This window comes from Apium graveolens, chromosome 6, assembly GCF_009905375.1.
Source record: "Apium graveolens cultivar Ventura chromosome 6, ASM990537v1, whole genome shotgun sequence".
NCBI classification, from domain to species: Eukaryota; Viridiplantae; Streptophyta; class Magnoliopsida; order Apiales; family Apiaceae; genus Apium; species Apium graveolens.
Window position 1 is genome coordinate 269,710,740 of NC_133652.1, and position 72,089 is coordinate 269,782,828.

Sequence of the window (72,089 nt, forward strand, 5' to 3'; positions counted from 1 at the left end):
ACCTCCAATTGAATTGGAGAGGATTTAGATAGCTCCCCCTCAGGAGTACTACCCTCAAACCTTTCAGTATGTGAAGACTATTTTGCACATGAAGGTGCATAAGGAATACTCATGAAATATTCAGTAAACTGATAAATTTTCATGTTTGGTGGATTCTTTTCTCAAACAACAGAACAATCTGAAGAACATCATGAAATTGCTGTCCTTTTGTAAAATAGGTGGCTTTTGAGAGTCACCTAAGTGGGATTGTATTTGAGTTTGTGTTTGTGTTGTTGTGCCTGGGTAAACCGCAGTTTGGTTTTGAAATGTTTTAGCTGCAGTTTTAGCACTAATACCTGTAAAGTGATTATTTGAATTCTCTGTTGATGTCTTGTATTAGACCTGTAATGCATTGAACAAATGTATCTTTTTGGAGTTTCATTAGACAAATACATTGTAAGATATTTTAGTTGCAAGCATTATTGCAGAGAAGACAAAATTTAATATAGATATAAGCACATAGTAATTATAACACAAACAAGAGATTGCAAGACAAGAATCAGAACTTTCATTAAAAATGGAAACATAGTACATTAAGACATAGATTTAACAAGTAAATCATAATCCTAACTACTCTAATTCAGACTCCTTCTCGGCCTCCAACCTCCTTGCCCTGCGCTGGTAAGCTCTGGACATGGAGTTTGCAAGAGAAATGATTCTCCCCTGCAGCTCTAGAGCAGCAAGTCGTTGCTGCTCAACCACCCTGGCTCGTCTCTCCTGCTCGAAAGAGACTTCCATCTCAAAGAAAAGGATGCTGATTTGATCATTCCACGAGAGTTCGTAAAAGACCTCAAGTGGAATATCAAAGGGGCTGTAAACAACCCCCTTGAGACGGACACGAAGTCCGATAGGATCAAAATAAACTAGGTCATCATCCAAATGATGGACCGGTTGGTAAGCTCCATGAATAAGTCTGTAAAAGACTGGGGCATCCATTTGAGTGAGAGAGAGAGAAAGAGATGAACAGGAGGTGAGTTTGAAAGAAGATGTTTGTTGAGAATAGAAGAGTAGTGATAAATGATAAAGAGTGAAGCGTTTTAATTTATAGAGGGAGTAAAGATGGAAAACCAAAAGACTCTTGAGTTGCCCGGATAATGAGAGTAATAATCACATAACCATACTTGACAGCTAGAAATGACTAGTTACTATTCCCCATGCAAGTACTCAAGAATATTAGTTTACTTTAAAGAGTGACTATTCCCCATGCAAATAAGCATGTACTCCCTACACAAAAAGTAACTCATCCTATCAGGAATCAGTCAAATAAATTTACCACTATCAGCATACTCAAAACAACACAAATAATGTACTAGTCTACTAACATTGGACTAACTTATTTTCACATAAATAAGAAATCATATAAGCATGTAAATGTGTCAATAAGTCAGAGAAATTAGAGACAAAGTATGTCAAAAGTATTTTTATGAACAGAATTTATGAATTAAATTTGTTCAGTTTTTCAAACTTTTTGCTTCTTTTGATATGTTATTTATTAAGTTCATATACTGAAGATATGAAGTAATAAATATTCAGTTTACTTAGAATTTTGAAAGATTCCAAGTTCAAATTAATCAAGAAGTCTGGGTATTTATATAAAAAGTAAAATACTTATCGAGAAGTCAAATAAATGTTTGATATTAAACTTATCGAGAAGTAATTTTGAATTTGAAAAAGGTACATTCGATAAGTCATTTTATTAATTCTTTTTGAGAACTAAGAAATGATTTATCGAGAACTCTGATAAATGCCCAGTTTTTCCGAAAATGGACTAAAAAGTGATTCTAATTTATTTGAATTGAATCAAATTGAAATCAGAATAAATTTTCCAAAAGTATTTGTCTAAAATAATTCATTTGAATTAAATTAATTTAGTTCTGAGTTATTGATAAGTCTCAAGATATCCTTGTTGAGAACTCTGTGAATTAACACTATTAGAGAACTCTACATGGTCTTATCGATAAGTCATAATAGAGCTTATCGAGAAGTCATTTGAGAAGTCTGTAAATAGACTTATCGAGGACTCACTCGAGAACTCTAAAATGACTTGTCGATAAGTTATTTTGACTTATCGAGAAATCAGTTCTCTATACCTTCGAGTACTGTTATTATGCCTTGTGTTAATTTTACACATTTAAGATGTAAATTAACAACTAAGCAGTTTACTTAGAATTTGAAATATTTTAAGTTAATTTTTGAGTTTTTAAGAAAAATAAATATACAGAGATTCTGAAATATTTATAATTCATATTTCAGTTAATTTCCAATTAAATCAAACTAGGTTGATTCATTAGAAATTAATCTATTATAACACATTAGCCGAGTTCTTGCCTTAGGATGAAGAATTGAGCATTCCAATTTCACTCACAAGTCTAGTGAAGGTTGCTTCATCCAAAGGTTTAGGAAAAATGTCAGCTAATTGTTTCTCTGTTGGAACAAAAATGAGCTCAATGGTACCATTTGCAGCATGTTCCCTGATAAAATGGTACATAACATCAATGTGCTTTGTTCTAGAATGATTAACTGGATTAGCTACTATAGATATGGCACTAGTATTATCACACATAATAGGAATTTTGTGTAACACTAGACCATAGTCCATTAGCTGATTTCTAATCCAAGGCACCTGAGCACAACAACTTCCAGCAGCTATATATTCAGCCTCAGCTGTGGAAGTTGACACAGATTGTTGTTTCTTACTATACCAGGATACAAGTCTTTGACCAAGAAATTGACAACTTCCACTAGTACTTTTCCTATCAACCCTGCATCCAACAAAATCTGCATCTGTGTATTCAACAGCTTCAAAACCAGTTCCCTTAGGATACCATAATCCCAAGTTTGGAGTTCCCTTTAAGTATCTGAAAATCCTTTTCACAGCCATCAAATGTGATTCCTTTGAATTGGCTTGAAATCTAACACATAGACAAGTAGCAAACATGATGTCTGGTCTATTAGCAGTCAAATAAAGCAATGATCCAATCATCCCTCTGTAGCTTGAAATATACACACTCTTTCCTTTCTTGTCTTCATATAACTTGGTTACAGTAGATATTGGTGTAGATGTAGGTGAGCTATCCACCATACCAAATTTCTTCAATAAGTCATTCACATATTTGGTTTGGCTAATGAAAATACCATCACTTCTTTGACTAACTTGAAGGCCAAGGAAGTAACTCAATTCTCCCATCATGCTCATTTCATACTCACTCTGCAATAGCCTAGAGAATCTTTGACAAAGCTTTTCATTTGTAGATCCAAAGATGATATCATCCACATAGATTTGAACTAGGATCATATCTTCACCATGCTTTATGTAGAAGAGAGTCTTATCAATAGTACCTCTGGTAAAACCATGTTTGAGTAGAAATTCTGACAGAGTGTCATACCAGGCTCTAGGTGCCTGTTTCAATCCATATAGAGCCTTGAGTAATTTGTAAACAAAGTTAGGAAATTCTGGATCTTCAAAGCCAGGTGGCTGTTGCACATAAACTTCTTCTTTTAGTTCACCATAAAGAAAAGCACTCTTGACATCCATTTGATACACCTTGAAATTTGAGTGTGCAGCAAATGCCATAAAAATTCTTATTGTTTCTAGTCTTGCAACAGGAGCAAAAGTCTCCTCATAGTCAATTCCCTCTTCTTGTGAGTAGCCTTTAGCAACCAGCCTTGCTTTGTTTCTAGTAACAATTCCATTTTCATCCATTTTGTTCCTGTACACCCACTTAGTTCCAATTATGCTTCTGTTCTTTGGTGCAGGGACTAATTTCCACACTTTGTTTCTCTCAAACTGATTCAGCTCCTCCTGCATAACACATATCCAATCAGGGTCCAATAGGGCTTCTTCAATTTTCTTGGGCTCTACTTGAGATAGAAAACATGCATGTAGGCATTCATTAGCAGTTGTACTTCTAGTTCTCACACCAGCTGAGGGATCACCAATAATAGCTTCTAATGTATGACTCCTATCTTACTTTCTAGTGTGAGTCTGTTGACTAGTGCCTTCATCATTTTCTTCAGTATTACCATGACTATCATTTCCATTCTCTCCTTCTCCCCCTGAGTTTGTGCCACCAAATTCAGGTGTCTGAAGAGAGCTTTCATTCCCATGATTTTGTTCAGAGGTCTCTTCATTTGTCATTTGTTGTTCCACAACTTCATCTTCCTCATCAGAATCACTATCAATGGTTAGATTCTCAAATGCAAGGGCTTCAGCATCATTTACATCAAGGCATTCCAAGCCCGGACACTTGTCATCATCAAAAGTCACATCTGTGCTTTCTATAATTTTCTTTTGATCAATCACATAAACTTTGTAGGCTGTTCTTTCCAATGAATATCCCATAAAAATTGCTTCAAAAACTTTAGAGTCAAATTTTCCCACATATTCAGAGCTGTCTTTTAGAATATAACACTTGCTTCCAAACACATGTAGATACTTCACTGTAGGCTTCCTGTTAGACATGATTGAGTAAGGTGATTTGCCATGAGCTTTGTTGATGAGATATCTGTTTTGAGTGTAGCATGCAGTATTAACAGCCTCTTCCCAAAAACTAGTTGGCAACTGAGCATCTTGTAGCAAGGTTCTAGAAGCTTCAACCAATATTCTATTTTTCCTCTCAACTACTCCATTCCGTTGAGGTGTTCTAGCTGCTAAAAATTCTTGAACAATGCCTTTGTTTTTGCAGAATTCACTTAATATTGAGTTTCTGAATTCTGTTCCATTATCACTCCTCAATCTTTTCACACTAACTTTTCCTTCAACTTGCTTCTCAATTTTCTTGATGTGCTCAATTATAATGTTTGGAGTTTCATATTTAGAGTACATGAACTCAACCCAAGTGTATCTTGAAAAATCATCAACCATGACAAGGGCATATTTGTTCCTTGAAATGGACAAGATATTTACTGGCCCAAACAAGTCCATGTGAATAAGTTGCAGAGGTGCACTTATAGAATTCACTGATTTTGACTTGTGACTTGATCTTTTCATTTTTCCTTTCTGATAAGCTTCACAAACTTCCAGTTGAGCAAATTCCAGACTAGGCATGTCTCTCACAAGCTCCTTCTTGACTAAGGTGTTGATTGCTTTGAAATTCAAGTGAGATAGCTTCTTATGCCACAATTTTCTTTGCTCTTCTAATGCATTGGTGTAGAAACAACATACTCCATCCTTATTTGTTGAGTCTAAGTCTGCAATAAACAAGCTTCCCTTTCTTACTCCTTTAAGAGCAATTTCACCAGTCTTTTTGCTAATAAAAGCACAATCTTCTTTGTTGAAAACAACTTGAAAACCTCTGTCTGCAAATTGACTAACACTTAGAAGATTTACTTCTAATCCAGCAACTAGTGCTACATCTTCAATGACAGCATTTCCAGAAACAATCTTGCCATATCCCATTATGAATCCTTTGCTGTTGTCTCCAAAGGTCACCAAAGGGCCAGCCATCTCCTCAAATTGTGATATCAGGGCCTTATCACCTGTCATATGCCTGGAACATCCACTATCAATAATCCATAAGACCTTCTTTCCTTTGCCCTGCACACAATGAGGATTAAGTGTGTTTAGCTACCCAAGCTATGTTGGGCACTTTCTTCTTGTTAACTGATTTTGTAGAAGTAGAATGAGAATTTTCAGATAAAATGGAATTCATAGAATGTTGAGCATTTTCCCTTTCAGATATAGAACCAATTTTTAATTCTATGAGATCAATTCTCAATTTGTGGCAACTCTTCACCACTTTCATGTTGTAGGGAATTTAGTCAAACTTGTCACATAATCAATAGGGATCATTAGCCTTAGCTTCATTGTACTTGCAGACTACTTCAGGTGGATTGCTAACAATCTTTTTACAAAGATGAGTTAGGTGATTCATTGATCCATAATTCTCACACCTCTTTCTAGGAGCATCTACAACATAAGCAAAATTATTGCTTTTGTTTATCCCAATCTTTCCATTTCTATTCTTCTTTTTCTTTTTGACCTCTTCAGCTTTAATCTCCTTCACAGGCTCCTTAGTTTCTTGATTGGCTTTTAGAGTTTCAACAGAGATGGAAGACTGCGTTGTCTCATCATTTTTCTTTTCCTTGTCCTCATCAGCTATCTCCTGTTTGATGATCAACTCTTCTTCACTGAAGTTCACCTCACATACCTTGAACAAAGGTGATTCAACTTTCTTCAAAATAATTGGAACATTCTCAGTTTCAGTTGATTTTCCTTTGTCACTGACAGACTTCTTTTTGTCGTTCAAACCCTCATAATCAAGACCAATGGCAATGTTTGCACATGGCTTGTTCTTTTCATGATATTGGCCAACCAACTCAGAAGCATTTTTGAAGGATTTCAGCTTCACTTCATTCTTCTCCACCCTTTCTCTCAATATAGCTTCAATTTCACTTGCACACTTTAATTTGTTCTTTAAGTATGCATTTTCTTGCTTAGCAGCATCAAGCTCAACCAGCAACAATTCAGTCTCTTGTTTTTCACTCTCAAGTTTTTCATTGATCTTTTTCAATCTGCTAACTTCCTCATTTGCAGCAACCATGCTTGTATGAATGTGGAACATTTTTGTGCTCATCTTTTCAACAGTTTCCTTATATTGACTCACATTTAAATCAATTGTGGTAAGAGTTGGTACCTGTGATTTAGATGATGAAGAGTCTCCTTGCTCCAAGGCCATGAATCCATAGTTTCCAACTTCTTCATCTTCATCATTATCTGAATCATCCCAGCTCTTTCCCTCAGCAATATAAGCTTTCCCTTGTTGCTTCTTTAGAAGAGCATCATACTTTGCTTCCAATTCAAGATAAGCTTTGTCTTTCTTTGCCTTCTTGGGTTTCCTACATTCTGTAGCAAAATGGCCCAACTCATCACAGTTAAAGCACCTTATGTTTGATCTGTCAACAAATCCAGTTTTGTAGCCAGTTTTGCTATCAGGAGTGTAGATCCCTTTTCCTTTCCAGCTGCTGTCTTTGTTGAAGGACTGTCCTTTGCTCTTGAAAAATCTTGGTTTCTTCACGCTAATGTTAGAGAATTTTCTATCCAAGTAAGCCATTGATTTGTCTAGCTCATCAAGCTCATCAAAAGTGTAGAACTCATCATCTTCATCCAATTCCAGTATGACTTGATCTTTAGTGTCATTGACTGTTTTCTCACTTGTAGAAATGTCTGGAGTTTGGGATCTTTGCTCATCATTAGAGGTCTGGCCATCATTCATAATCAGTGCACTTGATCCATCCATTACATATCCTTGACCAGCCCTTAATGATTTCTTTTAAAACATTTCAAGTTCATAAGTTTTCAAAACCCCATAGAGCACTTCCAGTGTGATTCTACTCAAATCCCTTCCTTCTCTGATTGCAGAGATCTTTTGTTCCAAATGATCAGGGAGAGTAAGCAAGAACTTCAAATACACTTCTTCAACATCATAAAATTTATCATGAAGCTGCAAGTCATTTATCAGCTTATTAAACCTTTCAAACACATTAGTAATCCCTTCCTTTGGTTTAGCCATAAAACCCTCATACTGAGAAATCAATATCCTTCTTTGATTTGACCTAACCTCCTCAGTTCCTTCACAGAGTATCTCAATCTTTTCCCAGATTTGTTTAGCAGTGTCACAGTTGACAATATTATTATACATTACATTGTTAAGTGACTCAATTAGTATCAGTTGCAAAGCACTGTCTAGGGAAACTTTCTCTCTTTCAATATCAGTATACTCAGAGGGATCTTTGGGAGCAAAATGAGCTGGAATAACCATGTCTCCATCTATGGTTTCCTCAACTCTAACCATAGGAGTGAAGGGCCCATTCTTGAGGATCTGAATGTAAAGGTGATTGGCCATTCTTATAAACAACAACATTTTCTTTTTCCATAAAGTGTAGTTGGCCTTATCAAAGGGAGGAATCTTGATACTACTGATTTTCTGTGTATTCATTTTTTCAAGATGTAATCTATTTACTTTCAGATTTTGCTCTGATACCACTTGTTAGATATGAATACAACACAGGGGGGGGGTGAATGTGTTTTGGCTTAAATGGTTACTTTTTGATCGACTTTGGGTTTAGCAGTTGGTTGTTATCTGTAACACCCCCAAATCCGGGGTCGGGGATTCAGGTTGTCATGAGTTCCATTTCCCTTATCAATACTTAATCTTAACAGTCAACCAACTACTGCGTACTGTGACCCCACAATATACACACACACACCATAAGTTATAGTCTCAGAGATGAATATCCAAAAATAACACAAGTCATTTAATTCCATAATTATAAACCATTTCACCATAAAAGGGTTTCTGAATAATTTACATATTCTTTGCCATTATTACAATTCATAAATATACATAAGTCTGGTACATCAAAAGTTGAAAGCCTAGCCTATTGGTAGATCCTACCTCAGCTACAATGGCATCAACGCCTACAGTAAACTGTAGAACGTTTCCTAACCGCTTGCGAATTGGAAGCTTGGTCCTGTTCATCTTTTCTATTTGTTGTTGTGTGATGAAAGAAGAAAGCAAGGGTGAGCAACAAGCCCACCGAAATAATATGTATTATAATTAACAATATATGAGCATTCTCATAGTACTCATGAAAGTCTTGGTCAAGCAAATATGAACCAAGTTTGATATCATAACGCGACCAAGTCGCAAAATAATCAGTATATATGTATATATACTTTTTAAAATCTTGGAAATCCTCTTCCATGCATAATATATATAGAGTCCCAGTTTATAACTGTATAAAAATATCGTTGCAAGGTGATCTCATATATCTAACCTTGTCTCAACGTTTTTCTAAAAATCTTTGTCATGCATAAGATAATCATTAACTAGATATAAGTTGAAAAGATGAAGTTACAAGATACTCCAGTACACTTATATCTTTTCCAAATACTACTTGAACTACCACCGTTCAAGTTATAATCAGTTTCGAAAGTTCATCACATAGATGAGACTACAAGATAAGACTTGAATATATTCAATCTTTGAAATATCATTGAATGAAATGAAGTTACGAGATACTTCATTAAGTCCCGATATATATATATCCATATATATATATATATCTCATACATTTCCTGAAAACCTCTGTCATGTAAATTATGAACAGAGTTGTAATATCCAATGAATTTCGAAAGAAAAGAATTTTGGCATAAACCCGATATCTTGCTGATCAGGCAAATATACCAATAAGTAACATTTTCTACTGTAGATGGATGAATTCCTCGCCGGTCATCACCCTGGTCGCATTCGGACCTCGCGCTAGACCGTACCCCGGCCTGTCGCTTATGCCGACTCAATCAGATGGACTTACTTCCCGAACATTGGGCAAGTAATCAAATTGTTGTCTCAAAACAGCAACCACGTTGTGAATATAAAATACACCACAGAGCCGGATCCCTTAGGTTTTGAGTGAGTATTTAAATCCCCTTTGAAAGGAAGATCTTAAATATAAAAATGAGTTTTGGGATCCGCTCTAACTTTTAAAATCATTTTGAACACTCGAAAACATGTTTAAGAATGTTTCGAGTAATGCTGATTTAATGAAATAAATCAGTCCCAATGTATTAGAAATTATCTGAATATTATTATTTAAATAATATTCCCATATAGAATAATCTTTATAAAAATAGTTGAAGTAGAAGTTTTAAAACTTATACTTGAAATGAATAATAAATAACCAAAGATATACTTATACGAAAGTACGATCTTTATTTGAATAATCGAAAATAAGTTTGATATATCATAACATTATTCTTTAATAAAGCAAATAATATATTTAAATAAATAAGCGGAGTCATAATCCCTCAAATGAATATTAAAAATAATATTCATTAAATAAAATAAACTGACTCATACATCCTCAAATGAATATTCAAAATAATATTCATTAAATAAATAAACGGAGTCATAAGTCCTCGAATGAATATTCAAAATAATATTCATTAAATAAAATAAAGTTATCGAATAAACCTTATTCGATTAATAGTTTTGAAAACTATATCTATATATATATATAAATATATATAATATACTCGGGAACATCGACTCCCGGTTTTAGAAAATGTTCACCTTTGGGTCCCCTATACTAAGGGTATACGCAACTACAGCTTATCTCTAGTATATGTATTATGCAACTATAAGCATTTGAAATCAACAGATAGATAACAAGATTACGAAACAGACATGCATATATATACCATATCAGCATGCTTCAATATATCGCAAAATTTGCTAATTAACCAACATGCATCTATCCCAAGATAATGCATATACATATATACATCACAACAACAGTATGAAAACTTGCCTGAGCGACTGGGGGTGATAAAAGGCTTGGGACGAGTTTGGTAACCTATAAACAACATATAAGTTGGAATTAAACCAAAGTCGCTTATGAATCTATACTTTAACCAATTAGACCCTAACCTTCGCTTTTGCTCTTAATGATTCACTTAAGTCGCTCGAGTACCCTCGGCTCCACCATTTTTAATAAATTAACCATTAAGGGTTTTAAGGCGATTCTTTCGCGAGTCCCCTACCAACTGCCTAACCCACTTTATATAATTGTTTCATACTCTAATTAGTCATTTAAGGGCCTTAACCAAGGTTTTAAAGTAAGGCGAGGGGTAATGGTTCGTTCGCGAAAATCCGTTACTTAAAACGGTCGTTTCTCCTAAACCGTACATCGGATTCAAGCGAACCACATATCAAAACGAAGCTCGTAACATGAACTATCTAAACATGGCAAAGGTTAGAATCTTTCACTGAGTTCATGGGTCCTAAAGTTAAGAACAGAACAGTTAAGGAAAATCGGGCATTATGACGTTTATGTTTACGCGATTTCCAATTTAATTAACACTCTAAATTATTATCAATTCACTCACAACCACCAATACAACAATATTCAACCATCATACTACAAACTCAGTCCCCAACTCCAAGTTTTACCAATTTATCCAACCAATCAAAGACCCAATATTCAAAACCAATATAAATCCACCAAAACTACTTCTAATCAAAGATCAAGCCTTAATACTAACAATGCTTCAATCAAAACTTAATGGAATCATAAAATCAAAGCTAGGGTTTGAAGTTGATAACTTCCTTGGTAGGTGTTAAGTTGCTAGGAAGCCTTAGGGAGCCTTAATCTAACCTCCTACAAGCTTGATCTTTCCAAAGAAATCAAGAACACAAAGTTAGGTTTTGAAGTTTCTAAAAGTCAGATTGAAAGAACTGTCAAAACGAGGGTCTTACCATGCTTATTTGGATGAGACTTGTGAACAAGAGTTGTAGGCCATCTCAATAACTTTCCAAAGAGCTATAGAACATACTATTTGAGTGAGTATTGAAGGAGATATGGTAGTTTGAAGTTGCTGCTCTGGTTTTGGCCGAGATCTTGCTTTTTTAAAATGAAAAGTCAAGTTTGTGTTATGATTTTTTTTGTTTTGTTTCTTTGTTTATGGCTTTGCTAATTTTGAGGATTTACCATGGTAAAAAATGAATGGCTCACAATCAACCAACAACACACTTCTTTTTGTCATGCTTAGGTCATCATTCTTATTTCATCCAATTGCCACATGTCTCTTCCTTGTAGTTTGATGATGTCACAATCCTTGGCTTCTTGTACAAGCTTGTCTCTTGGTCGCTTATTTGTATTACGGTTCACTTAACTTTCGTTCTCGTTTGTCGTTTGAGGGTTCATATCCGGGATCTTATTACTTGGGTTCCCCTAAACCTTTCTCAATATTTTATATTCCTTTTTATGATTCCCTCTTAAAATCCTTGAATTTAAATCATTTTTATCCTGTCACCTTATACTCAATTCTTTCGGTATCTGGTGGATTTTCGGGAAAAATCAAAGTGTTCGGATTTGGATTCTGACGATCTTTACATACATTTATTTACTTTATGGAGTACTAATACGATCTTAGAATTTCCATAATAGTACTCCTATATAGCGTGGTCTGATAATTTTCCTTAATCATCATCATCAACAAAAGTTACTATTCATCCGTGTTTCATAATTTTCCAAAAATTGGGGTTATTACATTATCAATGATTTGTAGAATAGATGTTAAACATAAATAACAATGCAAATATGTAAAACAAAGATCTTCAAAACTCACTTAATTTTATATTAAAAATCAAGCAGTGTTTTGCTACAAAATCTCTAAGTTCTTGGTTTAGAACTTAGCTTCTTTCTTGAGAGAGAATACAATTTTTTCTATCTAGATTCTTACCACTGACTAAGGACCAGTGTTAACTTTATAACTCAGTTAACTGTTGGTTTACACGGTGTGTAATAAGACATGCTATTGGCTTTTCTAAACTGTCACTTGTCATTTCTATTTATAGAAAAACAGATCTTCCATTTCCGGCTTAGCATATCTTTAGCATCCCGTGTTCACTTTAATCTTCCTTTGTCAGTTAATCTTTATCATTAATCTTGCACATCTCTCAAGCTGCTTTTTGTAGACTTGTCAATTCAGCTGTGTGAATTGTTTGTTGATTTGCAACCTTGGATATTGAACTGTTCTGTAATTCTGTACTTAGAGAAATTTCTTCACTTCGAGATCTCCAATTAAGATGTAGAGAACTCGACATCTCGATAGGCATGTTGGCTTGTCGATATCTCTGAAACGTCATTGTTGACTTGACTTATCGACAACTCTGAGTTCTCTAGTGAATTTTGGTTTATCGATAACTCAGAGTTCTCTAATGGACTTTGACTTATCGATAACTCAGAGTTCTCTAATGAATGTATACTTGTCGATATCTCTGAGTTCTCGAATGGGTATCTGACTTATCGATATCTCCAATAGCATTTCCTGAGTTCTCGATAGATAATTCCTAAGTTCTCGATAGGTCTTTCTGAGTTCTCGACAGGTCTTTCTGAGTTCTCGAATGACTTCTCTATAACACTAATTCTGTGACTTGTAGAGATCTTGACTTAGAATGTTTTTCACCAAACAGAATTATTCAACTCCAAGCTTCTTCATAATTCTTCTGAGGCATGACCTTCTTGATCTTCTTCCAGATAGAATTCTTAGGCTTGACACTGTTTAGGGAAAAATGCTCCAGTCTGCTCCATTTACATTTTACAGACATTAAGTGTTACAAGTATAAATTACAGATTAAGGTTACAGTACAACTAATCTTAGGGTTGGCCCCAAGCTTAACTGATTGCTAATGACATTGTCAGCATCAGTAATATTTGACATCATCATGTTAATGACATTGTTAGCTCTAGTAATCTTTGACATCAGATCATTAAAGATTAATGACATTGTTAGCTCCAGTAATCTTTGACATCAGATCATTGAAGATTAATGATATTGTTAGCTCCAGTAATCTTTGACATCATCTATTATATATTACAAACTTCAACGATCATTGTATGGACTGAAACAATCTGGTCGTATGTGGTATACCAGACTTAGTCGTTATTTACAAAAGAATGGGTATATTAGTAATCAAATGTATCCATGTGTTTTTATCAAAAAATAATCTGATTTTATGATTATTACTGTATATGGGGATGATTTAAACCTTGTAGGAACAACTACAGAGGTTGATGAAGCTGTCATATATCTAAAGACGAAGTTTCAAATGAAAGATCTTGGAAGGAAAAAATATTGCCTTGGTATACAAGTCGAGCACTTGTCATCAGGAATTTTCCTCAACCAATCTACATATACAGAAAAAGTTTTAAATAGATTTTACATGGATAAATCTCATTAACTGACTACTCTAATGGTGGTTAGATCTTTAGAACCTGATAAAGATCTATTTCGATCGCGAGAAGATGGTGAAGAGGTTCTTGCTCCTCAAATTCCATATCTTGAAGCAATTGGTGCACTTATTGTAATATCTCATATTTTCAAATATTATTATTATTATTATTTGAAGTTGTTTATGTGATTTTTATGTGAATTTTAGTGAATTATATGATAAGTGGAATTGATGTTTGGATGTTTATATGTGATATATTTTGAGTATTTTAATTTTCATATGTCCAGAATAAAATATAGATAATTATGGTAGTTTTCTGGTTATTTTTGGATCGTTATATGATTTTTTATTGATTTATAGATTTAATAATTATTTTCTGAATAATTACAAAAACTATTTTATAAAGCCGGGAATCGACCAACTTCATCCGTTTTTGCGTTTTTACAACCCGAAACTCTTCCGAAAACTCCTTCCTAACCTAACATGGTAATTCCGGACTTTTTCGTGTTTTAACTTTTTCAATCCGGTTTACGGTTTGACCCGATTTCAGTTTTAAATGTACCGAGTCGAATGTTTTGACGAACCGAGTCATATGTGATGTGAATTATGTGATATGTGAGTTACGTGTTTACATGCTATATGAATTATGTGCATACGTGGGTCATAAGAGTCTTGTGTTGGACTGTTTCCTTTATGTGCGGGCTATCGTACGGTAGACGATAGGGTTTTGACGTGCAGTTCGTCGAGTAATTCTCGTTTAGACGATTAAAGTTGTATCTTTTAATTATAGATGCGGATCATTCGAGTTGATCAGGACAAGATGTTGGGTAAAGAATGAGATGGAATGATATTGGATGTCTAGCTTCTAGAAATCGCATGAGCAGCATATCAGTAAAGTGTTGAAAAGAAGGACGGTGATGTTTTAAGACAAAATATCAGAATAGATGTGTTATTACGAGTGTGACTAACTGCTAAAACCCAAAGGCAAGTATCCCTATCATCACTTATTGTTCAAGTGATATTTATTTCAAATTTTCTTATGGAAGTATTGCTTTTCCTATTCTCAGTTCAGAATAGATAAATGTTTTACATATTGCTAAATTAAATGATTATATTTATGAAAGTACTCTTCTGTTATTCTATGTTCAGAATAGTTAAGTGATTTTACTTATCAAATTACTGGTTTTATAAAGGTTTTGAATTTTGAGAAAGATGACGTTGTTTTGGTTTTCTGCCCAAGTAAATGGGCGAATAAAAGTTTATAAGGGTATCAAGTATTATGACCCCTTTCAATAAAATATTTTAAGATTGGATGGTTGCGTAAGAGGCCGTGGCGGCGGTCCAACGGAGATTTAGGTATTATACAGGATATAATACCATTAGGCCGATATGTGCCTTGGGTGCCCCATTTGTTTAGTTGGATATGCTTCGGCATACCGGTGTTGCTCCGCAGCTGATCACCGGCGGCAACACACCGTCGTTCGAGGATTCCAATCTAAATTATTATATTTTTTTTGATAATATTATAAGGAATGTTTTATCAACTGTTTTGGTTTTGAATATAGGTGGAATACAGTTTTGATTCGGTTGCTGATTGATGTTGATATTTAAGTTGTTGTTAAATATCAAAGGTGGTATTAATGCAGATGATTGATGTTGACTTCCATATTTTAGCGCGGGTAGGTTGTGAGCATCAAAGTTCGTATTGATATCTAATTTGATATGACATCAAAATGAATATTAATATCAAGAGTTGAGTTTTGAATAAAGTTTATGATTCAATCCATAATCATTGTTTCATGTTATTGTTGTTTACGATAATTCCGTAAACATTGTTTTACGAGTTTTATTCTCTTCAAGATTCAAATAATTGCTGAAGCATTTCGCTCAAAAATATGTCAAAAAGAATTTTAAATACAGTGAGAAACAATTATCCGATTCTCTAATACATTTTCTGTTTCAGCAATTATGATTTTAAAATGATCTGCGTTATTGCAGATGTCGGTGTTATATCAAAACAACCCTATATATACTATAATGATCTTGCTGAGCATTTCTTCCGCTCATACTTGCCTGTTTTCAAATTTAACCTCCAGTGAGGATTAACTTGCGCTGTTTAGCTGCGTAATTCGAGAAAGAAAAAAAGAAGCTTTTGGAAGGTGATTGGTCGAGGGTTTGCGAACTAGTGTAAGTTTTATTGTGTAAAGTTGTTTATATTATATTATATTATAATTGTGTTTTTTTATAGTTGGGCCTGGTATACTTCTTTTCGAAGTTATACTAGAGGGTTAAGTTTTGAGATTGACAATTATTGAAAAGAGTTTTAAAAAAAGTGAAAAATTTATTTGTGGAATTTGAAATTCTTGTTTCTAGAACTGTAACCTTAAAAGATCTTGGATTAGTTTGGGGTCATAAATGATAAATATCATCCGCTGGCATTTGCATTTCAATTTAATAGGTGAATTTGGATTGAGGTTTTATAGTGACGACGAAATCCCTTGACTCCGGATTTGGGGGTGTTACAGGTTGGTATCAGACCTGAGGTTATAGTAAACTAGAAACGAGAGTGTGTAGGACTGTGTATAGCTATGTGAGGACGCTTGAGCTCATATCGAGTTCGTGTTGGACTATTGGATATAGTACCAAAAAGTAAGTTAAGATATGCGCATTCTTTCGAGATGGTTGTGTTCAGCTGGATGGAACTCCGGGAAGCTGCAAACTTTTATTGGGGAATCTTCTGAGGCTACTGTGATTCACGACGATGGAGATTATCGATATCCTTAGAACGTGAAGAAGTGTCTAGAATCGGATGACAAGTCAAAAGAAGAGTTCAAATAAAAGATAAGTATTAAGATCTTGGCAATACCTTCTCTTTCTATAACTTCTTTTGACATCTTTCAAAAAGAGGTATCCGTTAGAGGATATATTCCCTAACACTCGTTTAATCCTTTTGTGCCAGAATCTTGTTTTCTGGATTTCATTTTCTCCAAAAATATCAGCTTTGAAATCTTTTCAGTTTTATTCATTTGAGTTTGAATTCCTTTTATACTCTTTTATTCTGACTGAGATGAACAACCCTAATTATAGGGGACACAAGGTATACCTGTCTGTGTGATAGGAGTTGGATGGGACGCCATCACTTGTGTGTATTGTGAATACATGAAGGTTAACAACCTTTAGTAGTGTCTTGATCTGGGTACGCAACACCAAGTTTGTTTGATCTTATTGATCTCAGTTATTCTCTTATTTCAACAATACTTTTTACAAATTCAGATTTTGGTCCTGTGAAGACATACAATTCTTTTCTCTTTGAAATTCCATTATTTTATCATCTCAAATATTCGAAGGTATGCCAATCAAGTTAAGCTGAGTTATCCTGGTCAAGTCAAAGCAGAATTATGTGATAGGATTACCAAGAGCAACAGTGGACTGCGATGCGATTAAAATATCAGTGGCGTATAGCGAAGTCAATCTGTTTCTTTATTTCTCTTTCTATTTGTTTCTCTCTTTCTTTTTCTTTCTTTCTATCTTTCTTTCTATTTTTCCTCGCAATCAGTAAAAGCGATTATATTAAGGAATTGGTCAAATAATATGTGGAAGGAACAATGGTAAGGAGGGAAGCTCCCATGATCATTATGTTATACAAGAACTCCAAGCTTATTTGAGATTTAAGAAAAGTTGCTTATGCAAGATTGAAAAGTTGGCTAGAAAACCCTTAGTGCTTTTTTCTGCTGATTCCGAGGACGGAATCCTTATAAGGGGGGTAGATTGTTATATCTTATATTTTCAAATATTATTATTATTATTATTTTAAGTTGTTTATGTAATTTTTATGTGAATTTTAGTGAATTATATGATAAGTGGAATTGATGTTTGGATGTTTATATGTGATATATTTTGAGTATTTTAATTTTTATATGTCCGGAATAAAATATAAATAATTATGGTAGTTTTCTGGTAATTTTTGGATCGTTATATGGTTTTATAATGATTTACAGATTTAATAATTATTTTCTGAATAATTACAAAAACTATTTTATAAAGATGGGAATCGTCCAACTTCATCCGTTTTTGCGTTTTTACAATCCGAAACTCTTCCGAAAACTCCTTCCTAACCTAATCTCGAAATTCCAGACATTTTCCGTGTTTTAACTTTTTTAATCCGGCTTACGGTTTGACCTGATTTCAGTTTTAAACGTACCGAGTCGAATGTTTTGACGAACCGAGTCATATGTGATGTGAATTATATGATACGTGAGTTACGTGTTTACATGCTATATGAATTATGTGCATACGTGGGTCATAAGAGTCTTGTGTTGGACTGTTTCCTTTATGTGCGGGCTATCGTATGGGTAGATGATAGGGTTTTGACGCGCAGTTCGTCGCGTAATTCTCGTTTAGACGATTAAAGTTGTATCTTTTAATTATAGATGCAGATCATTCGAGTTGATCAGGACAAGATGTTGGGTAAAGAATGAGATGGAATGATATTGGATGTTTGGCTTCTAGCAATCGCAGGAGCAACATATCAGTAAAGTGTTGAAAAGAAGGATAGTGATGTTTTAAGACAGAATATCAAAATAGATGTGTCGTTGCGAGTGTGACTAACTGCTAAAACCAAAGGCAAGTATCCCTATCATCACTTATTGTTCAAGCGATATTTATTTTAAATTTTCTTATGCAAGTATTGCTTTTCCTATTCTCAGTTCGGAATAGATAAATGTTTTACATATCGCTAAATTAAATGATTCTATTTATGAAAGTACTCTTATGCTATTCTATATTCAGAATAGTTTAGTGATTTTACTTATCAAATTACTGGTTTTATAAAGGTTTTGAATTTTGAGAAAGATGACGTTGTTTTGGTTTTTCTGCCTAAGTAAATGGGCGAATAAAAGTTTATAAGGGTGTCAAGTATTATGACCCCTTTCAATAAAATGTTTTAAGATTGGATGGTTGCGTAAGAGGCCGTGGCGGCGGTCTAGCGGAGATTTAGGTATTATACAAGATATAATACCATTAGACCGATATGTGCCTTGGGTGCCCCATTTGTTTAGTTGGATATGCTTCGGCATACCGGTGTTGCTCCGCGGCTGATCAGCGGCGGCAACACACCGTCGTTCGAGGATTCCAATCTAAATTATTATATTGTTTTTGATAATCTTATAAGGAATGTTTTATCAACTGTTTTGGTTTTGAATAAAGGTGGAATACAGTTTTGATTCGGTTGCTGATTGATGTTGATATTTAAGTTGTTATTAAATATCAAAGGTGGTATTAATGTAGATGATTGCTGTTGACTTCCATATTTTAGCGCGGGTAGGTTGTGAGCATCAAAGTTAGTATTGATATCTAATTTGATATGAAATCAACATGAATATTAATATCAAGAGTTGAGTTTTGAATAAAGTTTATGATTCAATCCATAATCATTATTTCATGTTATTGTTGTTTACGATATTTCCATAAATACTGTTTTACGAGTTTTATTCTCGTCAAGATTCAAAGTATTGCTGAAGCATTTCGCTCAAAAATATATCAATAAGAGTTTTAAATACAGTGAGAAACAATTATCCGATTCTTTAATAAATTTTCTGTTTCAGCAATTATGATTTTAAAATGATCTGCGCTATTGCAGATGTCAGTGTTATATCAAAACAACCATTTATATACTATAATGATCTTACTGAGCATTTCTTCCGCTCATACTTGCCTGTTTTCAAATTTAACCTCCAGTGAGGATTAACTTGCGCTGTTTAGCTGCGTAATTCGAGAAAGCAAAGAAGAAGCTTTTGGAAGGTGATTGGTCCAGGATTTGCGAACTAGTGTAAGTTTTATTGTGTAAAGTTGTTTATATTATATTATATTATAATTGTGTTATTTTATAGTTGGGCCTAGTATACTTCTTTTCGAAGTTATACTAGCGGGTTAAGTTTTGAGATTGAGAATTATTGAAAAGAGTTTTAAAAGAAAGTGAAAAATTTATTTGTGGAATTTGGAATTCTTGTTTCTAGAACTGTAACCTTAAAAGATCTTCGATTAGTTTGGGGTCATAAATGATAATTATCATCCGCTGGCATTTGCATTTCAATTTAACAGGTGAATTTGGATTGAGGTTTTATGGTGATGACCAAATCCCTTTACCCCGGATTTGGGGGCGTTACACTTATGTATCTTGCAAATAATACAAGGTCGGATATTACATTTGCTGTGAATTTATTGGCTAGATTTAGCTATGCTCCGATGGACAGACATTGGAATCGGATCAATCATATATTTCGTTATCTTCGTGGAATAAATGATTTTGGGTTATTCTTCCCGAAAAACTCAACATTTCAGTTGATCAGATATGCAGACACTGGATATTTGTCAGATCCTCATTTTGGCAAATCACAAACTGGATATGTATTTACATATTACGGTGTAGCCATTTCCTGAAAATCCACGAAGCAAAGTATAGTGACAACCTCAATAAATCAGTCGGAATTCATCGCAATTCATAAATCCAGTAGATAATGTGTTTGGTTGCGATCTATCATTAAGAATATTCAAGAATCATGTGGATTACTAGACATCACAAGAAGTCCTACTGTCATGTTTGAGGACAACACTGCATGCATTGATTAACTCAAGTAAAGATATATCAAGGGAGACAGAACGAAACATATTTTACCAAAATTCTTCTACACTCATGAATTTAAAAAAAATGGTGAAATTGATGTACAACAAATTCGATCATGTGACAATCTTGCAGATTTATTCACGAAATCATTATCGAATTCAACGTTTGGGAAATTATGACATAACATTGGAATGCGTCGACTCAAGGATTTGTTACAACAAAATTCAGAGAATGAGTAGTTTTTCAAATGAGAGATTGCACTCTTTTTCCTTCGTCAAAATTTTTATCCCACCGGGTTTTTCTTTAACAAGGTTTTAACGAGGTGATCTATGATCCATACTATAATGACAATCAAAGGGGAGTGTTATAATAGATTGACATTATAGTTTATAGTAAATAGTAAAGTTAGACATGTAAAAGAATAGTTAGGCATGCAAAGGAATTCGTGCACTGCATTTAATTCTCTTGTTTGCTCTCCTGCCTATAAATACCTTCGTCCGGTAATGGACATAACACACCCAAGTAGCTTACTTCTTTCTTTCGTTGCTCAGCTCTTTTTATCTCTCTATTTGCTCTATTTATTTTCTATAGATATTCGATATAATATTGCTATAACTAGTATTTTACAACATAAACCAACTTTTATCTATATTATACTATACTATAATAACCGGAATGAGATATAATTTGTAATTTGGTTAACCCCTCATTTTGGTTATCCCTTTCCATCTTGACCGTCAGATCTTCTTCATCAAATAATCAGAACCATTAGATCCAAAAACTAAAAAAATGCATTATACAAGTTCTCAGGTTCGAATCCTGTCAACAACAAACATTTATATTATTATTTATAAAGATACATATAAGTTCTCAGGTTCGAATCCCATTAACAAAAAACATTTATATTATTATCTATAAAGATACATATAAGTTTTTAGTTTTGAATGAAATTATACACAATCAAAGTATAATTATTTAATCATTATTTAGTATTTAATTATTTATATAGAATTTTAATAAAATTACATAAAATAGAAATAGAAATATATAAATATTTAAGCTAGTCTATACTATATTATAGTAGACGAAATATTAAAAGTTTGGTAGTCGGTCGGTCGGTACTTGCTGAAATTACTTAGTTATCCTTACTTAATTGTTCTAATTTTAATTATTGGGTCGTTCAATTATAATTCTAATTGGTATTGAAGTCAACTTCTTCTATTATTTTACCAATTTCAATTCTATTTCTATATACTATAATAAAATAGATGAAACATTAAAAGTTTGGTAGTCGGTCGTTCGGTAATTGCTGAAATTTCTTAATTATCCTTACTTAATTATTCTAATTCTAATTATTGGGTCGTTCAATTATAATTCTAATTAATATTGTAGTCAACTTCCTCTATTACTTTACCAATTTCAATTCTATTTTATATCGAACTCTATATCACTATAATTTATATTTAAATTCAACTTCTTCTACCAATTTAAATTTTAATTCATATTGAATTTTATATTATTCTAATTTTTTACTTCGGGCTAAATTAAATTTAAACAAACTAAGTATAATTCTTAAAATTTGGTTGATATATAATTTGACTCGGGTTAAGATAAAATAATAATACTATCAATTCTCCTAAAAAAATCATACCAATGAATTTGGATAAATAAAAAATATTTATTTTATTTATCCAGGATAAAAAAATATATTATACAATTGATTCAAACTAACACATAACTAAAATAAAAATACAATTCGACTAACAGAAAAAACATATATACTAATTATTCAGTCTAAAACAAAATTATCGTATTGATCCGGAATTTAAAAAAATAAAATTAAACTAAAAAGAATTAGTTTGATTTGGTCGGTGTATTGGGTATCAGGCTAAAATAAAATAATGTAAATCACTGATCCGAGATTAATCAAATTAATATTAGACAGAGTATAATTCGTATCCTATCCATGTGAAATAAAAGACCAAAATTTATTTAAAGCATATATTTTTTTAAATACACTTAGAATTATCAATAAAACTATTCCGTTCAATCAGTAATATTGCCTTTTTAATATATCTTTTACAGAGTTATAGTTAATCGATTAAATAATCACCATGCTAAAATAATAATTTTTTAAGATACCAACATAATTGAGACATTATATTTTACCCTCATTAGAATAATAATTTCATTATAATAATATTTCCCCCTAATCAATGTTATCACTTTAAATAAATTTAAATGTTTTAAAAAGTTATGGACATATACATTTATTTATATAATTATCATGAAATCATATCATTTAAAGTTTTATATGAACAAAACTAATAATTGAATTCAAGTATTTCTTTAAAATTATATAATATTAAAAAAAATATGTGCAGTACATGCATCACACGGGTTTTAAGCTAGCTTAAATTTTAAAAAGGAAAAATACATTTTTAATGGTAGCTTAAATTTTCGGTTAGGTTTATTATACATTCAGATTTGATGGTCTCGTACCAACTACCCAGTACCGAATCCAAAACCTTAATTCAGTTGCCTCCACTCTCTCTCTCTCTCTCTCTCTCTCTCTCTCTCTCTCCTCATCTTCAAACTCAAACTCCCTCTTAACTCCACTTCCTGTCCCCTATCTCCATAATTTACACACAAACTTCATCACATTATTAACCTTATCTCTCAATGTTGAGAGCCGTACTTCGCCAGTCTATATCAAACACAACTTCACGACTATGCACACGAATATCCTCCCGCCGCTTTTCATCAAGACGACACCGTTTCATCACTAACCCTCACCACCGATCACTTCTCCGACAGCATCTCAAACTCATCCCAACTGCTAAACCTCCTCTATTCAACACACATTTTTTCCCTCTCCTTACTCGCGCTATTGCAACTTCTGCACCTCAAACCTCTCCAGGTGAATTTTAATACTCCACTAGAACCTCGATTAATGAATTTTCGATAAACGAATAACCTCGATAAATAAAGAACCTTGATAACGAATAACCTCGATAAACGAATAATCTTGATAAATTGAGTGAGTATTTATTTATGGAGGTTTAACTGTATATTTTTAATTTTAATTTTAATTTGAGAGTTTGTTGTTGTTTTAGATGTTTATGATGCTCCGGAAAAGCTCGGGTTTGAGAAAGTATCGGAGCAGTTTATTCAAGAGTGTAAATCAAATGCGGTTTTGTTTAGACATAAAAAGACCGGTGCTGAAGTTATGTCTGTTTCGAATGAGGATGAGAATAAGGTGTTTGGTGTTGTTTTTCGAACTCCTCCGTAAGTATTTATGCGTTTATTAATCTTTGCTGTTTTATTGTTATTCGTGGAGCTGAAGAATTGGATTCTAATATTGTGTAAATAATTTGGATTTCTTGAAACTGTTTACAATTGAATAGAATGTTAGAAAGATGGTTAAAAATTGAACTTTTGGGTTAGGCTTGGGTAATTACTGATAAAAGATGTGAACTTTTGACAAAGATGATAATTCGATGGCCTTGTAAAATGCTATATGTTCCGTAGAGTGAGTTATATATTGGAATCCGCAAGTGATGTCCTAATAGGAATCTGTTAAACTGCTCAAAGAGAACCCTCTTGTGTTTATATGATCTATTTATACCAATGAAGCTAAATAGTGTTTTGCTGTTCTGCTAAATTTTATGGTAAGCTCTAAGAATTCTAATGCTTGAGATAGGTCCTGTACTTGGTATCTTGTTGATCAACATCTTATCACTACATGTTATTGTTAATGCAGAAAAGATTCAACTGGAATTCCCCACATATTGGAACACAGTGTGCTGTGCGGTTCAAGAAAGTACCCCTTGAAAGAACCCTTTGTTGAGCTATTGAAAGGCAGCTTGCATACTTTTCTGAATGCTTTCACCTATCCCGATAGGACCTGCTATCCTGTTGCTTCCACGAATGCAAAGGTTGAAAAAATATACCAATATTTTCTTGTCATGAATGTTGACCAGGAATTTTCAAATAACGTGTAGTTTATTATGAATAGGATTTCTATAATCTAGTTGATGTCTACCTGGATGCTGTCTTCTTTCCTAAATGTGTGGAGGACATTCACACTTTTCAACAAGAGGGCTGGCATCATGAGCTAAACGATCCTTCGGAGGACATTATATATAAAGGTTTTATTCTTTGCCTGATCAATCGATACTTTCTTTCCACTGAAAGAACATTGTTGTACTTGCAGTCTTAGTATTACAACAGTATGGATTTATGTCAAAGCTGTTTCCTGTGCATATCTCAGGTGTTGTATTTAATGAAATGAAAGGTGTTTATTCTCAGCCAGATAACATATTAGGCAGAAGTTCTCAACAGGCAAGTTTAAAGTTACAGTCTTGAAATAATTTCATAATTTCACAGGGTTATAATTCTCTCAAGCACACTGAATTTCTTTGGATAATTTTATTTTACATACCTCAGCTGTTCTGCATAATTTGGAGTCTTTGGTAATTGTATCTGTTTTTATATTATAAACTGGATTGTTTTTTTTGGGTCAAAATGATGTACCCAGGTTGTTTCTTTCGGCAAGCACTGCGGTGCTGGTTTATACTTCACATATCCTATACGGAATGACCTCTACACTACTTTCTATGCACACACTTTATAATTGTAATGCGTGCATCTAGCTGCTACATTTATCTTGTTTTCCAAATGCTTTTATATATACTAAGCAGGAATTAATAGGTGAGTTATTATTATACATACAACTGTTTTTGGCGATGAATTTGGATCATGGTTTTCCCCGAACTTCTCCAATGTCTTAAAAATAAAAAATACACTTCAAAGATTATCAAAACTTGGTGGTGCAAAAAACATTTCGCTTGTAAACTAGTAGTTTAACAAATTAAACACATAGAGGTAGTCTTACATCAATAGACTGAAAGACTCACAGTAGTCATATATTTATTCAAATAAAAAATTATATGTTACTGCAAATTGATTGTGAAGTCTCGGAACTTTCATTGTCATGGTTGGTTCATCTTATTTTTATATGTATGGGGTTTATGGTTTGGTGGTTGATAATTGTAGTTTTGATAATGGATTCTCAAGTAGTAGGTTATGCAATGTTACTGATTGTCGCACTTGTGGTCAGGCTATTTTTCCAGACAATACCTATGGCGTTGATAGTGGCGGTGATCCACTAGATATTCCCAAACTCACATTTGATGAATTTAAGGTTTGTTGCACACTTTCTTGTACACTGTTTGAAGATGTATCAAACTAAACTTGCATGTTGTGATTATAGTCTATCACGAATTGCATTTAAATAGAAGCAATATTAGGATCACATCAATATATACATATATTAGTGAGGGGACATCAATATTTAAATACTTAAGCAACAGATTCCACCACCATTAATGGGAAAATGTGTGTGAAGTGGGGGGGGGGGGGGTAAAGATCTAGGAAAACAATAGACAACTGAGCTAGCCATGTTGCTACAACAATTCAGAATGATTCCAAGTTGCAACAGCATGCATTTGTCGCTATTTATATCTGAAAAAGTTGGTTAACTTTTATATGTGATGACCTTAGTTTGTGTACATGGTTAACTTTTATGTGACCTTAGTTTATGTACATGCCATATGTAAAATGTAGCTTTGGCCTATTGAATTTATTAAGATTCTGTTTCTTTTAATACGTTACAGGAATTTCATCGTAAATATTATCATCCCAGTAATGCCAGGATATGGTTTTATGGAGATGATGACCCAATTGAGCGCCTGCGCATCCTAAGTGGTATTTGTTATGTCAATTCATTTCTTTTAGAATTTTCATTTTTGCATTGGTAGTTACATGTGCTTGAGAAGGATAAATTCGTAGGTAAATTTATTTGCAATTCTCACAGTACTATCAAACGCCTAGTAATTACTTATCCTCTGCCACAAATTCTATGAGTACTTGGGCGACAGAGGGATTGGAAAGAACCTTTCTTCCAAAGGGAACCAAGGCAATTTCATATATAATATTGCGTGTGATTAGTTAACTATTAAGCAATTTTTTGTTTTTTTTTTTATAATTTATCCTTTAAAGTTTGGCAGAAAATACATTTTAACCGCTTCGGGTTTGACAAAAACCAAAACCGTACAAATAATTTTTATTAAAACCAAACCGGAACCGAACCGAACCGAATACAAAAATTGAAAACCAAACCCGAACCGCCGGTTTTCGAACTGAACTGTTGCCATCCCCAATTAACTCTAAAGGTACAAAATTGTAAATCAGTGCCCTTAACTGTTTGATGTTAGTGCATCCTGACCCTTTTTTAATATTCTTTCCCAATTATACCACTTTCTTTATCATCCTCTATACTTGAAATTTTTTGTTGAATTTGGCTCTTGTAAACTTGTGGACAGAAGATCCATCCCTAAAGTAAAACGACCATAAGAGTAGCTATTACTAGCATCCCAAAAAATGTAATCGATATTCAATTCTGATAATGTTCTCTAGGGTAACAACTAACAAGATGAAAGGTACCAACTATCACAAAGGTTTGCGGAAACACTAAGCAGTATGAAAAGAACTAATAAGTAACGAAAGACACTTCAACTAGAAAGAGACATCAACAATTTACGAGTTCCTCTAACCTTTCTATTACCTCAAAGGAGAATGTAACAACTTAGGCATGATGCCCAACAACCAAAGCTATCTACCTACTAGTTCTTAGCTCTTAGTGCTCTTATATAGTGATTATGTTATCCACAGGAGTTTGTCCTTCATAACTATAGTGCTTTTTGTAAATGACTAGTAGAATGAATAAGAGTGAAGAGAGCTCACTTGGGCTTTAGATATGTGGCCCATCCAAACTTTTCTCCTTTGATGAGATGCCAAAATTTGCGAGGCATCTCCCTTGACTACTTCCTTTGAAAAAAATGACACTCAATGTTGAGTCAAGGATATGTTGAGTCATACCCTTGATTTACTTTTTTAGAAGATATGTCACATATAATTTGCCACCTCAGGATCATTAATGCTCTTTACTCCCTCTCCAAGTAAGAAGACATGCCTTGCCCATATCAATCAAATCTTACCTTTGATAAGATATGTTGTAACACCCTACTTTTACCATTATAAAACTACACAATTTAAATAACTCTAAATCATATTAAGTTGCAATAACATGAACCAAAGCATCTGAATAGAAGTCTAATGTCAACTCGAAAATAACTATACTAATAAAATCTGAAATCAACAAAAGAGTTCTCAAATTTATTAAATGCTATAAGCTAGACATCACAAAGGATTAGGTAGCACTCAGCACTCTACCCGCTTTACCCCTGATAACCTGTGGGAGGAAAACAATACAAATGAGCCAAATGCCCAATACAAATATATTTTAATAAAGAAACTTTAAAATAACAGAGCAGTTTTTACCTTACCAACACAAAATGTACAAATGAGAATAGAATAAGGATTAAGATATTATCGAGACAGATGACTATATTTAACAAAGTGGCACAACGATCTAAAATTGTTAAATGATTCAAATATATGGCTTAACGATCTAAAATAGGTAAATGATTCAAATATATTGCTGAAAGAAAATTAGGTGGGTACAATATGGGTCTTTTACACAAAACTATATTCGCCAAACTCCAATCACCAGCGAAACATAGAATAATGGTTTCTTCCTCGGTAATACAGAAGAAGAAATAAAAATGTAAACACATCCCAACAATACAATAATGATCATGATCTAATCACATCTCATACCCTAAAGACGTGCTCATATACTCACCCGCCGATACGAGTTGGTGCCTAATTCATCTTTACTCTGTACTCCATGTGTACATTGTCTGTGATTAACCCACACAGATCGGTCAAAGAGCCCAATAAATAGGTTACAAAGGTTGCCTGACTCGTGGCACGAAACAAAACTGAATAGCATAATGTCGCAAGAGAATGCGAAATAGAACAATAAATACGAGTTAAGGCAGCAATAAATCTAAGATAACGAGTTTGAAGCGAAATTGTGTTGTACAAGTAGGTATACATGAAGTACAAAATTTACAATATTTCTAAGAATAGCTCAACAATAATTATTTTGATAAGGAAAGGAGAAAGGGATAGAGAATCCGTACCTTATAGTAAATAGCAAGCTAATCCAAAATATCAAGAGACAGCTTGTTGAGATTTCTAGTGCTCTGCAATGTCTCAGCAGAAGGAGAATCAAGTAGTATCACCAATAACGTATGTGCGACGTTGTTTCCGGACAATAAAGAAAGGGCAAAAGGGAATTTCTGGCAATGAGGGTAATTAAGTAAGTTGTGAAAAGAAATAGAAAGGGGATAAAAGAAAGAGGAGAAGGGGAACTGGATATCGATTATTGTTTTGTAAACCTTAGTGGTTATTGGGAGTTCTCAGCTACTCGAAAGTCTGAGAGTGTAATTCATACATCATCAAAATTTATCCATTTCTAAATTGAGTTAATCAATATAGTACTATATTCAGTGTGTGAGTTCAAATTAGTTATCAAGCAAGTATTCCATTACAAATCTGGTATCAGAGCCTTCGACCATGGCACCACAACCGGAAACACGCCAAGCCCAACTTATTGAACAGGTGGAAGAAGCAGTGACGAAGCTCCGTGAAACGATGTTGGATGATGTCGCGAACACTGTAAATCGTGTCGTCAACGAGATGCAACAAACCCTAGTCTCTCAGATTACGACAAGCTTAGATCAAGTGACCCAAAAACTGCAATTAGGGTTAGATCGGGTCCGAGAGAACAACGAAAGTCTTATTTCAGAGGTCACACGACATCAAGAGGAATTTCAACTAGAGGTAAGGTCTACCATCTCATAGCTGAAACAAATGCGACTTAGAGCACCATTTGAAGGGGGTAGTCAGGAGAGGCCAGAAGATGGACTGAGAGTCCGTAATGTTTTGTTCAATGGGTTTGGGTTTCAGGGAAGCACTAGTGACAATAAGGATAAAGAGAAGGTAAGTGATGATGTAAAGGGTGTTGGTGGTGGTAATAATGGTGGAAATTGGCGCTACCGTAAGTTGGATCTTCCCCAATTCGATGTTACGAACCCAGATGGTTGGTTGTTAAGAGCAGAAAGGTATTTTGCATTTTATCGTCTAACTAATGAGGTTTATCGTCTAACTAATGAGGAGAAATTAGAAGCAACGGTGGTGAGTTTTGATGGGGATGCCTTGCTTTGGTATCAATGGGAGCATCGTAGACGACCCATTAGAAGTTGGGAGGACATGAAGAGTCTAATATTGCAGCAATTTCGGCCCTTACATTCTGGCACTCTTTGTGAACAATGGTTGGCAGTTAAACAAACGGGGTCAGTGGCTGAATTTAGGCGGCAATTCATAGAGATGGTTGCGCCGTTCGAAAAAATTCCGGAAAATATCTTGATTGGTCACTTTGTTAATGGGTTAAAGGAAGACATCCGAGCAGAAGTTTGAATGCTATACACACTAGAACAGGCTATGGACTTGGCGCTAAAGGTCGAAGAAAAGTACAGGAACCAGAAAACTAATGAAAGTAAGTCTCACAATTCCTTTATGTCTAAGCTAAATTCATTTAGTTCTTTTTCGTATGCATCAAAGGCCCCTAGCCAGCAACTTTCATTTAGTTCTTACTCTTCGGGGACTATGTCATTACCATGGGGAACAAGGTGAGAATCAGGTTTTGTGTCATCGGGGGCAGGATCTCAGTCATTGGCAAGCTATAGTCAAAACCAACGGAACAGTTCCAAAATAGTATTGCCAAGCCTGCCTATTGGCGAGGTTAAACGATTAACAGCTAGTGAATTACAACAAAAAAGAGAAAAGGGATTATGTTTTCGGTGTGACGAAAAGTGGAGGGTTGGGCATCGATGTAAACGGAGGGAATTGAGCGTGTTAGTCGCACAAGAGGATGAAGACGAGCAAGAAGAGTTGGAGGGGGATTGTGTGGACCAAAAAGAAGAGGAAGATGTGGTTAAGCCTGAAGTATCCTTCAACTCGGTGATAGGGCTTTCTTCACCAAAAACAATGAAGCTAACAGGAGTCAGTAGTAGTAATGATAGATCCCAGCGCGACACACAATTTAATATCCACCGCGTCCGTCAAAGAAATAGGAATTCCAGTAGCGTGCTCTAAGGAGTTTGGGGTTTCTCTTGGTAATGAGGAGGCAGTACAAGGTGCAGGGAAGTGTAAGAACGTATTATTGCAGTTAGGGGAGTTGGACATTGTGGAAAATTTTGTTGTTCGGACTCGGAAATTCCGACATTATTTTAGGGTTCAATGGCTGGAAAAACTATGGCATGTTACAACAAATTGGAAGTCCCAGCAAATGAAATTTAGGGTAAATTTAGGGTGGGCAGAAAATGGTAGTTCTACAGGGGGATCCCTCATTAATTCACTCTAAAATTTCCCTAAGGTAATGATTAAGACGGTGCAAAAGGAGGGGGCAAGAATATTGGTAGAAGTAAAGCAACTAGAGGGGTCGGAAAGCAGTATTTCTAATAAACCTGTAGTTCCCAGATATTTACAAGGGGTAGTTGGGCAGTATGACGGAATTTTTTCGGCACCCAAGGGGTTACCACCGTATAGAGGCCATGAACATGGAATAGTTATGAAGGAGGGAAGTAATCTGGTAAGTGTGGCCTTACCGTTATCCTCATTTTTAGAAAAATGAAATAGAAAAATTGGTACGTGAAATGTTGTCTGCTCAACTAATTCAACCTTCCACCAGCCCTTATCGAGCCCAGTTTTGCTTGTTACAAAAAAGGACGGTTCATGGAGGTTTTGCGTGGATTATCGCGCACTCAACAAAGAGACCGTACCCAACAAATTTCCCATTCCCGTCATCGACGAGCTGTTAGATGAGTTGCACGAATCGAAAGTGTATAGTAAACCGGGTATCATCAAATTTGAATGAAGGACGAAGATGTGCACAAAACGGCTTTTCGAACCCACGAAGGCCATTATGAATTTTTGGTAATGCCTTTCAGCCTATCAAATGCTCCATCTACATTTTCATGAATGCAGTTTTTAGGCCATATCTTCGCAAGTTTGTCCTCGTCGTTTCTGACGACATTTTAATATATAGCACAAGTCAAGAGGAGCATGTACACCACGTAGGCCTGGTGTTGCAGTCCTTGAAGGAGAATGGTTTGGTAGCAAATTTTAAGAAATGTGCCTTTGGGAAGAGAAAAATTGAGTATATAGGTCATGTAATATCGGAAGGAGTGACAGCTGAGATGCAGAAATTACAGGCCATGTTAGAGTGGGAAATACCTTCCAATCTTCGTGAGTTGTGTGGATTTCTTGGGTTAACAGGATACTACCGGAAGTTCATTGCTCGTTATGCCCAGATTGCACAACCCCTTACTAATCAATTGAAGGAGGACAAGTTTGGGTGGTCCAGCGAAGCAACATACGCCTTTGAAACGCAGCTCAGCCTACCATCCCTAATCTGACGGGCAATTGGAGGTAGTTAACAAGTGTTGGAGACTTATCTCCGCTGTTTCGCATCAGATCGGCCAAAATTATGGGCAAAGTGGGTTAGTTGGGCTGAGTTTTGGTATAATACAACCCCTCACGTCTCGACAAAAATGTCTCCGTTTCAAGCCTTGTATGGTCGAGAACCCCCACACTTGCTTCATTTAGGCACTGACCACACCCCTGTTGACCAACTGGAAGAGAACCTCAAAGAGAGGGATGCTTTACTTGATGAACTTCGATTTCATTTGCTAAGAGCCCAACAAATTATGAAATCTGCAGCTGATAATCATCGTAGAGAGGCGCAATATCAAAATGGAGAGCAGGTGTACCTTAAGCTTCAGCCATATTGGCAAAAATCACTAGCAAATCGTCCCTTTGAGCTAGATTTTACGGGCCCTTTGAGGTTGTAGAGCGCATTGGAACGGTAGCCTACAAGTTGAACCTTCCAGCCACCGACAAAATTCATCCGGTGTTTCACGTTTCACAACTTTAAAAGGCTGTAGGTTCTACACATGTTTCTGCTACTCTGCCCGTGCAATTGAGTGCTGAGCTGGAACTCCGGGTTGAACCAGAAGAAATTTTGAAGGTACGAAACTGGGTGGAGGAACATAGAATATCCACAGAAGTGTTGATTCAATGGAAGGACACCCCTATATTTGATGCCACTTGGGAGAATGCAGATGTTGTCATGGAACATTTTCCTCATTTCCACCTTGAGGACAAGGTGAAGGTCCTGGCGGGGAGTATTGCAATGTCTCAGCAGGAGAATCAAGTAGTATCACCAATAACTTATGTGCGACGTCGTTTCAAGACAATAAAGAAACGGCAAAAGGGTATTTCCAGCAATGAGGGTAATTAAGTAAGTTGTGAAAATAGATAGAACGGGGGATAAAAGAAAGAGGAGAAGGAGAACTGGGTATTGATTAATTGTTTTGTAAACCCTAGTGGTTATTGGGAGTCCTTAGCTACTCGAAAGTCTCGAAAGTCTGAGAGTGTAATTCATACATCATCAGAATTTATCCATTCCTAAATTGAGTTAATCAATATAGTACTATATTCAGTGTGTAAGTTCAAATTAGTTATCAAGCAAGTATTCCATTGCACGCTCCTTATTCAAATATAAGGAAAATTTAATAATTATAAATCAGTATACATTTATGGTAGTAACTACTTGTACTCTGTACTCACAAAATCTTACAACAAAACTCTAACCAGCACACTATCAGTTACAGTTACTATACACGTACTTACACTAAATATATATTACTATAATATTTTACTTATAACACAGTTTCCAAAATAAGCTTATGGAAAACAATACGTTTAGGTGTATAAAACAAATGTTTATAAAATATATTAAACTTATAAACCATTAGCGTAGAAAGATATGACACTAAAACAAACAATTAACAAAAATAGATATACTTTATTTGGTGACAACAAAATATATATAAATAATTAGTAATCGGTTAAGTTAGCCCACTAAAATAAATGTCAAGTAAAAAGAATTTAAAATTATGTAATAATTGCAGGAGTCTCACATTAAAATAGGTAAATGCTATCATATTAATATAAAATTCACAAAAAATTTAGACGTGAATGAAAAAAAATAGACTATATGACTATACAAGGTGTTAATACTATTAACTTGTGCAGGCTCACGAATTAATACTAGTAATAAATATTTCTTAAAACCTATATTTACTAACTCATTATTCACTAATACAAATCTAGCAAAATCACCAATAAATACAACAAAGAAATGTCCTGGACAACAAAATACAGGAGCCGAAATTTAGCTGTATTGCAAATAATTTACAAAACTAATTGAAATTAATTAGTTAGTATTGACTAGTACCTTAACTATTAAAATATATAACTAAAATATTAGCAAATATATATACATTTTAAATAAGCAGTTATGTATGTTTATTTATTTAGTGATTTAATTATGACATAATATAAGCTATTAAATCACATATCATTAGCAAGTTTCCAAGACTGGTTAATAAAATGATTATAAAATTTAAATCTAACTACATAAAAAAAATGTAAAAAATGTAAAACTATCACCTCAACCAAGTATTGAGCACATCCAGCACATATGTATTTTCATAGAAATTAAGTTTTGTCAAAATAACAAATACAATCATAATTGTAAAAATAAATATTTTTATGATATATGTGTTATGCAGTACTATTAGTGAAAAACCTTATCTCCCCATGCTTAATTTTTACATAAATGTGGATCACTATCTTGCTTATACGGTCATATAATATTAATTCTTGCAGCTTCGACAGTTCCTTTTAACATTTCCCATGCTCTTTATGATAATATTAAATATGGAAATAACTTTAACTTCGTTTGACACTTCTCATGTTCAATTGCAGAGTATCTAGATATGTTTGATGCGAGTACAGCTCCCAACGAATCAATAATTAAACCCCAGAAGCTATTTTTGGAGCCAGTAAGGATAATAAAGAAATATCCTGCCACTGAAGGTGGTGAATTGGAAAAGAAGCACATGGTTTGCCTTAATTGGTTGATATCTGATAAACCGCTTGACTTGGAAACTGAGCTTGCCCTTGGTTTCCTTGACCATCTTTTGTTGGGAACTCCAGCTTCTCCTTTAAGGAAAATTCTTCTTGAAAGTAGTTTGGGAGAGGCCATAGTTGGAGGAGGTGTTGAGAGTGATTTACTTCAGCCCCAATTTAGCATAGGATTAAAAAGTGTTTCTAAAGAGGATATCCAGAAGGTCGAGGATCTAGTAATGGATACACTGAAATATTTGGCTGAGACAGGTTTTGAGGCAGATGCTGTGGAGGCATCTATGAATACGATAGAGTTCTCTTTGAGGGAAAACAACACCGGGTCATCTCCTCGTGGCTTGGTTTTAATGCTTCAGTCCATTGTAAGAATGCTATTGTATTGTGCTGTTATTTAAGAATCCACATCTACTTATTTTCCATCTTAATTTTGGAATAAATTCTTACATAAGATTTGTGTTTAGGGGAAATGGATATATGATATGGATCCATTTGAACCATTAAAATATCAAAAACCGTTGATGGCTCTGAAAGCCAAGATTGCCGCGGAAGGCTCCAAGGCTGTTTTTGCCCCATTGATAGAGAAATTTATCTTAAATAATCCTCATCGTGTAACCATTGAGATGCAGGTAAAATAAAGGTATAAATTTTTCTTAAAGGTATGAAGCATGTTTAAATTGGAATTGTTAAGTTGTTCTGTTATTTTTGTCAGCCTGATGCTAAGAAGGCTTCTTGTGATGAAGCAGCTGAGAGAGAACTCTTGGACAACCTAAAGGCAGGTATGAGCAATGAAGATCTTGCTAAATTGGTTCGTGCTACTCAGGAGTTACGATTGAAGCAGGAAACCCCCGACCCCCCTGAAGCCTTAAAGCGAGTTCCAAGCCTATCTCTTCAAGACATATCTAAAAAACCTTTACAGATCCCAATTGAGGTAAGTTGCATGTATATCTAATTTTGTTATACCAAGATATAATCTTGTTCAGATGGTCTTACGAACTCCGGGAATCGCAGATTGGGGATATTAATGGGGTAAAGGTATTGCAGCATGACCTCTTCACTAATGATGTTCTATACAGTGAAGTTCTGTTTGACATGAGTTCGCTAAAGCAAGAGCTTCTTCCTCTGGTTCCTTTGTTCTGGTGAGTTGCAAAGATTTATATGCTATGTGATTATATAATATCATGTTATTTGAAAATTTTAATTGTGTGCTTGACACTGAGTACCGCCTTCTTTCTTTTATGATTGAGTTTCGTCAGTCTCGGTACCTTTTTTAAATTTGTATTAGCTCCATAGAATACACTTCTTTATATTTGGTTTGTTGTTTGGTTATATGACCCCGTTGACTGGAAACAAAATCCAATAATAATTTTAATGTATGGCATACAATTATGGAAGCGAAACAGTATACCATATGTGACACTTGCTCCATCTGTTAAATATAGTTTTTTATGATTACATTACATATAGACTTCAGGTTAAAACTGTTAGTCTCCTGTGGATTGTAAGCAATGTAGCTTTAGACAACAAAATCATTGCTATTGATAAAGTGAATTTTAATTTTCGTGAAGTAAAAACAAATGTACACGAGTTGTCCCCTACATAATCTTATTGTTGTATGTATATATGTATGAATATTCTAAATTTCTTTTGGTGAATTGTTGACAGTCAATCACTGATGGAGATGGGTACGAAAGACATGGAATTTGTACAACTCAATCAGTTGATTGGAAGAAAAACTGGAGGAATATCAGTTTATCCATTTACATCATCAGTAAGAGGAAAAGTTGATCCATGTAGCCATATGATTGTTCGAGGCAAAGCAATGTCTGGGCGCACTGAAGACCTCTTTAACCTGGTATACTTTCCTCCACATACCTAAAAACTTGTATTATTAGCTGACAACTTTATATAGGCTCCTGGATTTGTTATTGAGCTATATATCTTTTTTGGGTGTGTGTAAGCGGGTTCATTCAGTTGAACATTTATGGCTCGTGTTCTAGTGCTCAAATAAATATATTAGTAAGCCTCAGTAATAGATGCATGTTTTTTGTGTATAATACTACAATATGTACACACTTTTATCGTAAATGAATTACCAAACAGGAAAGTTAAAGAAGATTGATGTGTTTGATTTTATTTGACTTGATATTGAGCATCAAACATCTCGAGTTGCATAGTGACAATAAATAAACTGTTGGTTTTGAACCAATTTCTTTGTCATCTGGGTTTCCAGGGATGACCATAGATTCCAGCTCTTTTGCATATATCTCATACTACTGCGCCACTGCTTCATGAAGTTACTCTTTGTGACTCTGTAGAAGTTTATAACAAAATATGTCTTACTGTAATGACTATACTAAACTTTTGACTTTGATTTCTGAAAAATCCACCACAAGAAAACTTATCAAATGAATGTTTTAACTGTAGATCAACCGAATTATCCAAGATGTTCAGTTTACAGACCAAAAGCGTTTCAAGCAATTCATTTCCCAGAGCAAAGCTCAAATGGAGGTATTTGTTGTTTTGATATTATGGGCGGTACTTTTTCCCTGCCCTTTTATATGATCAAATGTGATGTGTTTCAGGACCAACTGCTAGGCAGTGGTCATGGCATTGCGGCTGCAAGGATGGAAGCAAAGTTAAATGTCGCGGGGTGGATAAATGAACAAATGGGTGGGGTAAGGTAAATATTGACATACTATATTATATTATATATGTGTGTGTGTGTGGCATGTGACTCAGTCAGAAACTCTGGAAAAATATTTTACAGAACAGAAAAAAGATGATTGTGCAGAACATTTTGGCTCTGTGATTCTCCAATTAATTAAAGTTCTTTTATGAACTTTTGCCTTTATACCTAATCTGCTGGTTACTTTTCTTGTGGAATGACTTGGGCTTTGTGTTGAGAAAACTACAAAACTAATAGTCAAAACCAAATAAAGAACAAATATCCTCTAACTTCTGGCAGAGAGGGTCGGCTTTCAGCTTGCCATCATGAAACCTAGTAAGAACCCCCTTGGTTTGGACAAACATCAGATTCGGCAGATTACAAAAAAGAAATAATGATTTGAGATAATTTAAATAGGTTATTTTATTTCTGCATTGGAAATGAAAACGGAGTGAAGGGATTGCTTTAGTGCTTAGCGACTACTTATCAGTTTCTAACTTGCCTAAATAGGGACAGATATATCAGATTAAAATTTTTTGTCGATTACCAATTATCTGATGCTGCCTGTAGAATTCATGTTAAACATATTATATAATTCAATTAAGCCCTCCTAACACCAGGTTTAAGGAGAGCTGATAACCTAACATGGTATCATTGGATTTAAACCTTCCTCACCCCATAATTTATCAATTATCTAATTTGGACATTAGGGTTAATTATTGCCCCAAATATAGCTGTAGTTATCCACTCTCTGGCAAAAAATGGCCTTTCTAGTGAAGAGAAGTATTAAACAGATTATATGATTCAATTAAGGCCACCTCGTCCTTAAGGTTTTGGGAGAGCTAGTAACTTAATAGTTTACATGGTTTCTTGGTCTTAAGTTTATGGAAATTTAATGAGGTCTTGCCAGTTTACTGCACTACAGCAGATACTTGTTAATTAATTTTTTTTTAATTGTGTGAAATAGCTTCAATCATGCATTTCCATTTCTGGCATTATAATTCCACACATTCACTGAATCTGACACCTATAGCATTGTAGATGATCAGAATGGGCTTAATTTAGTGTTTATCTTGTGTATACTTCAGTTATCTGGAATTTTTACAAGCTCTTGAAGAGAAAGTTGATCTAAATTGGAATGAGATATCGTCATCATTGGAGGAGATCCGCAAATCCTTATTTACAAAATCCGGGTGCCTAATAAATCTTACGGCTGATGGCAAGAACCTCACGAACTCAGAGAAGTATGTTAGCAAGTTTCTTGATTCGCTTCCAACATCTTCCTCAGTCAAATCAAAAACCTGGACTGCTCGTCTTCCTTCAACTAGTGAAGCTATCGTGATTCCAACCCAGGTTCAGAAATAAATAGCTTTGAATCAATTTTTTCCCCTTTCTGAATGCTTTTGTTTGCAAGCTTAAGTTTATCTTTAAGCAGGTGAATTATGTTGGAAAAGCGGCGAACCTCTATGAAACAGGATATGAATTCAACGGGAGTGCGTATGTCATATCTAAGCATATCAGCAATACATGGTTATGGGATCATGTGCGTGTTAGTGGCGGGGCCTATGGAGGATTCTGTGATTTTGACACTCACTCGGGTACTTTCCCCTCTCATGTCTACGCATAATTTAAGTTTCCTACTCCAGTGTATTTATTTTCTAAATAATTTATGCAGGAGTCTTTTCGTTCTTGTCCTATCGAGATCCTAATTTGTTGAAGACACTAGATGTATATGACGGGACCAGTGATTTTCTGCGAGAGTTAGAAATGGATGATGATGCTCTTACTAAAGCAATAATTGGGACTATTGGAGAAGTAGATTCCTACCAGTTACCCGATGCTAAAGGTTATAGTAGGTGAGCTCAGAGCTGGAGTTTTACTTATTAGTTATGACAATCTTTTCACTCTCTCAAAAGTTGCAATTTAAAATTTTATAAATTTCTTATGCCAGTTGTTCTGTTCCTTTTTTACAATTTACTCGTTATAATTCCAGTCTTCTAATAAGATCCTTTTTCCTTTTATCTTGTTCACTTTTATTGCATGTCTCGGGGGGTTCTTTGTGCCAAACAGATAACTTCTGATATATTTCATTATTTCTTTATTAACTTATCATTTTTTCCAGGGTACAAATAAAAGAATAGAGTTTTTACTGCTTTTAATTTAAATTAAGATGAACTAATACTATCTACATATCCTGAGCTCTTTCGGGAAAAAATAACTTATAAAATTAGGCTTGTAGTCTTATGGAGATATAAAACTCCACCTAGTCTATGTATGTCCACTGCACAGAGGCGAACATTTTTTCCCTTTTAATATTACAAATTCATGATCTATGTCGAGTAAGGTGGGTTTGTCCTCCAAGATTGTGAAATAGTTCTTATTATTTTCAATTATTTGCATCATAGTTAATGAGTGGTTATGTTTCTTTCAGTTTATTGAGATACTTACTCGGTGTCAAAGAAGAAGAAAGACAAAAGAGACGTGAAGAGATACTATCAACAAGGTAACTGTTTTTTTAATTAATAAATACTGGTTTCTTTTGCAATCCTTTGAAAGAGTTACTTTTATAGTACTATACACCTTTTATATTAGGGCTGTAACTGTTCATTCTTCTGTTCTTATATTCACTTCGGGTGTTAAATAAGATTTTGACTATGATTTCACATGATTTTATTGAATTTCATTAGCGAAATGCTGGATTATGCTGAATTCTTCTAGAAATTGTACGATCTAACTTCTAGTATGTTCATGTTTGTCGTCTTGTGAAGCTTGGGTGACTTGAAGGAATTTGCGGAAACAATCAATTCAATAAAAGACAACGGGGTTGTAGTTGCAGTTGCATCAGCAGATGATGTTAATAATGCAAACAAGGAAAGGCCTAACTTCTTTGAAATTAAGAAAGCCCTGTAGAAAGACAAATCATCTACCAACAGATCGACATTGTATACCCTTTTAACCCCTGAGCTCCGGATGCTCAAAGTTTTGCAGCGAAATTGTCGACCAACAAATTGACATTGTGGGATAGATGTTTTTCTTCTTCCACATTTTTTATATAGAGAGCTGGAGTAACTCTCCAACCATTTATGTACCCGAATAGTTGAAATAAATTTTAATTTGCAATCGAGTCATTTTTCAGTAATGCAAACTAGCAGTAGCCGGGGGTGCAATATGTATAAAAAACTAAAAAGTAAATGCACATTATCTTCACAATGCCTCAGCTCCCGTGAGTAACATGTTAATTATAATAATCCCAGGATCAAATATATTGTAAAATACAATTACAGAAGAATATACATTGTTGAGATAGTGGTGGTAGTGCTATAGACGTAGGTAAAAAATGGGAAACACGTTTTTCACACCATTACACAACACAGTGTGGGGTGTTTCTTTGTTAAGTATATAAGATAACAATAATATTAATGTTTATTCGTATAGAAATAAATATGTACATTGCTGTTGGGAATATTTATGGCTATTGGGTTAAAATAATAGTGAATAAGTGTGTATATTAATGAGTGTAGTGTCAAGTTAGTTGATAATACTCACGGATTGTATTCATGCAAATCTGACTGACACATTACCATAACTCTCTGTATTATTTTATTTTTACGCATTTCTCATTTTTAAAATTACTTGCCGCTCTTCCATTGTAAGTTGCTATTATATTCTTTACTTTCTTTCAACTATCTTATAAGGGTGTTTAATCCATACCATAGCCTCCATAATTGGCTGTATACTAAACAAAGATAGAGTTTGGATAGAGTCATGTAATTCACTTTACATACATCTATTCTTGGATAGAGTTATTTCAGAATAGTGATGTATCTCAAAATATATCAAGCACCTAAAGAAAAAATCTAAAATTTGTCTTGTTTTGAATTTATGCCTAGAGGTTTCATATTAATTTTTAAAAAGAAACTAACTATACCTTTGGCACACCAATATTTGAAGAAAATTTTGGGATTTTTTTTGGGTATATTGTATCTTTATATTTGTTACTTAACAATATAAACTTAATAGTTAAAAAATGGGAGTGAAATCGTGTAAATATAAATAACATTGACCAGTGTTCAAAAAATTGGTATAGGTGGTACCAAAACATCCCTAGGTCGGGTTAGGCGGATAATTAAGCATTTTTCATAAAATCAGTTAAAATTGGCAAAAAACGGGCTAGGCGTTAAAATCAGGACTAATCAGTTAGTAATTAGGTGAAATTAATTGATCAAAAATTTAAAAGCGGCCAAATTAAGGGTAAAATTGTAAAAATATATTTTTAATAAAAAATGAAGCTAATCTTTGAAATGAGAATATTTACCTAATATATTGGATATTAAAATGTGAATATTTATATTTTATTTATATGATTTTTTTATATAAATATAAAATATTATTTAAAGACAACCTATTAATTTCCGCCTAACCCTTTAGTCATTAAGCGTACCGCAACCGCTCAGGATTCACCTAGCGATTTTATTAGTACGATTTACAAAGCTATAAATAGCACACGTAAACAAAACCTCATATGAATATTCTATATATAGCATTAACATATATGAGCCTACCTGCTTCTCCAAAGACAACAACAGGTGTTATGGAAGTAGCAGGGCAAGTGAGAAGCATTCAACTCGAGTCCTCTGTTTCCATGAAGAGAAGAAAAGTTGATTCTGTAGAGCCTATACTATTGCCAAAATCATCCATCTCAAATGGTCCTCTTCCAAATCAGTGCTGTTTATCCTGTCCCGATTCCTCTAAAAATTCTGTTTCTCCTACGACAACATTCGAATTTCCTGACCAAATTCCGCTAACTTCACTCTGCTCAAAGAACCAATCCACCACAAACAGCAGCTCGACATTGTCAGATGTTAAGGTAAAAATTATTCGAAATGTTGTAGTTTTTTTTGTTAAGTTGCTTCAGTTACTGATATTTGATGATCCTTGTGAATTTAAAATGTAGGCTGATGAAAATTGTGGAACTCATGACATTTCCGTATCTCCTAGTCACGGTTTCAGGTGGATACTCATTCAAGTCTCTTAATTTTTTTTTGATCATGAAATGCTACACAAGATCAGAGATTTGTGATATTCATTCATAGGAGTCAGCTATATGGTTTCAATTTCTTGTACATGCATATTAACTTTACAATACGTCTGACTTTTGAGCTGGTTTATATTCAGCAGTGACAAAAAGAAGGAAGAAGTAATGGAATCACCGACAATAAACAAGAAGAGGAAGATTTCTCAAGCAAGTTCAGTTGATGCGGTGAAGATGCCATCAACGGAGGAGATCGATGAGTTTTTCTCAGTAGCTGAGAAGTTCGAGATGAAAAGATTCATGGAAAAGTAAGCAAATCATGATACTGTCTTAGCCCCTTGCGCGATAATAATCTTAGAAGTTTTTGATTGTAACTTTAAATTTTTCGGGTTTGTCAGGTATAATTATGATACTGTGAAGGATGTGGCATTGGAAGGAAGGTACCAGTGGGTTTGTCTAAAACCATGATCAGATCATCAAAAAAAGAAGCCAAAGCTAAAGCCACACGTAATGCTGATCATTTTTGGATCTGATTAGATTTTGTTTTCAAGCCTGTGTATATTCAGAAATTTCAGTCTCTCACTATTAAAGCTATATCTATAATTGTTGCAAGTCTCTGAACTGATCTACACAACTAGTATGTAATGGTACAAGACTACAAGCCACCTTCTTATGCAATACACATTTGGCATGAATCCAGTCTGAGATTTTGGGTCACTATTAAAAGTACACATTTGGCTTGAATATATGAAGTGCATTGTATCTTTCTATGATTTTCTAGTCTTTGCAGTGATTGCAGTTGTATGGTACAAAGACAGTGAATTAATGTGGTGGGGTTTGTTTTGAGAAACTTTCATTTTTTCTCTTTTAGTTTGTGAAAAAGTAATCTTTGGATTGGCATGTTTGGCACTTTCTTCATAAATATATGTAGGTCTATGTACATTAAAGGCTCTCATTTTGCCATTTTGTTATTCTATATATCTACTCACAGACAGGGAATATGGTTTAAATATTTTCAAGAAAATATGGTATAAAATCATTGACGTGTAATTAGAAAAGATGAGAGTAGGCAAGGAGTGTGGGTGAAATGAGAGTTCACGTGCAATCTGCACCCACTTTGATGTTTGCTTTGGATCTGGTGCCTCATTCCCTAGAAATTCACCATTAACACAGACTTGTTTAGTGTCTGGAGATATGGGAAAAAGAGAATGTTGCTTATTTGTGAGAGTGGATGTTAGAATGTTGCTTATTTATTGGAGTAATACCTTCTCACAGCTTGGTATTTCCTTCGGACTCCTCTTTTCCATCTCTTCTAAATATAAATTTGTCTCAAATTACATCTTCGTCTACTCTTTTAATACACACTAGTTATAATAACCCATAATTTTTGAAATTCGATTAATAAAAGAATAATAGAATAAATAGTATTAAAATTGGACGAGAATTATGATTTAAAAATGAACTCGAGTAATGAGCCTAAAATGTGGATCATATTCTAATATGGATAACTAGTAGGTTAAGATATAGGGTTTTGTATCGTTATAAATACACCATATTTGTGTTACTCGTCTTTTATATCAAAATTCGTAGGGCTTTTATTCATAAAAATCAGCAATCTTGTAAAATTCGTAGAAAATTAATCGTAATTCAGAATTCGTTGATTCTTGACTTTTTGGAAAGGTCTTTTCATTCTCTACAACTTTCGTGATTCGTGTTTTTCAAGATAACGTCATTTAGAGGGTCAAAAAGGATAAACAAGGATCTGATCAGAATTGGAATCGCAGAGAAGATCGAGATTTTAGACGTGCCGTATTTGATGGGTTGCTAAGGACTGTATGTGTGCTCTAATGTGAATTATATGTTTTCGTGATTGAGGCAAGTAACTTTCCGTTGCTCTGTATTATTTGTTTCCTTACGTGTTGTGTAAGTGACTATTCGTTATTCCGTATATTTTAAAACATGAATTATCTGTTTGAGTATGTAAGTGAATCTTTATTGCTCCGTATGCATTTTGTAACGTGTCTTATTATGTTTGGTTAGATGTTCACGAATATTTGTTTAGTTATTATAAGTGTGATACATATATGTGATTAATAAGATAACAAATTTTCGGAAATCCCCAGTCTTAATCATGTATAAGAATAAGATTCCGATCACTGGACAGTGTGATACTTAGAACTTAGAACTAGTTTGCGCACGTTTTGGAACACATCGATACCTTGTCAAGCTTCGGTTTCACTTGAAGAGGGACGTAAACTAGCCTCCTTTCGAATAAGAATTAGAACCCGGTCACTTGGGAAGTGTGACATAAAGTATAAGATGCCGGTCACTGGCAAAGTGCGACATAAGGTGTGATTTAGGACCGTGGGACTAAAGATAAGAATTTGTTATTAAGATTTATTGATTGATTAAGAATTTTGATGATGTGGATTATAAAATATGTTGTGCACTTTGTTTTGATAATTGTTGTAGAATATATCGTGCGAATCTTATGCTAATTGTTATCGAATATTTGTGTGATCTTTGTGATCCGTTAATGTGTTATATGTATAAAGTATGTTTTTGAAAAAATAAAAATATTATTTTGAGTCGTTGGACGATAGTTGCTTGTTGGGCTTCGCAGCTCATTGTTTTAATATTTCAGGTTTCATCTAGGAGTTCGAGTTGGATAGCATTGGAGTTCAATGACTTAGTATTGGAGTAGATTGACTTTTGGACTTCCGCTAGCTGCGCTTTCGTATTGTCATCTTTGTAATAGAGTGTTGGATTAGTAATTGTATTGTCTTTTAGTTTTGATTTAGATTTAATGGTCCGGAAGGGCGGGTCGTTACACTAGTGTTTTACCCCTACTACGCAACAAGAACATATTTCAAATAATATTAAATAGAAACAATTTCAAAATATGGTTTATATCAATAGGATGTTCATGTATCATAAATCTATTACATATTCATTATTTTTTCTAAATTTTTAAAATGTGCGTTATTTTCATCGAAGAAAACACATAGATAAGAAGTATTTTGATAAATTCGTGATCGTGTTCATAGACGACATCTTGATCTATTCTAAAACAGAAGAGGAGCATGTAGAGCATTTAAGAATAGTTTTGGAGATACTGCGACAGGAGAAATTGTACGCAAAGTTTTCTAAGTGTGAATTTTGGTTAAAAGAAGTACGATTTCTTGGGCACGTGATTAGCAATAAAGGAGTGGAAGTAGATACAGTAAAGATTGAAGCCATAATCAACTGGGAGAGGCCAAAGACACCAACAGAAGTACGAAGTTTCATGGGATTGGCAGGTTACTATAGAAGATTTGTGCAAGATTTTGCGAAGATAGCTACGCCATTGACAAAGCTCACCAGGAAGAATCAGAAATTTGAATGGGACGCGAAATGTGAAGAAAGTTTCCAGGAATTAAAGAATAGATTAGTATCTTCTCCAGTACTAGTCTTGCCAGACGAACAAGGAAATTTTGTGATTTATAGTAACGCGTCATACAAAGGATTGGGATGTGTTTTGATGCAGCATGACAAGGTGATAGCCTACGCTTCAAGATAGTTGAAACCACATGAAGAGAAGTATCCAACGCATGATCTGGAATTGGCAGCTATAGTATTTGCATTGAAGATTTGGAGACATTATCTTTACGGGGAAAAATGCGAGATCTACACGGACCATAAGAGTTTGAAGTATATCTTTACCCAGAAGGAATTGAACATGAGGCAGAGAAGATGGCTAGAATTGATCAAGGACTACGACTGTACTATCAACTATCATCCAGGCAAAGCAAATATGGTGGCCGACACTCTGAGCAGAAAAGAAAGGTTAAACATGATAACTTCATCTGAGGAATTGATCAAGAAATTTGAGAAGCTGGAAATAGAGGTCACTATTCCAAGTATGTCTATAGAGGTATTGTGTGCAATGTCTTTTCAACCAGAATTATTAGAGAAAATAAGAAGATGTCAGGAAGAAGTAATGAGCCATGAACGAGACAGTTTGACAGGAGAAGAAATAGGGAGTCAAAAGGATGATAAAGGGATATTAAGATTTTCTTCTAGAATATGGATACCCAACATAGCCGAGCTGAAAGATGAAATTCTTCGAGACGCTCACAACTCCAGATATTCAATTCATCCCGGAAGTACGAAGATGTACAAAGACTTAAGAGAAAATTTTTGGTGGCCAAGCATGAAGAAAGAAATTGCAGAATGGGTAAGTAAGTGTTACACTTGCCAGCTAGTCAAAGCAGAACATCAAAGGCCTAGTGGACTGATACAGCCATTGGATATTCCAGAATGGAAGTGGGAGCATATCACGATAGATTTCGTAGTTGGATTACCGAGGACCAGGGCGAATCATGATGCTATTTGGGTTATTATCGACAGATTGACGAAGTCAGCGCATTTTCTTCCTATCAACGAGAGATTCTCCATGGATAAATTGGTACGGTTATATCTTAAAGAAATTGTGACAAGACACGGAGTTCCAGTATCCATAGTTTCCGATAGAGATCCTCGATTTAGTTCAAGATTTTGGAGAAGTTTTCAAGATTGTCTCCGAACGAAGCTGAACATGAGTACCACGTATCATCTGCAGACAGACGGTCAAAGTGAAAGGACGATTCAAACTATTGAAGATATGCTAAGGGTATGTGCACTAGATTTTGAAGGTAGTTGGGACGAGCATTTGCCATTAGTTGAATTCTCCTACAACAACAGTTATCATGCCAGTATTGGAATACCGCCTTATGAAGCTTTATACGGGAGAAGATGTAGATCTCCAATATGTTGGGAAGAAGTTGGTGAGAGAAAGATTTTGGGTCCAGAATTGATCCAGCAGACGAAGGAGAAAATAGAACTCATTCGGAAAAGATTAATAGCAGCTCAAGATCGTCAACGTAAATATGCTGATCCTACCAGAAAAGATATGGAATTTGAAATTGGAGAAGCAGTGTTATTGAAGGTTTCTCCTTGGAAGGGTTTATCAAGATTTGGAAAGAAAGGAAAGCTAAGTCCACGTTATGTTGGCCCTTTTGAGATTTTGAAGCGTGTGGGAAAGGTTGCTTACGAATTAGCGTTACCACCTCACATGCAGCATATTCACAACGTGTTCCACGTGTCAATGTTGAAGCGTTATTTGCCTGATTCGAACCATATGATAGAATACGAGCCAATCGAGATTCAGCCAGATTAATCTTTTATAGAGCAACCAGTGCAGATTTTAGATAAGAAAGAAAGAGTACTTAGGAATAAGTCTGTATCTTTAGTGCGAGTCTTGTGGAGGAATCCCAAGATTGAAGAGTCGACTTGGGAGTTGGAAAGCGAAATGCAATCCAGTATCCTCATTTGTTTTCCTAGGCTGATTCTGAGGACAGAATCCTGTTAAGGGGGGAAGGATGTAATATCCGGGAAAATTATGTGAATATTATATGTTAAATAAATAAATATTGTGTGTTTTATAAATTTAAAGTAATTATTGCTCTGATATGAGATGTTAACTGTTATGTGTGTTTCTGTGCGGGCCAGAATTTTTTTTTTCTTTTTTTCGTTTGATTAAAAATATGTTTAAATTGCAATTATATGAACTTATCTGCAAGCGGGACGCGTAATTATTAGTTTCTTTATTAAGATACCTGTTTTATTTGATTTTATGTGCGTTTGAATGTATTTTACGTGTTTTCGGGATTTTCTGGTAATTTAGGGATCGTTTCTGTTTTTCAAAAATCAACGGACCGGGACCCCACCGGGACGACAAACCCCACAAAATCCGTGTTTTTATTTTTATAAAATTATTCATATTTCAAATACCCTTTATTTTTGTATTTTAGAATTATTCGCAATTTTTGGGGATTTTGACATTAATTTTGTATTTTATCGTTTTTAAAATTATTCCCCGTAATTATTATTTTGGGGCTTAATTATTGTAAATTAGGGACAAAAACACCCTTAAATAATTTTGGGGATATAATTTTATGATTAATATAAATAGCCCATTAATCCTTTTATTTCATTTTATTTTTCATTAAAAACCAAAAATCAAGAAAAATTTTGGGGGTAAAATTTCTTCAAGAACAAAGAATCAGTGATTTTGGGAGTTGTAGGAATCCTCTGTTGATGCTCTTGTAATCAAAACGATCCTTGTTTCAAGCCCGGTCTTTTGATACCAGAATCACGATCTGAGGTTAGGTAAATTGAAAAATCGATTTTGTGTTCTTGAGGCTTGAATTCGTTTTTGATTTAAAATGATTTTTGATTGATTCTGATGTTATAGATAGCTTTAGATGATGTTTTCCATTCGTTTTGATTATAAATATGTGTTGTTTGATTCCCGGAGTGCTAAAGTCGAGTTCTAAGTTTTTATGGATTTTTCAAATCGATTTCTAGATTATAAGGATGTTCTTTGTTATGTTTGATGCTTAGGATAGTTTATAATTAATCTTAGCTTTATTTTAGTACTGGAATCGTAATTTTTGGTTCCGAATTGCGTGAAATCGAATTTTCCGGTGGTTCGCCGGAGTACCACCGCGTTTGTTCATTTTTTTGCCGGATTCTGAGTTGCTGCTATCGTTGAATGATATGGGTGTTGATTATGTGATTTTGGATTGATGTTGGTCCGATTGGCGTTGAAAAACAGAGCAAAACGGTGTGATTTGGGGGCCGTTGAGTCGCCGGAAGTTCACCGGGACTCGGCCGAAATCTGGAATTTCCAGAAACCGGCGAGCCTCCGGTCGTCTTCCTCGCGAACTCCGACCGAGCTCTTCCATATTTCCCCTCTGTTTGATCTGATTTCCTCCTCCCCTGCTCCCCCAAATCTGTTTCTACATTTGTTTTTTTATTTATTTTAAAATCATTTTCTAAATTCCAAAAAAAAAAATCATTTATTTTATATTTGAAAATAATTTACTTATTATTAATAATTCTACACATTATTTTCTTAATTATTTTAAATTTCTAAAATTATTTCCTTTAATTATTTTCAAAAAAAAATAAAAAAAATAATACAATTTGATTTAATTATTTATAGTTTATTTTAGTTAATTATTTATGAATTTAATTAATTGATTAAAAATCAATTAATCAATTAATTTTATTTATAAATAGTTAAATAAATGTAAATTATTTATAATTGATTCAAATAATTTCTAAAAAATATTTTTAAGGTTTTAAAAATTATATTTTGGTATTCAAAAATCAATTAATATTATTATTAATTGATTTAAATCTATTTATTTCTTAGTTTATTCATAATAATTAAACCGTTCGTCCGTTTAATACGAAACGAACGCGTACAGACTCAGAAAAATATTGCGCTTCTAATAAAAATACTTTTGAGACCTAATTTCTATTGTATTGCAATGTCATTTGATTTGTGTATCAGTTTGAGTCGGTATTTGATCGATAAATGCTAATATTGAACTGATTTACATTTTGAACGCACTGAGACGTGTCTTTTAATGATCTAACTTATGTGTTATATGAAATATATGATTACGTGTTGTACAAATGCCATGATTACGTGTTACGTGATATATATGCTATTTGTTTACAGTTTAAAATTCAATGCTTAGTTAAAAACGATCGGGTAGATGTCAAGACGTATGGTTACGTCGATTGAGTTTAGTTCTGTCAATTAAGATAGTCCTTTTGTTTATAGAATCAAGTAGCAAGGAGTGCAGTCAAGTGTTAGACGGAGATAGTAGCCAGCAGCTATAAGCAGAGTTATAGTAAGAGGTTATCGAGCATACCAGGCAAGTACCATTAACTTCACTTATTGTTCAGGTGACGTTTATTTTGAATCATATTATGCAAGTACCTATATCTTCATTTATCATTCAATTGATATTGACTTTGAACTTTATTCTTTCGATTTCCATACTATTCTAAGTTCAGAATGGTTAAACATTTTATATTTTGCTATAAATTACTCTATACAGTGGAACGTTGAATTGAGGTTAGCGAATAACTAATTGTTCTAGTTATTTCGCCATCAATTGTTAAGATAACTCTGGACCATGAGAAATGGAGAGTTATATGGTTAAGGATGTCCTTTGGTTGGGCTCCTTTGATCAAAATGTTTTATGGATTGGATGAATGCGTAAGTGACCGGGATGGACGGTCCAACGGAGGGCTATTTCTACGTGTTGTATGAAATATTATGACACCATTATTGCCACAGGCGGGTATATTGCCTTTTTATTTGAGTACTCGTATTTTGGGGACATGTTTCTATGAATCATGACCTTGTGCTATCACACGGGCTGATCAACATGTGATAGTACGTCCGTCGGAGTTAGATTCCAATCTAAAAATTTTCGTTTATTGTTGATAGCTTGTGAAGCTTTATTACTGATCAAATATTACTGCTTTTATCCTTTTGTTCAGTTATTATCAGAATGTGGTTTATCATTTCAAGTACATTTTATATTGCTTGCTGAGCATTTCTTTTGCTCATACTTGTTTATCAATCTAATCTTTCAGCTAAGCCAGAGCAGGCTTGAGATCCAGGTTTGGTCAGAAGTCGAGTGCTTGTAAATAGTGGTGTGTATTCTAGGTAGACTGTTTTGGGACGCTTGGATAGTCTAGAGGTTTGTAATAAAATTTGAATAATCTGTAAAAACTAATTAGACTTATGGTTTGTAATAATACTTGATTTGTATTAGTGCCTGTTCCATACTATAACCTGTGATCGATCCAGTGCAGGTAAAGGGGTCGTATTTATTATATTATTCCGCTGTGATTATTTTATTATAATTTAGTGGCAAGTGACCCCCAAATCTAGACCCCGGGTTTGGAGGGCGTCACATGGATGCTTGTTTTCGATTTTTCTTTGAACCCTAGTACTCTTATATTGTTTATTATCATATTTTCATTGGAATCCATGGTGATGATGAATTCGATTATGAACTAATCGTTATCGTGGGGTTCTAACAAATTTACTTATGGATTTCTATAGTTAATTTATTTCGATATCTTGGTATGTGGCGATTGATTGATATCCTAGTATTGGTTGTACTTATTCGTCTTATGTGCGTAGCTAACATATAAGATAGCGTGTTAATCTCTATTGAAGCGACAGTGAATCTAGAGGTTTAGAACTTGCCATGCTAGCATAGGTTTATGTATCTCTTATGCATGATTCGTAGGTAATTTTAACCATCTTACTTGCCCTATGTAATCACGATAGATAACTTGCGCATTAAACCATTATGTTTTCAATTCTTATAGACATATAAGGACTAAGCATAATTGGTATCTATTCAACTTCTATCTCTTTTGTGTATGCTTGGTAGTAGGGTATTCGTACAACGACAGTTGGCGTTTTCTAGTTTCGTGTTATCTGATTAGTTGTCATCACCATCACATGCTAAGGTTAAGAACAATGACTTTGAATGAAGTAGTAATGAAGTTAGAATCGCATGTTTGTCTCATATAAGTAATTTAACCTTAATTCTCTTAGTTAATGCTATTTAGTATAATCACTTAGTTTAATCAAAACCCAAATTGTTATTTGTCTTAGCATTGAATGATAGCCATACCATTATTGCATAGGTGCATAATCTTAAGTTAACTAAGAAGAGTCTCTGTAGGAACGAATCTGATTTATATCTTATACTGCTTGCGAACGCGCATACTTGCGTGTAATTTTAACGCGTGTTTTCGCCCCAACAATGGTCAGTATTCTAAGGGAAGGAAGTTTGACAAGACAAAGGTGACTTGTTACAACTGTAATGAAAGAGGACATTTGGCTACTAAATATCCAAGTCAACTGGAAAGGCATTTTTCACTTCAAGCTCAAACAAGGACTGGATGGACTCATCAGGATCAGAAAATGATGATGAATGCTATACCTTGATGGCTACTAATGGAGAGGATGTGTCTTCAACAGATAAGGTACAAATGACTATTTTCTCTATAGATACTGATAGCCTGTTTGAATTGAAAATATTCTTATATTCTCTGCATGCTAGTTTTAAGAGCAAGTCAATTGAAAATGACAGTTTAATTGATGAGAATAAAGAACTTAGAAAGAGAAATGATCATCTAGAAGCTGATCTTGTATGTATGCATGAAACCAAAAAAGCATGTAAAAAGGCAACATATAATGAAGCTTCGATGCACGTTAAATATGCCGCTAGAAGGAGTACTTGAGAAGGAAAGAGAAGTATTTAAAACCTGGATGACTTCATGTAAAAAGGTTAACAACTTCATAAATGACAAAAACTGGAAAGAGTGTTTGAGATATAATAAATATAATGATAAAAACATTAATAAGCCTATAACCAACACTACACCTGTTAAATTTGTTAGTACTAATGTAAATAGGGTCAAGTCAGTTTATGAAGTAGGTTCTACCTCTAAAGTTCCTGATAAGAAGAAAGTTGAGTTTAGAGTCAAGGAAAAGAAGGATAAAAATATAGGTCTTCTCTCTAAAATCAACTTGATAAGAAAATTTGTGAAGTGACTGATAAGACTCACAAATCTTGTGCTAAAAGAGGTAGAAATAGAAAACAAGGAATAAACAAGGCAAGTAATTATAAGTACATTCCCGATGCTTCTATAAAAGCTTGTTTTAACTGTGGTAATACTAACTATTGTCAGAATATGAGGAGAAGTCTGGCTCGTGATTTCCTATGGGGATGGAAATGTTAGAAAAATTGGGATATGTCTATATAATCATTTGAAATGTTATCATCTCAAATGTAGCTCTTATAGAAGGACTGAAGCACAATCTGTTGAGCATCAATCAAATTACTGAAAGAGGATACTATGTTGTGTTTTATGATACTCACTATGAAGTAGTTAATAAAGTCACAAAGAAAGTTGTTTTCAAAGGATACAGACACGGAAACATCTATGAATCCAAACTTCATGCAAATACTGATGGATCTGAAATCTCTTTGATAAGCAAAGCATCAGTAGATGAAAGTTGGAACTGGCATAAGAAGTTTTCTCACCTCAACTTTAATAATCTTAATAAACTAGTGAAGAAAGATTTGGTGAGAGGTCTACCAAACATATTTTACTCCCTTGATGGTTTGTATGATGCATGTCAACAAGACAAACAAAGAAGGACCTCATTCAAAAGTAAGTCAGAATCATCCATCAAAAATTCATATCAATTGCTACATTTGGATCTCTTTGGCCCTGTGAATGTCATGTCAATCAACAAGAAAATGTACACTCGAGTTGTTGTTAGTGAATATACTAGATTTACATGGGTATTTTTCTTGCACAGTAAGGATGAAACAACAAATGTTCTTTTGGATCATTTGAGATTGATTGAAAATGACACAAAGTATAAAGTACAAATTCTGAGAAGTGACAATGGAACTGAGTTCAAAAATAGCAAGATGGATGAGCTATGCATATACAAGGGAATTTCTCAATAATTTTCAGCTCCTAGAACACCTCAACAAAATGGAGTTGTGGAAAGGAAGAATAGAACACTGAATGAAGCTATAAGGACGATGCTTGTGGAAGCTAATCTACCAACATATTTTTGGGCTGAAGCTGTCAACACTGCCTGTTATACTCAAAACCTGACTCTGATCAACAGACATGGACTAACTCCTTATCAAATGATCAGAGAAAAGAAGCCAAGCTTGAAGCATCTTTACATCTTTGGATGCAAGTATTTTGTTCTTTGAACACATCCTGAAATGCTTGGAAAATTTGACAGAAAAGCTGATTAGGTATTTTTATTGGATTTCCTTCATCAAAAGCCTATAAAGTTTTCAATATGAGAACTAGAACAATTGTTGAATCAATTCATGTCTCTTTTGATGATAAGAAGATTTCTGGAATTGAAGAAGACACTCATGAATAACTTGTAGTTGCAAAAAAGAAGAAGCTCAAGTCAGGAAAAGATCTAAATCCTGATGACTTATCAGATCCCGATTATGAGTCAAATCCTGAAAATAATTAAAATCTTGACCATGAGTCAGATCCTGATGATGATACAGATCCTGACCTAGAGTTGATTATTGAAGATGCATATGTTGAGGGGGAACAACATCAAGGTAGTCAAAACTCTAGTGAATCAAATCCTGATGATACTAATGAATCAGGAAATACTGGATCAACTGGAAATTCTTCTAGTACAATAAATGATAGCTTATCAGGAAGTGATTATTCAATTGAGCATCAAGATCAATTTGGTGAACAATCCTCTAATAGAAGTTATTCTCAATCAGGAACTGACATCACTGATACATGGGGAGCTTCACATGAAAATGATGCATCCAATGCACGGGGAGCACCAGAAAATGGTATTGAACTGCCAAACGTTGTAAAATGGATAAAGGATCACACACCTGATCTTATTATTGGAAATCCTGATGCTGGTGATCAAACAAGGAGTACAACTGAACATGAATGTCTCTATCACAATTTTCTTTCCAAGGAGGAACCAAAGAAAGTAAAGGATGCACTCAGGGATGCAGACTAGATTCAAGCAATACATGAAGAGTTGAATGAGTTTGAAAGGAATGAAATGTGAAGAATGGTTCCAAGGCCAAAGAAAAAATCAGAAATTCAGATGGCACTATAATTAGGAATAAAGTTAGACTTGTTGCAAAAGGATTTTCACAACAAGAGGGCATTGACTATGATGAAACATTTTCTCGTGTAGCAAGACTGGAAGCAACCAGGATTTTCTTGGCATATGCTGCACACAAGAAATTCAAGGTTTTACAGATGGATGTCAAGAGTGCTTTTCCTAATGGAGAATTAGAAGAAGAAGTGTATTTTGAGCAACAACCTTGCTTTATTAATCCAAAATTTCTAAACCATGTGTACAGACTTAAAAAGTTTTATATGGACTCAAAAAAGCACCAAGGGCCTGGTATGAAATACTTGCCAAATTCCTGGTAGAAAGTGATTTCAAAAGAGGTACTATTAACAAAACCCTATTTTACATAAATAAGGGTAGTGATATGCTTTTGGTGTAAATTTATGTTGATGACATTATTTTTGGTTCTACTAACAACAAGTTGTGCAAGAAATTTTCTTATTTTTTTGAAGTCAAGGTACCAAATGAGTATGATAGGAGACTTGAGTTACTTTCTTGGACTGCAAGTTACACAAACTGATTAAGGAATTTTCATTAATCAGTTTAAGTACACCAAGAATCTATTGACTAGATTCAATATGCAGGAAAATACAACTGCTGCAACTCCAATGACCACTGCTACATAGTTAGATCCTGACCAAGGTAAAGAAATTGATGTCACTGCCTATAGAGGTATGATTGGTTCATTACTCTATCTAAATGCGAGTAGACCAGATATTATGTATGCAACCTGTTTGTGTGCAAGATTTCAGGCCAAGCCTAGAGAACCTCATTTGGTTGTTGTAAAAAGAATTATGAGATATTTAAAGGGGACTCAATCTCTTGGTTTGTGGTATACAAGAGAATCAAATTTTAGTCTACTTGGCTATTCTGATGCAGATTTTGCAGGATGCAAAATTGATAGGAAGAGTACCTCAGGTGACTGTCAGTATTTGGGTGGTAGATTGGTTACATGGCAAAGCAAGAAACAGAAATCAATATCTACATCTATAGCGGAAGCTGAATATATTGCAGCTGACAGTTGCTGTGCTCAGATTCTTTGGATGAGAAATCAACTATTGGACTATGGATTGTCTTACTCAAAATTCCTATCTACTGTGACAATCAAGGTACAATTGTTATGACAGGTGATCCAGTGCAACACTCACTCAAAAAACATATTAGTATAAGATATCATTTTATCTGGGAGCATGTCATGGAAAGAACAATTGAGCTTTATTTTGTTTCAACTAACCAACAAGTAGCTGACTTTTTCACCAAGCCATTACCAGAAGCAACCTTTGGAAAGTTAATCCATGAGATTGGAATGATCAGCTATGAGAAGAAATGATTTATCAGATCCTGACTTTACTGTACCAATCAAATCATGACACATCAAATCCTGACACACCAAGTCAATTACTGACGAGGTATGTCAAATTCCGACGTGTCAAATCTCGATGATGTCAAATACTGACTGTGAGTATTTTATGATTTTGTTCAATTATTTTCCCTGATTAATACTTGACTTAATTAAGTATATCTAAGAATTATTTTTGTGCATAATTATAGAGCCGTTTATAATTTAGATAAATGTGGCAGATTAATTGATAGTTATTAGGCACATTAACACATATATGCTCCTTAAAAGTCGTGCAACATTAACTACAATTGCACATTATCTGTTCCAATACTATGCCATCCAATTAAAATATGCCATGTGTATTATCGTCTTTCTATCTTTTACTGATACTATCATCAATTGATAAACTATTCAGATTCATATTACACACAATACACATAATTGCTCATCTTCTCTGTTATCTCTGAAATTTTTTCCAACTCAAGCTTTTCGCCCAAAACCCTAATTCTCACAATGGCCACCACTGATTCTATTTCCATTTTCACTGCTACCAAATATGTGTTTAATCACAAGACCTTTGCTACAACAAATTTCAAAGCCCCATTTTATGATACTGATATTCCTCAGGTTTTTAAGATAATTCAAGATTATCTAGCTGAAAGTGAAATTGCTTATGATTTAACTGCTCCGTTTAGAGTTTGGTTTAAGCATATAATGCAAATTTGGGATAATTCCTCTGTTGATGCTGATAGAGGAGTGATTTTATTCACATATGACAACCAAGAGTATGAAATCAATGCTACTATGATTGAGAAGGCATTGAAGCTGCCTGCATTGGAGGGAAGGACACCTGTTGTGACTCCAATGGCTACTCTATTTGAATGAGTTAGAGAAATAGCCACAATACTGAGTTTACCAAGGCCAGAGAGCTATTCAAGATAAAGCTCATAAAGGAATAGAAATTTTACTTTGACTGTATTATTGGAAATCCTGATGCTGGTGATCAAACAAGGAGTGCAACTAAACATGAATGTCTCTATCACAATTTTCTTTTCAAGGAGGAACCAAAGAAAGTAGAGGATACACTCAAGGATGCAGACTGGATTCAAGAAATGCATGAAGAGTTGAATGAGTTCGTGGACTACAGGTTACATAAACTGATGAAGGAATTTTTATTAATCAATCTAAGTACACCAAGAATCTATTGACTAGATTCAATATGCAGGAAAGTACAACTGCTGCAACTCCAATGGCCACTGCTACAATCTCTTTGGTTGCTGTGAAAAGAATTATGAGATATTTAAAAGGGACTCAATCTCTTGGTTTGCGGTATACAAGAGAATCAAATTTCAGTCTACTTGGCTATTCTTGCAGATTTTGTAGGATGCAAAATTCACAGGAAGAGTACCTCAGGTGGCTGTTAGTATTTGGGTGGTAGATTGGTTACATGGCAAAGCAAGAAACAGAAATCAATATCTACATCTATAGCGGAAGTTGAATGTATTGCAGCTGGCAGTTGCTGTACTCAGATTCTTTGGATGAAAAATCAACTCTTGGACTATGGATTGTCTTACTAAAAAATTCCTATCTACTGTGACAATCAAAGTACAATTGTTATGACAGGTAATCCAGTGTAACACTCACTCACAAAACATATCAGTATAAGATATCACTTTATTAGGGAATATGTCATGGAAATAACAATTGAGCTTCACTTTTTTTCAACTTACCAACAAGTAGCTGATATTTTCACCAAGCCATTACCAGAAGCAACCTTTGGAAAGTTAATCCATGAGATTGGAATGATCAGCTATGAAAGAAATGATCTGTCAGATCCTGACTGTACTGTATCAGTCAAATCATGACACATCAAATCCTGACACAATAAGTTAATTCCTGACGAGGTATGTCAAATTCTGACGTGTCAAATCCTGATGATGTCAAATACTGACTGTGAGTATTTTATGATTTTGTTCAATTATTTTCCTTGATTAATACTTGATTTAATTAAGTATATGTGAGAATTATTTTTGTGCATAATTATAGAGCTGTTTATAATTTGGATAAATGTGGCAGATTAATTGATAGTTATTAGGCGTAGTAATACATATCTGCTCCTTAAAAGTCATGCAACATTAACTACAGTTGCACATTATCTGTTCCACTACTATGCCATCCAATTAAAATATGCCATGTGTATTATTGTCTTATTTTCTTTTACTGATACTATCAACAATTGATAAACTATTCACATTCAAATTACACACAATACACACAATTGCTCATCTTCTCTGTTATCTCTGAAAATTTTTCGAACTCAAGCTTTTTCACCTAAAACCCTAATTCTCAAAATGGCCACCACTGATTCTGTTTCCATCTTCACTGCTACCAAATATGTGTTTATTCACAGGACCTTTGCTGCAACAAATTTCAAATCCCCGTTGCATGATACTGATATTCCTCTGGTTTTTACGATGATTCAAGATTATCTAGATGAAAGTGAAATTGGTTATGATTTAACTGCTCCGTCTAGAGTTTGGTTTAAGCAGGTAATGCAAATTTAGGATAATTTCTCTGTTGATGTTGCTAGAGGAGTGATTTTGTTCATATACGACAACAAAGAGTATGAAATCAATTCTACTATGATTGAGAAGGCATTGAAGCTGCCTGCATTGGAGGGAAGGACACCTGTTGTGACTCCAACTGCTACTCTATTTGAATGGGTTAGAGAAATAACCACAATACTGAGTTTACCAAGGCCAGGGAGCTATTCAGGACAAAGCTCATAAAGGAATGGAAATTTTACTTTGACTATATAAGCAGATCATTTCTCAATAAGGTATTTAACTTTGATGCCCTACCTTCATCTTCACTACAGTTAGGGTATTCTTTGTTAAAAAGGTATGCTTTTGATTATGACAATACTATATTGCAATTCCTGATAGCTAGGCTGAGTGATAACGAAAATGTAGTTGGTTATATTAGATTTTTATAACTGATTTTTACATATCTCTTACCTGATTTGAATTTTGAGAAAGATGAACTGTTAATGATTTTTCAAATTAATTCCAAGTCTTTGATTGGTTTAGCTAAAAGGAAAGATAGTTTCAGAAGGGATATAACATTACCATGGGAAATGTGGGTATCATTATCTAACAAAATGCCTCACATATACTGAAATTCATACACTCTGGAAAAGAGCACATCCAACCCTATTCCTGACCCAAGTGTTTCACTTTCAAAACCTAAATCTAAAAAATCTCGCATCTATGATTTCTCTCAAAATGAATTAGTTATAAAATCATAACCACTAGATGAGACTGATGTGTCTGAGAGACAATCAGGTCCAGGAGTTGGTTCACCATCACCTAAATTATAGGAGAAAGAAGGTGCCGTAAGGAAGACGAGTGTGCTAACATCAAGAACTAAACATGGTATAGCTGAAAAGAAAAGAAAATCAACTACTAAAGCATGTGTTAGGTTGGTTGATGAGCCATCAGATACTGACAGTGATGGGCCTATAGTGTTCAAAATTCCTGCTAGACCAGTGGAGGTTACTAGTGCTATTGCAGAGGAAGAAAGAGTTGTTACTGCAGCTACTGGTTCCATGCCTAAGAAAAGAAGATTGATGAAACCAGGTGACAGGATTCAGGCTCAGAAAAAGAAGGATTGAAGTTCTAGCTAGTGCTACTCTTGATTAGGAAACTACTGCAAATCCTGACATCACCTCATCAGTTCATGACCAAGCTCAGTCAAATCCTGATGATGTGATCATAATCCCTGATCAGACAATTCTTGATTCCCCACAAGCAAAATTTATTAAAGTTTCTTATGAAAGGGTGAGGGAAATAACTAGGGAAGTTGGTTTAGATACATTTGCTAAAAGAAAAGCTGAGGACACAACAATTTATGTGAGGAAATAGTCCAAGATGTAGTCTCCACAGAAGGGGTACAGTTCACAAGAATCATCTTCTCAAAGTGAAGATGCAAATGTTAATGCCCCCAGCTATACAAGAACCACCTACTCAAAGTGTGGATGCAGGCTCTGATAATCAACAGACTATTCCTAACATTACTCAAGGGAGTCATGCTTCTGTGGATGCTGATATACAAACTACAATAAAAGAAAGGAAAGCTCATCAGGAGCATATTGCTAAACTGGATGCTGTCATCAATGATCCCATCTTTGAGGGAAGCATAAAAGAATATTCAGTTCAAAGGATTGAAGAATCTTCTAAACCTCTAGTCCTAAAAGAACCAACAGTTCAAAGTACTGTTGCAGACTTAACATCAAATCCTGACATGGGATCAATTCCTGACAAACAGTCTATTCCTGATACAAGGTCAATTCCTAATGCAGCTGTTCCTATTTGCCCCCTCTTATTTCTTTTATTGCTAGTATGTTGAGCCTTTCGAGTGAGTTTGTGAGAAATGATCAAGAGAAAAACAAAAATATTGAGAGGCAATCTCCTGTACTAACAAAAGGAGAGGTAGATACGAGTGATAAAAGTGAGCTAAATATTACTATTGACAGTAATATATGTCTGAGAAGTGATGAGATCACTTTAAAAGAAAAGAGAGATTTAGATATTTTTGATTCTTTTATTTCAGGTTTATCACAGGGTACTGGGCCTTCTAATTCAAATTCTGATTTAAAGCTTGAAGGAAAATTTGATCCAGTTCCTGACTCTATTCCTGATGTTCCTGAAGATTCTAGCAGTGATTCTAATGATAGTGATGAAAATCCTGATGATGCTGCACTTAAAGCTGCAGTGCAAGCATCCAAAATGTCTACTTTTGGATCATCATCTGGTCATGCACCTGCTCTAGATGCTTATAGAACTCATGAATGGAATCATTCATGGAGGTTACCAAGTGAAAGGATTTCTATAGAAGCTGCACAGTCATTAGCTGATCATGGTGTTCATTTAGTTTCAAATCCTGACATGAAGAATTCTATCAAGGCTACTATAGTACCGGTCAAAGGACTGCACTCTTTTCTCTCAACACTCAAACAAGAAAATACTGATCTCAGAGAAGAAGTTGCTGACCTTTCCGTAACTATTAAAGGTACAAAGAAGCATAATGGCTTGATGAAGAGGATGCTGAGAGTGGAATCTAATCAGGATGAAATTAAGGAAAGAATGACAACTATTGAAGGAAATTAGAAAGCTACAAATGAAAAGTGGGATGCTATTCTTTCTCTTCTACAAAGTCTAGATGCCAAAAAGGGGGAGATAGTAGTTCCAAAGGCAAAATGTGCACCTGAATCAGTTTTGAGGAAAACTGCCAATCCTGATAATAATGGTGATAAACAAGAAAAGAAGACCTCTGATGCTGTAGTAGTTCAGTCTAGAGCTGGTATTCAGACACAAACTCAAACTACTCAGTCAACTCATGTCACTAAGGATGGTGCTAAGACAGTGAAGACCAAGATAATTTCTCACTCTCAAATCCTGATGAAAAAGCAGCAGTGAGGATCTGCAATTCTTGACAGAGATGAGGTGATAATTAATAACTTTGAAGATGCACACAAATTCTATAAAACTTTCAGAACAAAAGCTGGTGCTACCATCACTCTTTATCACAAAGATATAAAATTGGAAGAAATATTTGAAAGAAGAGCCTTAACTCATCTGGCTGATGAATTTCCTGATATATCACATGAAGATATGCTTAAACAACAGGAAGAGATTCTCAGTCAGTTGCAGACTGCAAATCAAAATTCTTCTAAAGGAAAGAGGAAAGCTAAAGATGGAAAGAAAGTTAGCAGAAAAGTTGTTAAGAAAGATGATCAAGCCATTGTTCCCTCGCAAAGAAGGATAAGGTCTAGTGGAGTCAGGATTGAGGAGATTCCTGACACTCAGGTTCCTAAAGTTCTAATTAATCCTTCATATCTCATTCTTGAACCTAGAAGAAATGCTATTAAGCTGATTAATAAAGATGCTGATGCATAGATGATTAATGAAGATGCTAATGCTGAGAGTGAAGAGGCTGAGATGCCTGTGTTAAGAAGAACAAGGCAATTACAAATTGAGGCTGTTCCTTTCGACCCAACTATAAATCCTGATAACAGAGTATCAAATTTTTGACAAGGGAAATACTGACACTGTAATTCTTGATAGTTCAAATCCTGATCCTGATAGGGTGTCTATTTTTGAGTTATTTGAGAATGAAGATGAAGAAGCTCTATTTTGATTGAATCTTGAAATTCTGTCTACTTATATTGAAACATTCAATTCTGAAGTTGGAGAAGATATAATAAGTGATATTTTTGATGAAGAGGAGAAGAGGCATGAAGGAAAGATCATGATAGCCGTTGATAGAGCTAATTAAGAATTTAACAACATGCTTAGAAAGTCTAACGGAAGTAGATGGAGGAGTACTAATAGGAGGATGTTGAGTGAAAGAGAAGAAAGGACAACTCAAAATTTTCCCTAGATAAAAAACAAGTACAAATAGAAGAAAATTGCTGATCTTAATTGTAACGATGAGGTGATTTTGTACCTAGAGGTATAAGGGTGGAAGGCTTACCTGATTCTAATAGTATGGGAGACAGAAAATCACGGATGGTACAGAAAATATGATTCTTGCTACTATCCGAAAAAAGGTACTTGATAATGGTTCTCATTATTTTAGATCTTATATTTCCACTTACATGAATTTCATAATCAAGAAGTTAACAAGAAGAAATGAGGAGCTATAATTGAGAATATCCTCACTCAGTGATATATAACCATGAATTCTGATTGCCCAAAAGCTTGTTATGTGTCATTGGATGAGTTGATGATTGAAAGAACTCCAATAAGAAATTTAAGAGCTGCAATATACCAGTTATCTGAAGAAACTGAGTATGAGAAGAACTTAAAGATCATGCTAGAGCAGATAATATTGAAGAAGATTGATGACATAGTGCAAGCTTTTGTTCAGAGATACTGCAGAGTCTACCAAAAAATATAAAGACCAAATTTTGAAACAATGTATGCTTTACTACTCTTACACTTAAAATTTCGTCCTTCTAGTTTTTGGCACTAGAAAATACTTTGGAATTTATGCTTATTTTTCAAAGCATAAATTGGGGGAGATTGTTGGAAATTATCCATGTCAAAAATCAGGATCTGCTATGGAGTCAGGATCTGTCAAGAGGCGTCAGGATGTGAAGCCAGTCGGGATCTGCCTGACAATCAAGATTTGTCAAGCGTCAGGATCTGATACAGTCAGGATATGTATCAGGATGTTATGACTATTAGGATATGACCGGATAAGTCACAATTACAGGATAAATTAAAATATGTTAATTTATTGGATCGTAGTTGTTGATTTAGATATGTATAGAAACTAGATAATTTATACTGTAACATATCTTGTATTTGATAGTGATTGATTATGTAGCTGTGTGATATATAAACACATAATAGGTTATCATTTTGTGGTGTGCTTAACTCGAGTATTATTATAACCTAGCAGCTCTTAAGAATATTGTTCTTGAAAGTGTAACAATTTATTAAAGATTAATAAAAACTGTTATTTTATTCATATATTCTTTATTATTATTACTTTACTTCTGTGGTAAATCAATTTATTGGTTAAATGTATACAACCCCCTTAAACAATTAACCTTATTGGGTAACATTGAGAAAGAAATCTGACTTTTGTATTGATCAAGATCCTCTATAATAGGGTATAAGTGAGGTTGTATATCAAGTACGAGAATGTTTCCTTCAACATGACATAGATGTGATCTTGATAGTGCATATCTCTTAGTGTGAAACCATAGATAGAGTGGAATGGATGGAATCAAATAATGAAATTTACGGTGTGAAAGCTGGTTACCATTACCGGTTTAACTTGAAGTGTAATTTGCAGATATACCTCTGACTGTAGGTTGGAAAAAGGATATGTGGCACTAAAAAGTTCGTACAAAGTTAAGGTGTTTATCTGATGATTCTGTCATAATACAGTTCTTGCAAGGAAGAGACCAAGTTCTAAGGGTATTAGAGTTCTTATAACTTGTCATATGTGCGTGGTTAATATTGAGCATATGTCATATTAATTCTTTGACTGTGTTTTTACTGTTGAATGCCGAGAGCAGGTGAGACTGAAGTATAACTGGAGTAAGATCGAATTTACTCCTAAATGGAAACTAGGAAATATTAGCACTGCAACTCCTGAGGAACTAAATAATATCTGTATTGAGCTATGCACATTTGACATTGGAGAAATAAAAAAGTTTGGAATGAGAAAACAATTACTTATTGTTTTTCTATTGATAAAAGCTTTAAAATGTATTCAAAATGGATTGAGGTAAGAAAACATCATGTGATTCCCTCACCTCTAGTCGAGAAAGGAGACAAAAAGGAGAATAAATGGCATAAACCTGAAGCTAAAGCTTTGAAAGTAAATGTGGATGCGTCTGTTTTCCTAGGTGCTTCAACATTTTCTCTAGGAATGACAATGAAAGATCAATAAGGCACATTTCTGGAAGGAAAACCATTTGTTTTCCTGAGGTGGGTTCAATTATGTGTCTGAAGCCATGAGAGTCAGAGAGGCTGTATCCTGGATTCAAGATCAGCAACTTCATACTGCTAGTGTTATGGTGGAAACATATTCTTCATTTATGTCTACGACCATCATGGGTGAACGAAAACTATCTTGAGGTGGGAGATGTAATAGAGGAATTCAATCAGAAATTTGCATGATAGTTCTTTTCATTTTTTCGAAAAAAATTCTAAATGGCCAGTACATGAAATTGGTAGAATCCCTTGTTTAGATAATATCTAGATTTTGTTCACGTAATCTCCTACGTGCTTGTTGAGGGCACTTTCCTTTGATCTATTGAGTTAATGCAATTTTTGTTTGATTTAAAAAAAAGAGCATTTAGGAACTTTTTAAATACAAGTCAATAAATAATATGTATCAAAATCGCTAATCATTTTAAACTATTCTGTGGTGGGTTGTTGGATCCGATATACATTATGTTATGAGCCTGAATGTTATAAATTGGAGGTCCTTTAAAAGGATTTTACGAATAAAATTACCCATTTCAAATCACCCATTTTTTCACCAGCAAATTGACCTGTTTCACTTTAGAATCACCCACTTACATATGAGAATCGCCCATTTACATATAAATTTTGAGAAAAAATGGAAATCACAAACAAAATGACCTATTTTATTATTAAAATTACCCATTTACATGTATATTTTGAGAAACAATTTCCAAAATTGAAAGGATTTGGTATGATAAACAATTGCTGATAGCTTTTTTTTTACTTCAAGAACATCACAAAGTCTACCAAACAGTGAAACCAAATATTCATTCATTACATCCACAAAATAAATGATACCCAACCATACAACCTTATCACTCCACATACTACCAACTGAATTGCTCACCATCAGCAAAAGCAAATGACCAAAATAAAAGTAACCCAACCACAAGGTCCAAACTTAATAAAAATAAACATATTGTTATAAAGTTTAGAAGAAAATCAAAAAGATCATTAAAATGTCATGCACAAAATGCTATTCAAGTATTAAGTTTATAGCTGTAGACATAACTAATCACCAGAAACATCATCATCCTTTCCGGAGCCCTCACATAATTGCAGTCAGTCTCATTGCTGTCCTCGCTATCATCATCAGCATCACAATAAATGTCCTTTCCCGCATTCTCTTCACCATTACACTCCAAAACATAATCCCCCGATCACTTTCATCTGTGTAGTCTGCTGCATCCAAGGTAGCCTCAATATATCCTTTCTCATAAACATCCTATAATTTAATCAAGAAAAGCTCATAGAGTTGACGATGCATAAATAATTAAATGCTGGAATTAAAAGAATCACATGTGTTGTGCAAGACATGCCTGTATATAACAAGACTAAGTCATATTGACAGCCCTAAGGATAAGTTGTATGATAATCTATATTTGTATTCTTTAATTTTATACCTTGAGTTTGTAAAAATGTTAAGTAGATTAGACTGGAGGATTTTTCAGTGAATAGCCTTTACACTAAGGAATAAACTCTGGAAGAAGATTAATTTATGATCATGCCTTAGAGAGAAGTGTAGCAACTTGAATTTGAATAATACTGTTCTAGGAAAAATATTCTAAATCAGAGATCGACAACTCACAGATCAAGGGATATCGAGAAGTCTTTCCACAAGTCCAAAATGACTTGTAGAGAAGTCCCACGAGATATCGACAAGTCAACCTGCATGTAGAGATCTCAGATATCAACAAGTGAAAATGTATATGTAGAGAACTGGAAATACAATAAGTCATTTCTTCATGAAGAGATCTAAAGATATCGACAAGTAAAAATTATCATGTAGAGATCTCAAGATGTCGACAAGTCAAATACCCATATAGAAAACTAGAGATGTCAACATGACATTCTACATGTAGAGAACTGGAGACCTCGACAAGTCAAAGACACATGTAGAGAAATCAAGATATCGATAAGTTATTATACTTATCGATACGTGACATCTCTACAAAACAAAAGAGATCATGACAAGCTATCTCATAATTCAGAATATAGACAAGTTCAAGATTCAAGATTATCGTTCAACAAACAATTCATTCACTAAATTGGAAAGACTAAAAAAGTAGTTTGAAGACTACAAGATCAAGGGCCAAGATTCACTGAACAAAGGATGGTCACAGACCTACAAGATTCTGCTCATATTTGCTAACACCAGAAAAGGAAATAGACAAGGTTGCTTTAGAAACTATGTTAGTACATTTTAGTGCAAGTTTTGTAAACCCGTGCTGTTAGTCTATAAAGCATGCACTGGTCTTAGTTTAGATGTAACAAATTAGATCTCGAAAAATCTTGTATTTCTCTCTCAAGATTTGTAGTTGAGTTCTTATTTACAAGAACACAGATTTGTAGCAAAACAAATTTGATTAATACAATCAAGTGAGTTTTTGATAAATTGTGTTGTGTGTTTACTGTCAAATAATTTATCTCTACAAGTTCATATTTGCTTTGTTCAATTTAAGCCAAATAGTTTCAAAAGAGAATCAAAATCTAAGAAACACATTCACCCCCCTTCTGTGTTATATTTTATTGCACTCAATATCTAACAACATGCTTGTATAAAATGGCCTATTTGTACTTTTCAAATAAGTCAGACACAATATCTTTAACAAGATGCACAATTTCCCGCAATATTAGTTATGAGAATTGAACTCTTTCAATCAGTTCTCCAAGACTCAATACCGCCTCAACTAGGCTCTCTATTTATTCATCATTCAGCTCTCTCTGGTAAGCGTTTGGATTATTTTTCAGAAAGTTAAGAACCCCATACACCATCTTGGAGAATGTAGGGTTTGGGATATTACGTGCACCACAGCTGGATGAGCCTTTAATATAAACAGGAAGAAGAGAATATATGTCAGCCCATATTATCTTAAACATTCTGAACTTATCTTTAGATTATGATAAAATTTTAAAAGCTACAAAATATAGTAAAAAGATACACAATGATTAAGAACATATGTTTGTAAATGTATCATAATTTCCTACTTGTTGTGTAACTATATTTTGATAACCAGCAAAAAAAAGTACTCTCGATCAATGTGTTTTTTAACCTTAAATTTTACCAAGGCTTCCTGTAAACTAGCTTCTATAGTATCTAACAACTGGCAATAATGTCTTGAAGACTATAAACTCAAATTGTAGAAGGTAAATCAGACCATGTACATAATTTCAAATACGCTCCACATTCAATTAGACTAAACTTCTAAAACTAACGAAAAACATCTCTAGTATTGCCATAAAAAGAAAGCAACCAAACAACTTCTATCATCATGCAAAATATCCAGTTTGTATTCAATAGACATCTTAACATTTTCATAATAGCAAACATACCACCAGCAAGACGGGAAAAAATACTATTAATCAATCGGTCCACAATTATGAATACCAAATAGCACTGTACTTAAACAACTATCTTATGTGCAAGCATAACATATAAACAAAACATACAGAGCATATTCTTAACCTCGAGAAATGAATAATCTTAATAATTTAGTATATTCACTCTCCATAACTAGATGCAACTAATTTATAGATATTTTACTGAAGAAAGCTAAATGTACAGAGTAAAAACAAATACACTCAATGCTTGCAGGCTCATGTCATTCATGAAAAAAGTGGATCATGACTAATACATATATGACATTTTGTAAAAATAAAAGTTTTTTTACTTTAGAGTATTCTAAGAAATCAAAGTGATACAATAGTCTCTGATGGTTCATACTCAAGCTAGTAATTTAATCCCATAAATTAAAAATTCTGAATTTTTTATTAATTTTAAACTTGTATGTCTTTAACTGAGGCTAGTAAGTTTTATTGTGTTTAGACTTTGAATTTAACTCTCTGACTGTTCTTGCCCCATTAAACCTAAGATATACAAAATATCATATTTACACAAAATATAAATCATTAAGCCTAAGGTGTTGGATTTGGATAGTTATATCATGATATTTCTATCTGATTCATTAAACCGAATTTTGTATACAAGTTGCAGTCCATGACACTAGTTGAAATTTACTTATTAGTCACACTTGCAACTTTTTTAATTTTAATTATTCTTAAAACATGACGTATCTTTATTTGTTTAGTTCTTTGACCTATTTTATATTTTAAATTATTTCTAAATTGCAGGCCTTGATACGTGTGATCAAATTTATCACACTGAAAAAAGATCCTAAAATTTATACGAATTTCATATTAGTTGGTTACAAATCAGCAATGAATTAAGGATTTCATTTAAAATATAACAAAACCTACTGTATCTTATAAAAGCAAGAAACTCTATATAATTTATTATATAAAAATGTAAAATCTTAATAGGTGGTCTGCTTGTCATTACTAGAGGTGCTTATATCCACCCTAAAATTCCGAAGGATCAACCAAGCCTTCTAATACAACAAGCTTGTCCAAGAGATCAATCATTTTCTTTTCAAGGTCTGTGATCTCATTTTCAGCCTTTTTCAACTCACTTTCCAAACCAAAAAAACTGGAGGTATTTCTGTTTTTATACAAAATAGAAATCTACAAATTTTGTTGACTTAAATTCTTTTATCTTAATTTTTTTTGTTTATATTGTGCAGTCATATATATACGCAGTGTCACCAGAAACAAAAAAGGTAGGTATTTTGTTCCTGACTAATATTGAGTTTTAATTCTTCTGTTCAATTTTAGTTTCTAGCCAATGTTGCAGATTATCGTCAGAAAAACTGTTTAAAGAACTTAAGCCCTTAGTATCAATTTTCAGTTACCTAGAAAGTGTGTATATGAAAAGTAATATGACTACTTATAGTATAAGCTTAAAATTTTTGAGAGGCTTTACATAAAAAAAATGTTGACAACCTTTAATTTTAAACAAGGCATAGCTATGTTTATAACTAAACATAATTTTATGAGTGACCTTTGTTTTTTCTAGGGTGACTTTAAAGCAAAGATTTATAATGTTAATTGATACAAGTAAACTACACAAAAACCAACTACTAACACAGAACAATATAATGGTTCCCAAGAAAATTGTTATAATTCAACCAAAACTAAACTTTGAAACTTTAAGAAGGAAATACAGAAACAAACTTAAAAAATGGCCAATCAGTTTATATAAGTAACAATTGCATATTACCCCTCCCTTAACATCCTCAAATTTTTAAGTTTATAAATAAAAAGAGGCAGAACCTTATCTTCAATTGAATAGCCTCCATCATCCATGATTCGCTCTTTATAATTTTGAGTTATGTCTTGTAAAAGTTGACAAACTGGGACACAGGAATAACCAATCATCCTACTCTTTTTCGGCTTGCTCAAGCCATGTGCTATGGCCTGCAGCCACCAGTCAAATGGTTCTAATTTACTCTCAAAGTTGGTCTGATCAACTCTTTTTTTTTAAAATTGCTGCATAGCGAACCTACAACAAATATTACCAATATATCATTATATTACCTAATTATATAAAGATAAATAGATAATAAAATGTCAAATTAAAAGTTCAGACATAATTGTTTATGTTTAAAAGTCTTACATCAGTTTTCATAGCTGTGTGAGTGGTGTAGTGAATCGGATTTCCATTCTCGTCTAACTCCAGAACTAACGTTAATTGATACAAGTAAACTACACAAAAACCAACTACTAACACAGGACAATATAATGGTTCCCAAGAATTTTTTTATAATTCAACCAAAACTTAACTTTGAAACTTTAAGAAGGAAATGCAGAAACAAACTTAAAAAAAGGCCAATCAGTTTATATAAGTAACAATTGCATATTACCCCTCTGTTAACATCCTCAAATTTTTAAGTTTATAGATGAAAAGAGGCAGAACCTTACCTTCAATTGAATAGCCTCCATCGTCCATGATTCGCTCTTTATAATTTTGAGCTATGTCTTGTAAAAGTTGACAAACTGGAACACAGGGATAACCAATCAACCTACCCTTTTTCGGCTTGCTCAAGCCATGTGCTATGGCCTGCAGCCACCAGTCAAATGGTTCCAATTTGCTCCCAAAGTTGGTCTGATCAACTCCTTTTTTCTTTAAAATTGCTGCATTGCGAACCTACAACAAATATTACCAATATATCATTATATTACCTAATTCTATAAAGATAAATAGATAATAAAATGTCTAATTTAAAGTTCAGACATAATTGTTTATGTTTAAAAGTCTTACATCAGTTTTCCATTCTCGTCTAACTCTAGAATTAACGTTAATTGATACAAGTAAACTACACAAAAACCAACTACTAACACAGGACAATATAATGGTTCCCAAGAAAATTGTTATAATTCAACCAAAACTAAATGTTGAAACTTTAAGAAGGAAATGCAGAAACAAACTTAAAAAATGGCCAATCAGTTTATATAAGTAACAATTGCATATTACCCCTCTGTTAACATCCTCAAATTTTTAAGTTTATAGACGAAAAGAGGCAGAACCTTACCTCCAATTGAATAGCCTCCATCGTCCATGATTCGCTCTTTATAATTTTGAGCTATGTTTTGTAAATGTTGACAAACTGGAACACAGGGATAACCAATCATCCTACCCTTTTTCGGCTTGCTCAAGCCATGTGCTATGGCCTGCAGCCACCAGTCAAATGGTTCCAATTTGCTCTCAAAGTTGGTCTGATCAACTTCTTTTTTCTTTAAAGTTGCTGCATAGCGAACCTACAACAAATATTACCAATATATCGTTATATTACCTAATTCTATAAAGATAAATAGATAATAAAATGTCTAATTAAAAGTTCAGACATAATTGTTTATGTTTAAAAGTCTTACATCAGTTTTCCATTCCCGTCTAACTCCAGAATTAACGTTAATTGATACAAGTAAACTACACAAAAACCAACTACTAACACAGGACAATATAATGGTTCCCAAGAAAATTGTTATAATTCAACCAAAACTAAACGTTGAAACTTTAAGAAGGAAATGCAGAAACAAACTTATAAAATGGCCAATCAGTTTATATAAGTAAAAATTGCATACTACCCCTCTGTTAACATCCTTAAATTTTTAAGTTTATTGACGAAAAGAGGCAAAACCTTACCTTTAATTGAATAGCCTCAATCGTCCATGATTCACTCTTTATAATTTTGAGCTATGTTTTGTAAAAGTTGACAAACTGGAACACAGGGATAACCAATCATCCTACCCTTTTTCGGCTTACTCAAGCCATGTGCTATGGCCTGTAGCCACCAGTCAAACGGTTCCAATTTGCTCTCAAAGTTGGTTTGATCAACTCCTTTTTTCTTTAAAATTGCTGCATAGCGAACATACAACAAATATTACCAATATATCATTATATTACCTAATTCTATGAGGATAAATAGATAATAAAATGTCTAATTAAAAGTTCAGACATAATTGTTTATGTTTAAAAGTCTTACATCAGTTTTTATAGCTGTCTGAGTGGTGTAGTGGATCAGATTTCCATTCTCGACAACTCCAGAATTAACTCAAGAATAAGTTTAGTTCCAAATATTAATACGTTTTGGTTTTTGTCCACGATTCTC

General features: G+C 34.0%; 2 protein-coding genes across 3 annotated transcripts; both read left to right on the forward strand.

Moving 5' to 3' along the window:
- Positions 1–22,903: 22,903 nt before the first annotated feature.
- LOC141667461 (presequence protease 1, chloroplastic/mitochondrial-like) lies at positions 22,904–40,297 on the forward strand. The gene is made up of 19 exons (XM_074473966.1): positions 22,904–23,317; positions 23,514–23,685; positions 24,161–24,335; positions 24,416–24,548; positions 24,671–24,741; positions 25,520–25,603; positions 26,076–26,166; positions 34,264–34,784; positions 34,884–35,048; positions 35,132–35,350; positions 35,431–35,558; positions 36,085–36,274; positions 36,847–36,930; positions 37,005–37,102; positions 38,176–38,440; positions 38,523–38,685; positions 38,763–38,943; positions 39,519–39,590; positions 39,856–40,297. The coding sequence occupies exons 1-19, from the start codon at positions 23,080–23,082 to the stop codon at positions 39,995–39,997; spliced, it is 3,192 nt and encodes a 1,063-aa protein (XP_074330067.1). The 5' UTR covers positions 22,904–23,079; the 3' UTR covers positions 39,998–40,297.
- A 1,348-nt stretch (positions 40,298–41,645) lies between these two features.
- On the forward strand, positions 41,646–43,255 carry LOC141668120 (uncharacterized). 2 transcript variants are annotated; one of them, XM_074474824.1, is made up of 4 exons: positions 41,646–41,954; positions 42,042–42,097; positions 42,266–42,427; positions 42,518–43,255. In XM_074474824.1, the coding sequence occupies exons 1-4, from the start codon at positions 41,679–41,681 to the stop codon at positions 42,585–42,587; spliced, it is 564 nt and encodes a 187-aa protein (XP_074330925.1). In that variant the 5' UTR covers positions 41,646–41,678; the 3' UTR covers positions 42,588–43,255. The 2 variants fall into 2 exon arrangements, with proteins under 2 accessions (XP_074330925.1, XP_074330924.1); XM_074474823.1 differs by having other exon boundaries at positions 42,263–42,427; positions 42,518–43,253.
- The last annotated feature ends 28,834 nt before the right edge of the window (positions 43,256–72,089 follow it).

Excerpts from the sequence above, each read along its gene's own strand:
- LOC141667461 (XM_074473966.1), top strand. The coding sequence starts at position 23,080 with ATGTTGAGAGCCGTACTTCGCCAGTCTATATCAAACACAACTTCACGA. Across the intron at positions 36,931-37,004 it reads AGAGCAAAGCTCAAATGGAG|GACCAACTGCTAGGCAGTGG; the intron begins GTATTTGTTGTT and ends GATGTGTTTCAG. Across the intron at positions 38,686-38,762 it reads TGATTTTGACACTCACTCGG|GAGTCTTTTCGTTCTTGTCC; the intron begins GTACTTTCCCCT and ends TAATTTATGCAG.
- LOC141668120 (XM_074474823.1), top strand. The coding sequence starts at position 41,679 with ATGGAAGTAGCAGGGCAAGTGAGAAGCATTCAACTCGAGTCCTCTGTT. Across the intron at positions 41,955-42,041 it reads CGACATTGTCAGATGTTAAG|GCTGATGAAAATTGTGGAAC; the intron begins GTAAAAATTATT and ends TTTAAAATGTAG. Across the intron at positions 42,098-42,262 it reads TCTCCTAGTCACGGTTTCAG|CAGTGACAAAAAGAAGGAAG; the intron begins GTGGATACTCAT and ends GTTTATATTCAG.